Source organism: Peromyscus maniculatus, chromosome 6, assembly GCF_049852395.1.
Source record: "Peromyscus maniculatus bairdii isolate BWxNUB_F1_BW_parent chromosome 6, HU_Pman_BW_mat_3.1, whole genome shotgun sequence".
Classification (NCBI taxonomy): Eukaryota; Metazoa; Chordata; class Mammalia; order Rodentia; family Cricetidae; genus Peromyscus; species Peromyscus maniculatus.
The window spans coordinates 74,444,453-74,514,622 of NC_134857.1; the positions used below are offsets into that span (position 1 = coordinate 74,444,453).

The 70,170-nt window shown below is 47.7% G+C and overlaps 3 protein-coding genes and 1 long non-coding RNA gene across 25 annotated transcripts in view; 2 read left to right on the forward strand and 2 right to left on the reverse strand.

The window, feature by feature from the left end:
* Nucleotides 1-4,637: 4,637 nt before the first annotated feature.
* On the reverse strand, nt 4,638-12,418 carry Riiad1 (regulatory subunit of type II PKA R-subunit domain containing 1). Its single transcript, XM_006994814.4, has 5 exons — nt 12,282-12,418; nt 11,640-11,716; nt 6,586-6,632; nt 5,267-5,393; nt 4,638-4,751 (listed from the first exon to the last, which is right to left on the reverse strand). Exons 1-4 carry the CDS (start codon nt 12,363-12,365, stop codon nt 5,323-5,325), a joined length of 279 nt encoding a protein of 92 aa, XP_006994876.1. The 5' UTR covers nt 12,366-12,418; the 3' UTR covers nt 4,638-4,751; nt 5,267-5,322.
* A 39-nt stretch (nt 12,419-12,457) lies between these two features.
* LOC143273766 (uncharacterized) lies at nt 12,458-13,871 on the forward strand. Its single transcript, XR_013051938.1, has 2 exons — nt 12,458-13,098; nt 13,510-13,871. It is a non-coding gene; the product is annotated as an uncharacterized LOC143273766 (long non-coding RNA).
* Nucleotides 13,872-18,090: 4,219 nt separating this feature from the next.
* Nucleotides 18,091-32,741, forward strand: Celf3 (CUGBP Elav-like family member 3). 20 transcript variants are annotated; one of them, XM_006994809.3, is made up of 14 exons: nt 18,091-18,192; nt 18,961-19,066; nt 20,116-20,198; nt 25,373-25,421; nt 25,806-25,931; nt 26,204-26,283; nt 27,059-27,202; nt 27,371-27,512; nt 27,708-27,857; nt 28,409-28,474; nt 28,761-28,892; nt 29,159-29,302; nt 30,050-30,186; nt 31,700-32,741. In XM_006994809.3, exons 4-13 carry the CDS (start codon nt 25,373-25,375, stop codon nt 30,175-30,177), a joined length of 1,161 nt encoding a protein of 386 aa, XP_006994871.1. In that variant the 5' UTR covers nt 18,091-18,192; nt 18,961-19,066; nt 20,116-20,198; the 3' UTR covers nt 30,178-30,186; nt 31,700-32,741. The 20 variants fall into 20 exon arrangements, 14 of the variants coding, with proteins under 14 accessions (XP_006994871.1, XP_042135410.1, XP_042135412.1 ...); XM_042279476.2 differs by having other exon boundaries at nt 18,114-18,192; nt 18,751-19,066; nt 25,803-25,931; XR_001576396.3 differs by having other exon boundaries at nt 18,116-18,192; nt 25,803-25,931; nt 30,050-31,007.
* Nucleotides 32,742-39,729: 6,988 nt separating this feature from the next.
* Snx27 (sorting nexin 27) overlaps nt 39,730-70,170 on the reverse strand; it is a 78,664-nt gene continuing 48,223 nt past the window's right edge. For 2 of the 3 annotated variants that reach the window (XM_006994797.4, XM_076574519.1), the window contains exons 6-12: nt 67,732-67,810; nt 66,563-66,726; nt 53,818-53,907; nt 45,526-45,675; nt 44,901-45,029; nt 44,224-44,283; nt 39,730-43,385 (exon numbers count right to left, since the gene is read on the reverse strand). In XM_006994797.4, the coding sequence (XP_006994859.1) occupies nt 43,338-43,385; nt 44,224-44,283; nt 44,901-45,029; nt 45,526-45,675; nt 53,818-53,907; nt 66,563-66,726; nt 67,732-67,810 (720 nt within the window). In that variant the 3' untranslated portion in view covers nt 39,730-43,337. Of the gene's footprint in view, nt 44,120-44,223; nt 44,284-44,900; nt 45,030-45,525; nt 45,676-53,817; nt 53,908-66,562; nt 66,727-67,731; nt 67,811-70,170 lie in introns of all 3 variants that reach the window. The other variant, XM_006994798.4, reaches the window with a different exon arrangement.

Consider the following 70,170-nt stretch of genomic DNA (forward strand, 5'->3'; position numbering starts at 1 on the left):
TGGTGGAGTGAAGGGCCCAGCTGGGTACCTGTCACCATCCTGGAAAATCCTGCTGCCACCAGAATTACTACGGAAATGACCCCCTGGCGTTGAAGCCCTTGGGAACTTAGCACGTTCTCAGGGGCACACTGTGGCCCCAGGACAAAGTGCCTGCAAGGGTCCAGGAGAGACAGTGGTGGCTCATGTATCCCCACAGGTCTTTTCTAGTCCTAGTTCCCTTATTTTCTGTTCCATACCATGTAAATGCATCTCTCCCCAGGAGCTTATCATGATTTAAAATTCTTCACTAGCTCTCCATCTCAAAGATGAAAACCTCGCCTTTGCCTAGGAAAGACTTTTGCTTTTTGTGTTCTGTCTTCTCTCTGCCATCTCCTCCCACAGCTCCCTTCCCTACCAAGATGTCACCGAGGCCTGGGGTCTTCTGATTTTTCCTCCCTGTTGCTTCAAAACACTGGCCTTTACCCTGACACCTGTTATTTCATATGTTCTTATGATGCCTGCCTGACTCCATTACTTTCAGGCTGAAATCAGAAAGAAAAGCAAGTGTTACATCTGCTGTACCAGCCCCACTCAAGAAAGCAAGAGCTTTCCTAGAACCTCTGAACATCCTGTTACATATAGCCCAAAGGCACATGGGCTAATCCTAGCTGCAAGGGAGGCTTGAAAATTAGGTGATGTCATTGTTATGGCAATATCTATTGGCCTAGATCCCATATGATCAAATACTTGAGACTTTGCTAACTACTGCTCTCAACAAATCTGCAGCTGTCAGCAAGGTTTATAATCTGAGCTGAATGTAGTGGTGCATACCTGTAATCCTAACACTCAGGAGATAGAGACAGGAAGAGCTGGAGTTTGAGGTCAGCCTTGCCAGCATAGCAAATTTGAGGCCAGCCTGTGCTACATGAGACCCTGTCTCAAAAACAAAAAACAAAAAACAAAACAAAACAAAACAAAAAAAACTCCCACAGGCCATGTATGGTGGCACACACCTCTAATCCCAGCACTCAGGAGGTGAATGAAGGAAGTCTGATTTCTAAGTTCGAGGCCAGCTGGTCTACAGAGTAAGTTCCAGGACAGCCAGGGATACCCAGAGAAACCCTGTCTCGCACAAACCAAAAAAAAAAAAAAAAAGGTGGTAGCTAGAAACTTGAGCAGGTGATAACCAGGGCTCTGTCTCCACCCCTCCTGTTCAGCAGAATGGGAGTGATGGGTATTTTCCACTGCTCCCCAAATCTGCCTGGAAAACTCTCTCACCCATCCCATGCCTGTTTCCATGAGACCTCCCTCAGTCCCCCAGTCAAACCTGCTCTTTCTCCTCCCTCTTACAGTACACACCTACTTTTTTTTTTTTAATTTATTTTGTATACAGCATGTATGACTGCTGACCAGAAGAGGGCACCAGATCTCATTACAGATGGTTGTGAACCACCATGTGGTTGCTGGGAATTGAACTCAGGACCTCTGGTAAAGCAGTCAGTGCTCTTAACCTCTGAGCCATCTCTCCAGCCCCTACATACCTACTTCTGTCATAGGTATGTATACTTGCCTTTATAGTTGTTGATATACTGAACCATGATGGCTCATTCAACTATGTGCACATCCACTCTCTCCACCTGTTCTTTCTCAGTCACTGCTGAGAGCCAGGCCTGCTTCCCACCCTGCTGGAGTTTTCAAGCTGAAAAATAAGATGTTCGGCCAGACAGTAATGGTGCGCACCTTTAATCCCCAGCACTTGGGAGGCAGAGGCCCAAGAATCTCTGAATTTGAGGCCAGCCTGGTCTACAGATCAAGTTCCAGGACGACCAGGGCTACAGAAAGAAACCCTGTCTCAAAAAAACCAACAAAAAAGAGCTGTTCAGGTAAAGCTGTGGGGAAAGAATATCATCTCCCCAGGCTACAAGCGACCTTACAGCAGGAGGGCCTCTTGTCCCAGGGACCCAGCACAGCATCTGGCACAGAATTAACCACCAAGTGCTAACTGTGCTTTTCTTGGGAAGGCTTTAAATATATCTTAAGCGTACACATTCGAAGAGGTATGCGGGGAAAGGGCGCTGGAGGGCAACAGGAACCAGGGCAAAATACAGCGGCATACTGTGGTGGCTCTTCTCGGTTGTCAGCTTGGCTATACCTGGGATCAACTAAAACCAAACCCCTGTGAGGGATTTTCCTTGATTGGACTACTTGAGGTGGGATGACCCACCCTAAATCCGGGCACACCTTCTGCTGGTGCACACACAAAGGGCGCGGAGGAAGGAAGTTTCGCTTCGTGCCTGCTTGTTCTCACTCTCCCTGTTGAGTTCATCTACCCTGCTGCTGGGGCATTCCTCTGCTAGTGTTAGGGCCTCCTTCCTCAGGACTGCAAGCACACAGCCAGACCGCACCACCAGGCACCACCAGGCCCCACCCTGGAAGTCACTGCAGTAAGTCTCTGTTAATGTGTACAGATGAAGTCACCCTGTCAGTTCTGTTCCTTTAGAGACCCCTGACTGAAAAAGTCACCTAAAACAGGGTGGTTAAGACACCGGCTGCTCTTCCAGAGGATATGGGTTCAATTCCCGGTATTCATATGGCAGCTCACGGTGTTTGTAACTCCAGTTCCAGGGCATCTGACCCCTTCTTCTGGCTTACTTGAGTGCCAGACACACATGTGATACACAGACATACATGCAGGCAAAACACCCATACACATAAAAATAAAACTTTAAAAAATGTATTAAGTAAAAAAAGAAAGGAAACATATATTCCTCATTTCTATCAGGGAGCCCCCCAAGAATGAGCCATCATATACTCCATCAGCATTATAGAGCACCTCGAAAATCACCATGCTCCCCATCTTTCATATTCTTCTCACTGGAATGGGCCCAGGAGCATCTAATATGTATGTTTTCTGATCTTGCTTTGTTTTTAAGATTTGCTATTATTATTTTAATTATGTGTTATGGGGGGGAGTATGGGCACATGAACAGAAGTGCCCACAGAGGTTGGAGGTGTCAGATCCCCCTGGAGCTGGGGTTATAAGCAATTGTAAGCCGCCTCATATGGTTACTGGGAATCGAACTCAGGTCCTCAGGAAGAGCAGTATGTGCTCTTAACCACTGAACCATCTCTCCAGCTTTGTTTGTTTGTTTGAGACAGGACCACATGCTACAGTCCAAGTTGGCCTGGAATTCATAGTAATTATCATGCCTCAGCTTTCTGAATGCTCGGGTTGTAGCTGTGAGCCACCACACCAGACTTTATTCCTGTGTGTTGGTGTGTGTGCACACCAACACACATGGAGGCCAGGGGACAGCCTCAGTGTTGTTCTTGAGGCACTGTCCATTTTTATTGATTTCACTTGGCTTTTGTTTTGAAACAGGGTCTTCCTTTGGCCTGGGACTCACCTACTAGGCCAGGCTGGCCCACCGGCAGACCCCAGGAGTCCACCAGTCTCTGCTTCCCCAGTTCTGGGATCACAAGTACACATCACTACACCTGGGTTTTTTTTTTAAACGTGGGTTCTGGGGCTTGAACTCAGGTCCTCCAGCTTACAAAGCAAGCATTGCACTATGTCCCCAGCCCCCTTTTTTGTACTTCCTAAGCAAGGACAGCTCACTGTCCATGCAAGAGATGCTGAAGATGAATACTGAAAGCACAGAACAAAACTCCAAAGCCAGGTGCAGTGAGCGGCAAATGCCCACAACCCCAGCACCTTCAAAGCCATGGCTGAGGCAGGAGGATCATGGCGAGTTCGAGGTCAGCCTGGGCTACAGAGTGAGACTCTATCTTAAAACAAAAACAAATCAACTGCCGAGGGTTCCAGTTCATAACTTAGATGGTTTCTGAGTCTTCCTGTTCTGATGCCCTTTTTACCGCTGCAAGTGAGGACAGCTAGGAGCAAGGGGATACAAATAACACTCAGCCTGTTTCTGTTGCCATGGTGATGTTGACACATGAACCACAAGAGAGAGCTCCTTTATACAGTGTAGCCAGCTGACTGCAGAGGCCCAAGACTGAGGCCACAAACCTGAAAAATGTCTCACACACACACACACACACACACACACACACACACACACGAACACACACACATGTACACACACACACACACACACACACACACGAACTAACACACACACATGTACACACATACACACACACACACACACACACACACACACACACACACACAGAGGTTCCTAAATGTGCAAAGGACGCTTCATCTTGTTGCCTCTTAGCCAGAGGTCAAATAGATGACCAGCTTGCTCCTGAGTCCTCAAGAACCAAGTCCTCCACCTCCCCGGGTGCCTGTCAGGTGTATATTTCACAATATCCAGGCCCCTCTTGACTTTTCGCTGTCCATCCCTCTTGATATCCTTCCAGCCCAATTTCTGTCACTATTGCTTTTATGGAAAACAAAGAAAAATCACCCCCTTACTCTTAGGACGGTCATGGGAGGGAAGGTGTTGAAGTATGTATGGACTCACTTGTGTTTAACCCATCACACTAACTGTGGCTTTCTCAGGATCCCCACCCTGTTCGCAGTCTGGTAAGTCCCTGCCAACTCCAGGCCACCCCAGGGAGAAAAAGGCCCCGTCAGGCAGAGCAGGCTCCCATGCATGGTGCCCTCCTCTGTCCAAATGAAAAGAAGAGAGGACAGGCAGGTCTGGATTTAATGAGGATCTCTGAAAGCTCTGTGAGAGGAAGAAGCCCACACAGCTTGGAAACCCATACTGACGGTAACAGGGCTCTCAGGCCTCCAGCTGACCCTGCAAAACACAAGTGGATTCACTAGATTAGGAGTGGTCTTTCCCACCTCACATTAAGAAAAAGCAAATTACTAAAAATAAATAAATAAATAAAAAAATAAAAAAACCCAAAACCTATCCAGCCTTCAAACTGGTTTCAGGAGTCCTCCTGCCTGTGAGGGGTTGGGGAATAAAACATGAGATGGCCTGAAGGGCACATCAGGAGGTATTGGGCAGTTGAAAGATGAAGGAGGGAAGCTGCTCCCAATCTGAGCACTCCTCACCTCAGAGGCTGACTCCATGCCCCCCTTTCCCCATCCCCCCATCCTCCCACACCCATCTTCTCCATCGGCCTTACTAGATCCTGCCACTGACAACCAGACACTCTAGGCCTCAGCTCCCAGCCTCTAATCCTAAATTGACAGGAGAATGGCACACTGGTACCACATTGCTCTGTTGTTTCCCGGCTTACATTCTTTCACAGCCTGGACCCAGAACCCCGTGTTGCTTTTCACAAGAGTGAGGCTAACACCCACCCGAGGCTGGATTCCTTCTGGCTTCTCCGAGCAGCTGAGCGGTGTGGCTTTGCTAATTAGATTCCTTTCTTGTCTTTAATTAGCTGCATGTGAATCTTGTTGGGAAGTCTTGGATCCGTGAAATAGTCTGGGATGAAAATCAGAACGAAATCATCTCTCCTGAAGGGAAAAGCCTGAGCCACAACAGCTTACTCTACTAAAAAGTCCATGCTTTGTCCTAGCAACACCCACCGGTGGTCCCCACTTGACAGAACAATCTCAGAGCTCACAGCGAGTACCTGACGGCTGCCCTTATGGATGCCAGGAACCCATCCCAGGCAAGGCCCACGCGGGATGCCCAGTTTGGGTTCTTGGCTCAGTTGGGGCTCAGGGAGCCACCGAGGGCTCAGGAATTCTGAGTGCTCTGCTGCGGGTGTTTATTGGGGTCTTAGGGTCTTAGGACCCCAATAAACACCAGGTATTATTCTGATCTCCACTCAGCTTGCCAGCTCCTGTCTCTGAAATGCAGACCTTTTCTGAGAACACCCTCTCCCGAGGAGAGCCAGGCTCACAGCATGCCGACAGAAAGGGTTTTTACACCAGGAGGAAAGTAAGCCACAGTCCAGTCGGCATCTGCTGTGGCAGCGAAGGCGTGCTTAGAACGCTGTGGGCTCCCAGGGTTAACCGCACCCAAGACACCCGCCCGGCTCCCCACCCTCCACTGAAGACCCGAAGCCACCTCGGCAGCCCAGTCCATTAAAAACCACCTGGGAGCCTTCAAACCCTTGGCTGCTGGCCCCGCCCCAGACTAATGAAATAAAAATCTCTAGAGGTGGGGCCTGAGCATCAGTATTTTTTAAACGCTCCCCGGTGGTTCTCAAGTGCAGCCTGGGTCAGACACCACACTTTAAGATCCCCAGCAGACTAGGGCTGCCCGGCTCTCCTTTGGGAATCTCAAAGTCCTTTTCTTTTTTTTTTTTTTTTTTTCTTTTTCCTTTTTTGGTTTTTCGAGACAAGGTTTCTCTGTGAAACAGTCCTGGCTGTCCTGGAACTCACTCTGTAGACCAGGCTGACCTCAAACTCACAGAGATCTGCCTGCCTCTACCTCCCGATCAAAAATTCTTAATCCTCACCCAGGGAAGTCCTGCCTCAGTTGCCACTCGGGCCTCATTTTGAGGAAAAGTCAGAGGAATGAAAAAAGCCTTCAAAAAACAGCTCCTGTTGGGGACATCAAGTGAAGAAGAACCCAGGCCCACACGGTCCTCGGCTTGCCCAGCTCTGCATCCACAATCCTGCTTCTTGCGCAGGCACCTGAGACACCCTGGCACCACTGTACTCACGCGCAGCAAATTCCAGGATGTTCTCTGGTCTTTTCAGAAACATTTCTCTGGAAAACATTAAAAGACATAAGGAAGGAGATAACCAGGGGCCCCAGGTCCTCAAGGGGCTCATGCCAAATGGGCAGAAATGTGACCCTGGATGGTCTGAGGAAGTTGACCCATGGATTTCCCAAGGTCGGGGGACAATAAACAAAGTCAAAAGGACATATTATTTAAAAACTCCAGAGGGCTATTATCTCCACTACACAGCAGACAGACAAGAAGATGACGCCACCAGGATGCCCGAAATGTCTGACGTCTCAGAAAGTTCTAGGCTTCATAAACATTCACTAATACTATTTTGCTTTATAACGTCCCTGTGAAATGGCAATTACATCTCATTTTATATATAAAGAAAATAAACCTAAAAAAGGTTAATCATGTTCCCAAGTTCACACAGACAATAAATAAAGAGGAGAGGGCCCAGCCTTTGCCCAAGGCCGGTGCTCTCTACAGTGTTTGCTTGGCCTCCGGCTGTGGTGGCCTGCTGACCACCTCCAGTTCCAGGTGCTCTTTCAACCAAAGTCTCCCCTGCTGAGAAAGCCCAAGCTTCCACAGTTTTGTTTCCCTCCTCCTTCAGTTCAATTAGACAATTACTGAGTATAAATTACATGTAAGTAACTACCATATATAAGAATGATTTTAAAATAAGGGGGGAAAAGATAGGGGGTAGGGAGATGGACCAAACCTCTGAAACTGTAAGAACACTCGCTGCCCAAGCATAAGGACCTGAATCTAGATCCCCAGCATCCTTATCAAAAGCTGGGTCTTGACCCTAGCATTGAGGGACTGGAGGCCGGGATCACTGGGACTCGTCACGTGTGAGCAAAAAAATATAGCCCTACCTCAAAGAACTTACAGACAAAAGGAAACAGGTAAGTTTCCCAAAAGGCCAAGGAACCTCCAGTAGCTGCTAAAAGAAGACTATTAAATAGTGCTTTAGGAGGGAAGAACAGTGTGCTGGTTTGGATAAAAATGGCTCTCATAGGCCCACAGGGAGTGGCACTATTAGGAGGTGTAGCCTTGTTGGAGTAGGTGTTGTCTCATTGGAGGAAATGTGTCACTGAGGTCTCAGAGGCTCAAGCCAGGCCTAGTGTGTCTCAGTCTCTTCCTGTTGCCTGTGGATCCAGATGTAGAACTCTCAGCTCCTTCTCTAGCGCCATATCTGCCTGCATGCCGCCATGCTTCCCACCAAGATAATGGACTAAACCTCTGAAACTATAAGCCAGCCCCAATTAAATGTTTTCCTTTATAAGAGTTGCCATGGTCATGGTGTCTCAAAGAAACTAAAACAACAACAACAACAACAAAAAAAAACCCTCCATATTGACTTTAATTTCTTTGTGGCAAAAGTTAGCCACTGGGCAAGAAAGTGCCCTTGCCTCGACTGCTGACAAGCAGGACACAAAAGAAAGGACTGCCAAACCTTGCCAAGACAAGGTAAGAAGGCCCTTCAGAATATCCTGCTTCACAGATGAGTCTGTCAGGTATGCTAGGCCTGTAGGCTGAAGATGATGCCCCAACATTGCAGAGGAACCTTGGATGACTGTCCAGGCAGCTGGCTGTTTCTGTCATTTCTCACATTTTTGGAAGTCGCTTGTTTGCACTTCCTGCTTATTGAGGTAATATTTCCTTCTTGGGTCTCTGAGGGAGTTGAAGACTAAATAATTGTATAGTTTTCCTTGTTAATAAATTCAGAAAAGAAACTCACTACAGAGGTGTGAAGTGTATAAGATTGAAAGACATCAGAAGATAGTTTTGGGTTGGTAATACAAGTTAGTATAGAAAGTGAATTAGGTACAACATTTTGAACTCACCAAAATGGAGTATTTTCTCTGATATGTCAAATGTTAGTGGAATGGATATTGTTAATGTAATTCTTGACTGTATATATTGTATATACTTACTGTGCTTATTGTATATAGTTTTTTTATATTAGTTACAACCTTCTTGTATTATTTTAGACAAAAATGGGGAAATGTGGTGATATAGGGTACCCTAATAAAATTTACCTGAAGATGAGGGAACAGAACAAGCCACTAGATTAAACATAGAGGCCAGGCAGTGGTGGCACACACCTTTAATCCCAGTACTGGGAAGCACACACGCCTTTCATCCCAGGAAGTGATGGCTGGGTGGAGAAAGGTACATAAGGCCCGAGGAGACAGGAGCTAAAGACTTTTCGGCAGAAGCATCCCTTTTAGCTAGAGGCTTTTCCGGCTGAAGCCTTTTTGGCTGAGGAAGTTCATTTGGCTAGAGGCCTATTGGCTGAGGCCTTTTCAGGCTAAGGAGTTGGCGAGGTAAGACATGGCAGTGACTTTTTCCTTTGTCTCTCTGATCTTTCAGCATTTACCCCAAATATCTGGTTCTGGGTTTTTTATTAAAAGACCTTTAGAAATTCATCCAACACCCAAAGATTACTAGCACCCCCAATCAACAGGAAGTGCTCTAGAGAACTATGCTCACATTCCCAAAAATAAATTATGAATGTTTGTCATCATTTAGGGGGGTTGGTTACAAGTTGTTATGGATTATGGATAATGGTCAGGAAAAAGGCTAAACAAAGGAGATTAGTCCTTCAGAAATCTCTGCTTCACAGGAAAGTCTGTCAGATATGCTAGGCCTGTAGCCCAGAGTTGGATGCCTCAACATTACAGAGGAACTTTGGGTGACTGTTCAGGCAGTGAGATGTCCCTGTCATTAGGTAACATTTCACCCTTCTGAAGTCTTTGATGGAGTTGAAGAATAAATAGTTATAATTATAGTTTTCCTTAGTTATGATAGAAAGTAAATTAGATACAAAACTTTAGACTCACCAAGATTAGATAATTATTTTCTCTAATTTTGCCAAATGCAAATAGAGTGGATATTGTTACTGTAATTCTTACTTAATAGCTGTTTTTGTTGTATATAGTTTTACTATATGAAGATTAAAAACCTTAATTTTTAATGAGACAAAAAAGGGGAAATGCTGTAGAACAATCCTTTTCTACACTATGACTATGTATTACTCTCATTGGTTAATAAAAATCTGGCAGGCCAGTAGCAGGGCAAGAATTTAGGCAGGAACACCAAACTGAGAATGATGGGAAGAAGGAGGGAAGAGTCAGGAGAGAGGCTAGCAGTCACCCAGGAAGCAAGACATGCTAGAGGACAGGTAAATCCATGAACCACATGGCAATACATAAATAGAAATGGGTTAATTTAAGTTATAAGGGCTAGTTAGTAACAAGCCTGAGCTATTGGCCAAGCATTTATAATTAATATAGGCCTCTGTGGGAAGTGGCTGCTGGGTATTTGGGAACAGGTGGTCAGGACAGGAATCGTCCTTTTACAGACCAGAACTGTAGTTTGGGAAGACTCCTCTGCCTATGCAGGTGTGGACACTGTATCTCCAGTCCTAAGTCTGAAGTTTCTGGGTACCTAACCTAACTTTGGTCTCAGGTCCAGACTGAAGGTATTAAGTGTTCTGTGCACTGTATTTCTGAGGTGTGGGGACTAACTGGCCACAAATCACGGAATCCAGAGAGCCCAAGCAGAGGATAATCTTCCCAATGGAAGCAGTTCACAGCTCAGTAGGGCTTGGATATCAGGAGCAGAAACCCCAGGGGCAGAACTGGACAGGCACGCTGCCTTCATCTAGCTCTTCCTCCTCCCTCCTCTTCATACAGGACTGGGTAAAGCTTCCAGAACAAAGCTCACTCTGGTACTGCTCAAGGAAATTAAGAGCAGGCAAACAAAAAGTAGCCCTCATACTTCAGATACTACCCCAGAGAGAAGTCTGACCGGAGCCAGGTGGAGTCTGCCCAGGTGACCTGCAGAGCATCGAAGGGTTGGCTGGACTGTTCGGCCTCGGGAAGAGGAAAGGAAGATGAGGGCCTTCGGGGCTGCAGGGTGTCTCTGTGTAGCCCTGGTTGGAACTCTCCATGTAGACTAGGCTGGCCTCAGACTCAGACCCACTTGACTCTGCCTCCCAAGTGATGTAATTAAAGGTGTGTGCCATACATATCCAGAATGGCCAAGTGGGTTCTGAGATTTTGCTATGCCGATGGAATGCTCGGAAGAAACACGCCCTAGGATACACCGGGAAATGGGAGTTTTGTTTGTTTTTCTATTAATTTTTGGCTTTTTGAGAGAGGCTTTCACTCTGCCTTGAATCCCTAAATCCTCCTGCCTCCACCTCCCAAATGGTGAGACCAATGAGATTACCATCAAATTTGGAAAACAGTATTCTTTTGCCTCAATATTTTTTTCTTTTTTCTTTCTTTCTGTTTTAGAAATAGGGTCTCTCCAATGCAGTCCAGGCTGGTCTTGAACTTGTGATCCTCCTGCCTCAGTCCCCAAAAGTCCCAATGCCTTGGCTCCCTGTCATTTTTCTACTGTGTTCTCAGGTAGGCAAGGGCCAAGTGTCCCCACAATTGGAAAACTCTCTTCCTCTGAGTGGGAACGGTGTTCTACACTGATGACTACCCGCTGTTTCCCAATTCCGCATTCCTTCTCCCAGTGTCATGAGGTAAATATTCATATTTATCTTTGCAGTTGAAGTGAACGAACATTAGTATTTTAAAGAATGTAGAGATAAGTGAAGAAAATTCACAAGTGTCAGAGTTACAAAAGGTTGACTCTTAGGAATTTTCTAACTTTTACAGGGTCCAAACCAAGTTGGGCTGGTGCATCTGTGTAGTTCCAACACCTGGGAAGGTGCAGGCAGGAGGACCATCACAAGTTCAAGGCTAGTCTATGCTACATAATGAGTTTGAGTTCGAGACCACTCCTGTCTACATGAGATTCTGTCTTAAAAAAGGTGGTGGGGGGGGGGGTTAATTTTGCTGTTTTTGTTTGAGTCTGAGTCTCACTGTGTCAAACTGAATCCTCAAACTGGAGATTCTCCCTGAGTGCGGCTATTAGAGTGTCTAAAGAAAGAAGAGAGCGCACATTAACCTGCTCATCTATTCCCGGCGAGATCTGGTGAAATTCTTACCAGCTCCCTAAGGCCAGCCCGTCACACCACCTACCTGAAGAAGCCGCTGATGAGCAGCGACACCTCTTTGTGGGTCCTCAAGTACTTTTCATTTGCGATCCGAGTCTGGATCTGAGGAGCAACAACCAAGAGTCAAAGACCTGGGGAGACAGATCCCGGCTTCAACCCGGGGAGGGGGTGTGAAGGGGGGAGGGGCCGAGGCAGGTCTTTTCCTGGAGTGTCCCAAAGCCGAAGCGCAGTTGTCAGCTTTTCCTTTGAAGCAGCCTCATTTCTTTTTTCTGTTGTCAGAGTTTCGTGGTGCCTGGGCTGTCCTGGAATTTGGTGAAGCTGACCTTGAACTCCTGATCCTCTTGCCTCTACCTCGCAGTGCTGGTTTGTGCGGTGGGGGAGGTGGTGGTAGAGAGGATTGGAATCCAGCAGTCGGGGCCGGCATGCCAGCTCCACCAACTGAACGATACCCCCTGTCATTTCTCTGGCCAGACCCCTTCTTGGTTCCTCTTGCACTTTCAAATACGTGGCGGGTTGGGCTCAGTGACCCTCCACCTAGCTGTCTGGCACTCATCCCGGGGAACAGGCCCTCCCCTCTCCCGGGGTCGTCCGACCTGTCCAAGGGGCCTTTTTCCTGAGGAGCTTCACTTTGATCGAAACAGGTATTAGGGGACATCGCCTCACGCACCTTGAAGTCTCGCAACTGCTCCAGTTGCTCTGGGCTCAGGGCTCCCGGATCTGGCCCCACTATCCCTCCCGGTAACCGCTCCATCTCGAAGCAGTCGGTTGTCTAGGCGACGGGTCGCGGAGACATGAAGCCCCGCCTCACTGTCAGCCCCGCCCTGGCCCCGCCCCCTCCATAAATCCAATCCTTTCCTGGCAGGAAAGGCAGAAATCCTACTGACTGAAGCAAGGTGGAGGCCTCTCTTCAGCTGAATGAACTTGGATTTGGGGGTCTCCAGGGGATCAGTTTTCCCAGACTTAAAGACTGGCTTCTGAGCTGAATTGTGTATGAAATGAGGCTTTCTTCTTGACCCCACCCAACCTCAAACAGCGTGCATTTACTTAGCTAGAACAAATCACAGAAGAGGTTCCTAGCGTAGGATCTTTCAGAATCCAGCTCCCAGCTTGGGTAGACTCTGTGCTTGTGTAGAAAAATCTAGGCTTCTTCCCTTCCCATTGGCCCAGAAGCCAAGCATCTCGTCTGTTCTGTAGATAGACACTAGATATTGGAGGCCTGGGTTCTTAAAATATGAAAGTACCCCCAGAGCATGGTGGGAGCCAATCTCTGCAAAGACAAGAACATTCTCAAACTCAGAATGCTGGACCTGGCTAGCACTCTGGCAGAACTTCCCTTTTTGGAATGACTTTCTGAGGTAGATCAATTTTCTCTTCACCCTGGGCTCCTCATAAATTGTAAATTATTTCTCTCTCAACTGAATACTGAAAGAGAAAGTGAATGAACTGGCTGCGAGAGTTGTTCTTCTAGTATCTAATTAAGAAGGGTAAGTGAAACATAAAACCACAGTTCTCAAAATAGCTACCTGGAAAGGGCAGCAGCCTGTGTCAACACACACACACACACACACACACACACACACACACACACACACACACCACTTGTGCACATCTGCTTTCCCTGCTCACAGAGATGGTGCCCAGTAGGGACCTTCTGAGAGGCAGGAGACAGAATCCCCAAAGAGTCTGGGACTTGTGAACAACTGCCCCCAGAGCAAAGACAAAGCGTGGGAAACAAGCTAACTGTTAGGCCACAGAGGGAGCTCTCTGCGAGCTGCAGGTCCCTACATTTCCGAGATACAGCAGCAGATGCCGGTGAGTCAGTTAGTGGCTATAAGCCTCTTCCCAGGAGCCCATCTGGGTTAGCAATCGTTTTGGTTTGTTTATCTGTTTTTTAGGAGAGAGAGTTAATGGTGAGAGAGAGATAAGCTGCCATCTGTCAGAAGTGGTGTTTTCCCAGCAAGAGCAGAGGTTATCGAAGGGTGAGAGCTTCTGTCAGCTAAGGCCGACTTCCTCCTACCCCAGCAGAGGGAGAAGCTACAACGAAATGCAGACTTGTAGGTCGTGTGGCTGCCACAGCCTCTCAGTTCTTCAACATCTGAGATGTGGCTGTGTCAGATGGGCCAGAAATTTGAAATACACTCTGGATCTTGAAGACTTCATGGAAGAAAATAATGTAAACTATCTCGATAACTTTATGTGTACTGCATGTTGAAATAGTATTTTGAATGAAGTAGACTAAATACAATGTCTTTGTGTATGTGTCTGTGTTGTGCACATGTGTGTGAAAGCAGAGGTCACTGTCCATTGTTAGTCACTGAGCTCAGAGCCAGGCCAACACGGAGGCCCAGAGATGCAGGAATCCACGTTCCCTGGCTGCCCAGTGAGGGGACTGCGACTCAACACTGCACCCAATGTTTTATGTAGGCGCTAAGGACTCGGACTCAGGTCCCCATGCTTGTGTAGCGAGCTCCTCACCTCTGAGCCATCTCCCCAGCCCCATAAATGATTAACAATCCAGGGTCTCAATGTAGCCCTGGCTGGCCTGGAACTCACTGTGTAGACCAGGCTAGTCATAAACTCAGAGATTTGCCTGTGCTGCTTCCCAAGTCCTGGGATTAAAGGTGTGTTCCACCATGCCTGACTCATAAAATGATTTTTAAAAGTAATTTCACAAGCGGGATACAATGGTTCATACCTATAATCTCAAGTACTTGGGAAGTTCACCCTAGGCTACCCAGTGAGGTTCAGGCCAGCTTGGGATACAGAAGACCCTGTCTCAAATAAATAAATATTTTTTTTTATATTTTATTCTTAAAAAGTCAGGAAACAAACTAGACATGGTGGTGCACACCTTTAATCCTAGCACTCCAGAGGCAGAGGCAAGAGGGTCTCTGTGAGTTCGAGGCCAGCTGGTCTTTGTAGAGAGTTCCAGGACAGCCAGGGCTACACAGAGAAAATCTGTCTCAAATACATACACACATACATACACACACATAAACACATACACACACACATACACACACACACATACACACACATACATATACACGCACATACACACACACATACACACATACACACACACATACACACATACATACATACATACATACATACATACATACATACATAAACAAGCCAGCAAGATGATCAGTGGGTAAAACATTTGCCACATAAACCTAAAGAACTGCGTTTGATTCCCCAGAACCCAGTTGAAGAGAGTAGAGGATCACTCTGAAAAAGTTGTTCTTTGACCTTCACACATGCAGTGTAGCATGTCTTCATGTGTGTGTACACACACATGCAAATGTAAATTAATAAATGTAATTTTTAAAATTTTAGAGGAGGAAAATGACCCCACAAAGTTGTCTTCTGACTTCTACTTGTAAGCCACGACACACTCACCCTCCAATAATAAAATAATACTCAATATAATAAATTATAAAAGAAGAATTTTTAAAATCAGCAGCTTTCTAGGGAGTTGTTGAGACAGGATCTCTCTATGTAGCTCTGGCTGTTGTGGATCTTGCTATGCAGAACAGACTGGCCTCAAACTCACAGAGACCCACCCGCCTCTGCCTCCAGGGCTGGGATTACAGGGGGTACACCACCACTTTTGCCCCCATTAAAAAAAATTTTTTTTATGTATACAGGTGTTTTACCTGCATGTATGTTTGAGTACCGTGTGCATGTATTTGCTGCAGAGGCCAGAAGAGCACATCAGATGGCCTGGACCTGGAATTACAGAGGACTGTTAGTCGTGAGAAAAGTACTGGGAATTGAACCTGGGTCCTCTGAAAGAGCAGCCAATGGCCATCTCTCCAGCACCTTACAGTCAGTCATCTTTTAAGACATGGCAGTTTAGCTTTGAGTGCAGAGGAACAAGAAAGAACAAGCTTTCCAGATGGTGGTGGTGCACGCCTTTAATCCCAGCACTCTGGAGGCAGAGCCAGGCAGATCTCTGTGAGTTCGAGGCCAGCCTGGTCTACAGAGCGAGATCCGGGACAGGCACCAAAACTACACAGAGAAACCCTGTCTCAAAAAACCAAACAAAACAAAACAAAAACAAAAACAAAAAAACAAACAAAAAAAAAATAGAAAGAGCAAGCCTGTGGATGGCGGACAGAGAAATTCTTTTGGGAGAACTAAGGCCCGAAGCCTCATTTCCTCAAAGAGAAGCTCCTAGGGGTGGACTCCTGAGGCATGCAGGGGCCCCCTTAGTCTTTACCTCATAGAGCTCCCATCCCCTAAGACTGAAAGAACTTCAGAGATGTGCCCACAGCCCCTGGGCTCGGGGAGTCTCCCCCAGTACCTTCTCCCTCTCTCAGACTGACAGTACCAGTCTGGACCGGAAGCTGAGCAAAGGGTTTAGTTCCTCCGTTGTTCACAGCCATCTCCTGGCTACTACCTGGGAGGAGGAGCCGGAGGGGTTCATTGAAACTCGTTCTTGTGGATGTTTAATATTTCAATTAATATGATTAGGCCCAAGCCTGAATGAGCAGCAGGGCGGCAGATCTGCTGAGGAGACACAGAGTAATGAGATCAGTGGGCCCATCCATGGGATCCCCCAGGTTCACAAGGCGTGATCTGTTTAGCATCTCCATAAATGCCAAGATCAGATTAGAAAGCAGGCAAGATGGGAGAAGTGGGGGTGGGGCCGGTGAATGGAAAGTTACTGTGGAGACAGATAGCTTTCCGCTTCCCGGTCCCCTGGCACCACCAGGGCATCTCCCGGCCACTCATCCCAGAGTCCCCTGTTACCTCACCCTCTTGTTCCATTTTAGGGCACCCTATTGGGAGGACCTGGGCATCTGAATGATGAAGAAGTAATCAAGTCTCCATACTCAAATACACACATCTGCCAGAATGTAGCTTCAGGCCACAGACACCCAGGTTAAAGAAGGTGGAAGTGGTCACCAGGGAACGGGGGAGTAGAGCACACACTAACTCTTACACAGCGCTTCACTGTGCACGGAGGGAGGGAAAGGCCAGGTTCACATCACTGCATCCCCACATGTAAGAATTCAACACAGGGACTCAGGACCCATCCTCCCAGGCTGGAGTCTCAGCTGGCTGTGTTTCTAGCTGTGTGACCTTGGCCAAGTTATTTCACCACGCCGTGTCTTGGTTTCTTCATCCATATCATAGAGGGTGGTGTGCTTAACAAGTTAGAAACTCTCACACATTCGGGACAATCCCTAAGACATGGTTCTGTTATTTCAGTTCCAGAAGAGGAACCTGCTTGTTGTGGATAACTCAGGAATGGAGGCCTCCAGGATACATCTGGGAGTCCCAGAGACACCCACATGACTCTAGAGACATCGGCTCCACCCTGGGTGGAAGCATGGAAAATGGGGAAGCAGGGCACCCTTCAGAAGCTGCCAGTGAAGTGTGGATGGTGAGCAGGGACCGCTACCACTGAGAGCTGATGCCAACAGATCCACCCTGCACTGAGCAGGTGTCCTGCTTGAGCAGAGAGGGCCAGCTTTCCTCTGGGTCACGGAACGCACCATGATCAGGTTTAGAAGTGTCATTGTTGGGGGGGGATGATCCTTTGAACGTGTTTTTTGGCTCCCCTCATTTGACTCTGAGCAAAGGAAGGAGTAACTGGGTACTCTGCCCCCAAGGGGAGCCTAGCAGCTGGGCTTGTTCCCACAGAAGGCATCGGGGATCTACACATGTCACAGGTTCTTTTCGTGAAGTGTTTGTTAAGCACCTACTATGTATAAGGAAGACACCACCCGAGACTCTGTGGACGGTAGGATGCCGAGTTAAATGGAATCTTGGTCTTCAAGGGTCTTCTTACAAGTGAGAACTGCCACCGGCTGTCGCCTCCCTGCCCATGCATTTATACACACAAACCCCCCAGGGAAAAGGAAGGGGGTGTGTGCCAATGCCAGGCTGTTACAGCTCCCCTTGCTTCCTTTTCTGGAAGAATACACAGTCCTCTTCCTGCACTCCCCTCCACTGGCTCCCTCTCCCCACACCGCTTCGCATTTCTCCTCTTTGCCTCACTTTTGCGCTTTTCCCCCAGACCCTGTGACTGCTTCCTTTCTCATCTACACCTCCCTTCCTGCCCCTCAACCTGCCTGCCTGCCCTCTCCCGTTTCTCTTCCTTGTTTCCTTCCTTGGGACCTCATTCTCAGGCTCCCCAAACGCCAGACTCCCCTCTACTCCCCACCCCCAGCTTCCATCCCCTGGGTCTTCGCTTCCTCTTCCAGCACCAGGGACAGCTCCAGCCCCCGGAACAATGGGCCCCACCTTAGGGCTCCTCTATAAATTCTCCATCTTCGTGTATTGCCCAACTCCTGATTGGGTAGTAAGATGGGGGAAGGGTTGTTATCGACACCAGCTGCTCTTCTAGGGAGGAAAGGGAGTCGGAGAGGATAGAGATAGAAAGAGGGAGTGGCGCTCGCATGAGTTGTGCGTCTCTCTCCAGAGTGGAGAATTTGTATTCCACCCCTGAGACTGACATCAGTGATGTCAGGGGAAAGGAGGTGGGAGTGGGGAGGGGGGTGTGGAGGGGGGAGGTTTTTGTTGAGGAGAGCGCGGCCGGAGAGCAGAGCTCCGGGACCCAGGTGACCGGGAAAGCAGGCAGCCCTAGCGTCCGGAGTAGCCGGCAGCAGCCCAGGCCGGGGAACCATCCAGGGTGGGGGTGGGAGGGGGGGGGGTCGAGGGAGAACCTGAAGGGGGCAGGGCAGAAGGGGCCCCCGGAGCCCTGCCGCCATCAGAGATCAAGCATTTGGCATCAGGGATCTTCGGACCCAGCAGAAGGATCGGCCACAAGGGAGGTGTCCTCCCTAGGAAGCCAACCAGAGAGTCACCTGCCCCGCATCAGGAGCAGGGACCCCTCATGACGCTGCTGGCAACCCTGTCAGGCCCCTAGCCCCTCAGCCTCCTTCCCATCGCCCCCTCTGACTCTCTGCCCAACTCCTTTGGCATTTGTGCCTTTGGTCCCGCGCTCTGAGCTCCGGCGCTCCCGCTACCACCCGAACGCCCCAGGGCTTAGCTGCCCTGACCCCCATCCTGGGATATTTGCCAGATCTCTGGGAGGGAGATTGTTTGTTTGGGCTATGCCCCCTGGTGGCCTGACAGTATCTGCCTAGACCCCTGACCCCTAGCCCTCAACTCCCCAGGCCTCCTTTGTGTGAAGAGCTCTCCTCTGATCGGCACTGTGGTTGGGGGCCAAAGGGAAAGCCGGCCCTGCTGGGCCCCTGGGCCCCACCACCTGCCTCCTGGTTGGGCAGCTTCCCTTGTCTTTGGGCCTCTCCCTGCTCCCCCCTGGCCCCTCCTCCTGGGCCGCCCCAATGAAGGAGCCGGATGCCATCAAGCTGTTTGTGGGGCAGATCCCGAGGCATCTGGAGGAAAAGGACCTGAAGCCCATCTTCGAGCAGTTCGGTCGGATCTTCGAGCTGACTGTCATCAAGGACAAGTACACCGGGCTGCACAAGGGTGAGGGGTTAGGCCAGGCTGGAGAGGAGGCAGGAAGGATGGGGGAAGCTGGAGGGATGGAGTGGTGGGAAAGGAACGACTTGGAAGCAGAGTTCAGGGGCTGGGGACTGGATGGAGGAGCTGAATGAGAACTCAGTTGAGTGACAGGGACTGCCGGGTGCAGAACTAAGACAACTCGGCACTAGAGATGGAGGAGGGTGTTGATGGCACGGGACGAGCTCCAGAAGGGTCAGAAGGACAAGTTTTAGGAGAGAGGATCAAGATCGACAATGTGAGCTGCCCCAGATAATGCTGGGATGGCTGGCCAGGTGTTCAACCTAGAAAGAGTGGGATATAGCCAAACCAGGGCAGCCCAGGACTAAAGCGAGGAGCAGAGGAGAGGGCGGGGAGAAGAGAGACTGGGCAACGTTTGTGGGACGTAGAAAGTTGTTAGGAAAATGCCCCTGAGCTCTCTCTAAGAGCTGTGTGTGCAGCAGAAGCAGGGCTGGCCCGGGATCAGCACTTGGAGAGCTCCAGATGCTGGGTCTCGGGGCTCTGGAAAAAGCACTTCCGGCTGCTGCTTTTCCTCTCCCTTCTCTGTGCACTCCCCACACCTGCCTCCGATAGAGTCTGGGGGACATGAGAAGTGGGGAAATGGAAGGGAAGAGGGTGGAGAGAGGAGAGAGAGAGAGGAGAGAGGAGAGAGGAGAGAGGAGAGAGGAGAGAGGAGAGAGGAGAGAGGAGAGAGGAGAGAGAGAGAGAGAGAGAGAGAGAGAGAGAGAGAGAGAGAGAGAGAGAGAGAACCACATTGCCCTACCTGCTTGGAAATCAGTTCTTCCTGTCCCAGTCCCGTCTCTCAACACATCGAATGCTCTCCTCCCTTACCTCCAGGTCTCCGCCCCAGAGAAAAGGTATAATTTTTATCCCTCTGGGCTGCCTCCCCAACCCAGCAGGCAGAGATGGCAAGAAGGGGAGATGCCTCCCCCATCCTCAGTCTCCTGGGGAAGCCCCTTAGGAAGGGGAAGCTGGGGGCTCACCCCAACCCTGGCTCTCCGCCTGTGTCTCCTCAGGATGTGCCTTCCTGACATACTGTGCCCGCGATTCAGCCCTGAAGGCCCAGAGCGCCCTGCACGAACAGAAGACTCTCCCAGGGGTGAGTCCTGCGCTTTGCAGGGTCAGGGTGGCTGAGAGCAGCTTTAGGAGTGGCAGGGGACCCACGGCCCTCCCAGGACACTGAGTTATTTTCCACCTCTTGTCATCACCAGGCAGTCCTTCTAGCATCCCTTTCCTTCTGTTGATGTGTGAAAAAAAGAACCATTAGTGGGGTAAATGTGACCTTTTCTGAGGAGCAGCACCTGCAGCTCCTCCCCCTTGTCCCCAGTCCGTCCCCAGGCCATGCAAGAGGGAGGATTTAGCTGTATGAGGGGCACACACAGTAGACTGAACACCTGTGTCAGAGGGAGCAAGAGTCGCCCGGCACTCTTTTGTGGTGCCTGTGAGATGGGGGAGGGTGTGCTGCCCTGAGAACAGGCAGCTGGGCCTGCTGGACTGTTCTGTGCTGATTTCTGAGCTCACACAGGCTCCCTGCCTGTCTCCCAGGAAGCACTCCAAAACAGAGCCACGGGGCACCAAAGTGGAGCAGGGTCTGGGGTGGATATGAGTTTGGGGCAGCAGGCAGAGCTGTCGTGATGGTGAAAGCTCAGGCTTGACCCCACCGAGTGTGCCCAGGGAGGTCAGGGAAGCAGAGGTGGCCCTCAGGTGGCTTCCCTCCTGCAAGGTTACATTTCTTTGTTTCTTGAGCCGGCCTCCTACCTGGGCTGGTAACTGAGAGCAGGCATCTAGAAGGTCCCTGGCCCCTCTGGCCGGCTATCTGCTTCTGTTTTCTCTCAGTCTGTGAGTCCCAAGGAAGCCTCACAGCAAACCTTTGCTCAGCCCTGTCTGGGGGCTGGAGACATCTGTCCCAGCCTCTACTCCTGCACCACGTGGGACAGAGAATGGTACTGACCATCCATCCTCCTGAGAGGAAACAGACAGAACAGATGGGGTGGGGATATAGAAAAATAGAACTGCTTATCCCGCCCCCAACCTCCAGCTCTCTGGAGGTCCCCTCTGGCCCTCGCCACCATCTTATCCCAACCAACAGGACCCACCATTGCCCGGCATGTAGGACCAGTGCATGCGAGTGAGCTGGCCTAGGGGTCTAGGGTGAGCATGTGTTCATGCACACATGCATGTGAGCACCTTACAGGCCAGGAGTACATGCAAGCTGCCGCACCCCAACTTCCCCTCCTTTGCTTCTCTGGAGGGGGCCTCACAAACCAGATTTTCACCTTCCTTGCTCTGGGTTTCCTGCTCCTCATTTCAGAGCTGCTGCTGGAACTAGAGTCAGTGGGAGGAGACCAAGAAAGGCCAGAAAAGGGACATGGAAGAAGGACCATGTGGGGTGGGCGCCCCAAAGGCAGAGTACAGTTAGGGATAACTCCCCTGCATCTGTCCCCTCCAGTTGCCTGTGAAGCTCAGGCAAAACTCTTGGTGTGACACTGCCTGCCTTTCCTGAAAACTCATGGGCTGGGCGTGGGAGTGGGGAAGGCCCCTGCTGAGAATGCTTCTCTCACTTTGCGCCAGACCGCCCAGGTGACACGGAGTTCCCACGGTGGCCTTTGGCACACTTGACAGAATCCAGAGGGACCGATAGAGTTCCTAATAGGAAGTGAGGGGTTCCATTCTTCCAGGAAGGATCCCATGCTAAGGGGTTCTGAAAGCGGACAGGGCAGTCAAGGGGGCAGATACCTATAACCCAACTCTTGTCTTTGTACCCTACCAAGTGTTTTATCCTGCCATTTGCCCCTTCAAGTGTGTGTGTGTCTGTGTGTCTGTGTGTACATGTCTCTGTGTGATATGTGTGTGTGTCTGTGTGTGCATGTGAGTGTGAGTCTGTGTGCATGTGTGTGTGAGTGTGTTTTTGTGTGTGCATGTATGTGTGAGTCTGCCGTGTGTCTGTGTGTGTGCATGTGTGTGTCTGTGTGTGCATGTATCTGTGAGTCTGTGTGTATCTATGTGTGTACGAATGTGTGTCTCTGTGTGTGCATGTGTGTGTGAGTCTGTGTGTCACTCATGTGTGTGTGAGTCTGTGTGTGTCACTCGTGTGTCAGTCTGTGTGTGTCTGTGTGATTCAGCCTGTGTGTATCACTCATGTGTGTGTCAATCTGTGTGTGTGTCACTCATGTGTGTATCAGTCTATCAGTCTATGTGTGTGTCACTCATGTGTCTGTGTATGTGTGTCACTCATGTGTGTGTCAGTCTGTGTGTGTCTGTGTGTGCCACTCGTGTCAGTCTGTGTGTGTGTGTCTGTGTGTGTCAGTCTGTGTGTGTGTGTCTGTGTGTCACTCATGTGTCAGTCTGTGTGTGTCTGTGTGTCTGTGTGTGTATAGGGTGTCAGCCAATGCACTGTTCTCTAAGTTTTTGCTTATCTCCAAGCCCTCCTGCATGGTCTATTTTAACAAGCGCATCTTAGCCTGCTTCTTGCTTCTCCTCTTTATCACCCAGAATCTAGAAGGTGCTACCATAGTGAGATGATGTTTCAGGCTGGCCTGTGGCTGTTGAGCCCCATGTCCTCCTCTCTCCCAGGGAGGCTCTGTCCCAGGCCCTGGATCCATGCTTAGCAGGGTGTGGCCTCTTGGAAGTCGGTTGTGAGGGATGCTTCTGCCTGGCTTATTCTTCCCCATCTGTTCTGAATGAAACTCCCACCCTGGAGATGTGGGCATTCCCATCAGCTTGAGGCAGGGAGGGGGGTTTCTGCGGCACCAGGAACTGTGACGCCAGGAGTGGCAAGGTTTCCGACCTGCACCCTCAAGACAATTAGATTTTGAGGATGAGTAAGATCTTTTTGGATGCGGGATCTTGACTGTTAATGAGAGGGGTGGACCCGAACAGTGGTCCTGTTAGTGAAAGCAGACCAAGCTCCCTGGCTGGAGTGTAAATAGCCTCTTCTTCTTTGGGAGGCTCTTGGGAGGGCTTATCACCTGGTGGGTGGTAGCTAGGGAAGAGGCACCTGCCAGGTTGCCAGGTAAACACAGCACAGCTGGACTCAGGGGAAGGGGCAGGTGTGCCCAAGCAAGCTAACAAAGCTGAGCTTCCCACAGGAAGTGCCACGCCAGGAGTGGGAGGGGGGCTGGAAATGGGCATTGGGAATACTGAGGAGACCTCAGTGAGGGTATTGTGGGCGGTTCTGTCCACACTGTGGCCTGTGCTGTGTCTCTGTGAGGGTGCACATCAGCTGTGGGTATTTATTGATATGCTATTTTTGTGCTCAAAGCATGTGCAGGGCCAGCACGACATCACTTCTCTCCCAGGTTCTCAGTCTCTGAGAGAACAGCAACTTTCCCAGAGACTTGTTGGGAAGGGCATAGTGTCAATCATAAGAATGCCCCATGCTGTCCCTGGTTCTGTCTCCCCATTTTGACGGGTGGATGTGCTGTGGTACCTGGGAGAGAATTTCCTGTTTTGGCTACAGTACAGAAGGGGAGGTGAATGACCATAACTCTCTAGGCATAGACCTCCCCTACACACACACACACACACACACACACACACACACACACACCCTTAGGAGATTGAGTCTCAGATGGGATAATCCCAGATTGGTAGAAGGTAAATCTGGGGGCAGATTGGTAGGAGGATTTATGTGACTGGGACCCTCCCACCCCCCACCAGCTGCTCACAGACCCAGAGCTTTGGGGGAGGGAAGGAGGGGGTGCAGGAATATCACTGGAGATGGGTCTTAGGTTTGATCTGAGGCTGAGAACACCTGGCTGGCAGAGTCCAGCCAGGAGCGGTATTTTTTGTATTCTCCATGTTAATTTAAGTCACTCAAGGTCTCCAAATACTCGAGTACCAGAGGTGAGGAGCACCTGAACACAGGATTTCTGGTCTGTCCCCTTACAGAGGAGGAAGTTGAAGCCTGGAGGAAGAAACAACTTAGCCATGGCACACAGCTAGTGCGAGGCAGGGCTGCTTGGCCCCGAGTCTCCTCTCAGTTAAATGACTTTCATTGCAGTACCCTTAGCCTCATGTAAATGAATGCCTCACCTTGGGCTTTTGGTCTCTGGAACTAAGATGGTCCCACCATCACATGAGTGAGGGGACTGGGTGTGACCCTAGCAGTCAAAGTCCTCAACAGCGAGAGAAGTTCAGCGCTGAATCCTGAATGCTTCTTCCGCTTTCCGGTCACTACCTTGCTAGCCCGCGCCATCTTGGTTAAGGAAATCAACCTGTGGGAGTGTTTCCCAAGTTCACTCACCAAACAAGACACGCAGAATAGAACTAGGAATGTTTCTACCCCCACACTGAAGGCTGAACAAAGGGTGATACTCTGGGTGTCAGGGAGAGAGGGTGGAGCTCTGGAGAACTTTTGAGCCAGGGAGGATGGCAAAGGAGCATGGATAGCCTCCGCTCCTTCAGCGCTTTCTCAGCTCTTCAGACACCAAGGGTTGGTTCTGGAGGAGGAAGGGCAGGAGAACAAATGGTATGGCCCCTGCAGGGCTCACTCCACTTATTTCCCTCCAGGACCAGGAAGCTTTCCAGGGCCCCTCCCCCACCTCCCAGTCCCCACCCAATCCTCCACCCCCAGCATACCCTATTCGCACCCCCCCACCCCCAGTCCTTCTCTGGGTGTGTGTGGAGAAGCAGAAGTGATGACATCACCACGGTCGCCAGGGCGACGGGGACGGATAAATCAGGCTGAGTGGGCGGTTGCCATGGTGCGCATTCTCCCGTTGCCACGGAGACTGGGCATCTGCTCCCTTTGTGCTGCCCGAGTGCCTTCCCCCTGGGGTCAAGGGGTGTAGGGGAGCAGAAAGAGAGGCTGACACACCTCCAGTGGTCAGAAGGAATTCTGGGCCTCTGTGGGGTCTCCCTCATCCTTCCCTGGGGGTTCTCCATGGGATAGCCTCTGCTTGCTCCTACTTTGCAGAATGGAGGCAGCTCTGGTGGATCAGTCCCTTGGTTGAGCTCTGACTTAAGACCTGTGTCCTATGGGCAGGCATTTCTCACCTAAGAGAGCAACACCTATGGGTGGCCCAAGCATTCTGAGGTCAACCTGAGTCCAGAGCTGCACCCCATGAACATCTTCCAACACATCCCCTGTCCCCCATACCTTTAATCCTTTCAGCTCTGAATTCTAGACAAGACTGGTCCTACCCTTTCCTTCCCATCAACTTAGAGGGCTGGGGCAACCTTGCTCCCTTCAATCTCTGGCCATCTCAGTTGGGGAGGGCTCTCGGATGTTCCGTGGAGGTCCTGGCAGCTTCCTTCTTTTCTCTCCTCTAGATGAACAGGCCGATCCAGGTCAAGCCAGCCGACAGCGAGAGTCGAGGAGGTAGGTTCTACAACTTTGGATTTAGCCCCTTTCCTCCCACCCCCAGGCTCAGGGCTTGAAAGGGATGAAGGAAGGAAGTCTGATGGTACTGAAGAATTACCTAAGGTTGGGGTTAAGGAATAGGTGAGTGTGGCGGCAGGAGACAAGATCGGGACCATTCGCAGAGATGACAAAAACAGAGTTCAAGTCCTTCTTGAACTGGGATGAGAGTGCTGCACGTTACTGGACCCCAGTTCCCGGCTATCACTCCTTCACACCTAGAGCTGTTGATCCCCAGGCTGGGGAATAGCGTCAGGAGCAACAGGGCCAGGTGGAAGATGCAGGGCTGGGAGAGTGGTCAGCAGGCCCTGGACATTACCCCCTCCTATCCCCCCCCCCCAGAAGACCGGAAGCTCTTTGTGGGGATGCTAGGAAAGCAGCAGACAGATGAGGATGTCCGGAAGATGTTTGAACCATTTGGGACCATAGACGAGTGCACTGTGCTCCGGGGGCCAGACGGTACCAGCAAAGGTAGCCCCGCCCACTCCTCCCCTTCCAGAAGGTACCAGCAAAGGTAGTCCCGTCCACTCCTCCCCTTCCAGACGGTACCAGCAAAGGTAGCCCCGCCCACTCCTCCCCTTCCAGACGGTACCAGCAAAGGTAGTCCCGCCCACTCCTCCCCTTCCAGACGGTGCCCGCAAAGGTAGTCCCGCCCACTCCTCCCCTTGCCCGTAGAACCCCAGAGGGTGCCCTCACGGTAGGCACTCAACCCTCTTCTCCTCTACCCCAACCATTCACTCTAGGCTGTGCCTTTGTGAAGTTCCAGACTCACGCCGAGGCCCAGGCAGCCATCAACACCCTCCATAGCAGCCGGACCCTGCCGGTGAGCTCCACTGCCCTCCTTGTCTTCCCAATGGTAGACCCACCAGGCCCTAGCATAGATCAAGATTCATTCAGATAGAACTTCTATTATTTTATTTTTAAGTTTTTGCAAAAGAGCCACGGAATCAAGTGTTACACCCTCTCCTCTCCGACTTCCTCCACTCCTCAGCCTTCTCTTTTCTACCCTCCCAAATGCCCCACCTCATTTCCTGGGATGTCGGGACCCTGGCTTAAAGGCCCCACCTGCCCTGCCCAGCATGTGTAGATACTGATGCCCCTGAATGTTAGTGTTGGGTCAGTTGAATGTGAGCTGGAGTTCCTAACTGGACCTGACTAGCTGCTTCCAAAAGATGCGGGCCTTCCCACAACTCAAGGGTCTCCAGCAGAGGCAGGGCAGACATCAAACAAGAAGAGGGCTCAACATCAGACAGAACTGAACCCTGGGCCCCTTCAGCTCTGAGAGTCTAGGACTCTATGACTATCCTTGTGGATGTTCCGATTAACATTCCCCACAGCTAATAATCCGCCGTGGGTTGCCAGCCCAGACGCCTCGCAGCGCTGTCCTTCCCATCCCCACAGGCCGGTCCAATTTTGAGCACTTCACACTCCTCAATTCTGTCTAGCCTTTTACACATCCCAGTGCAGGGGGATGGTGGGATTAGGATCTCCCCATTTGGATTGGGCACTGTGGTGGCTGCGCTCCCCAAGAGGCCAGACGCTGAGGCCCCCAGGGAGCAGATGCCGACTCTTCCTGTGACACGTGGGCCCCTGCCCAGGGTGCCTCATCCAGCCTGGTGGTAAAGTTTGCTGACACTGAGAAGGAGCGAGGTCTCCGCCGAATGCAACAGGTGGCTGCCCAGCTGGGCATGTTCAGCCCTATCGCCCTCCAGTTTGGAGCCTACAGCGCCTACACTCAGGCCGTAAGCACGCCCCCCATCCCCGGTGCGAGCTAGCTCCTGCTCACCTCCATGTCCTTCACGGCCCGCCCTCCACATCACCAAAGCAGGGCTTGGGAGGGAGACGGACGTGCACCCGCGGACCCGCACCCGCGCTGGGGGCCTGGACCTACTCTCTCCCCCATCCCACAGCTGATGCAGCAGCAGGCAGCCCTGGTAGCAGCTCACAGTGCCTACCTCAGCCCGATGGCCACCATGGCTGCCGTGCAGATGCAGCACATGGCTGCCATCAATGCCAATGGCCTCATCGCCACCCCTATCACGCCATCCTCAGGTAAGGCCTATGGTAGGCAGGTGGGGCTAGGGACACGCAGCTGGGCGGGGAAGAAGAGCACCGTGGCGGGGAACAGGGGAGCTCAGGGTCAGAGAAAGGCCTGCTTGCTCCGCTCTGTCCCCGGGTCTGCCAGCTGGCTCTCTGCATCTGTGCGCCTGTCCCTCTGCTCTGTCGCTGTCGTTTTTCTCCCCCTAGGAACCAGCACCCCGCCTGCCATTGCCGCCACGCCCGTCTCTGCCATCCCTGCTGCCTTGGGCGTCAACGGCTACAGCCCGGTGCCCACCCAGCCCACGGGGCAGCCTGCCCCTGATGCTCTGTATCCCAACGGGGTTCACCCTTACCCAGGTGGGGGTCTCTGCCCGCCCCACCTCGCTCCATCAGCCATCCAGGCCACCACTCCCCTTGCTGGCAGCCATGACACACCTTCCCACTCCAACCTCAGGGCTTAAGGTGCTTTTTTCTTGCTCTCTTCCTGGGCAGAAATGCTCCTCGGGTTCCTTTCTTTTCTTTTAGTGTTTTTGAGACAGGGTGTCTCTGTGTGGCCCAGGCTGTCCCAGAACTATGTAGACTAGGCTGGCCTTGAACTCACAGAGATCCGCCTGCCTCTGCCTCCTGAGTGCTGGGATTAAAGGCATGCGCTACTCCACTTGGCTTTGGGGGGGGGGGTTTCTTGGCTTGGGCAGCTGAGGCTTAGAGACCTGGCCATAGTGGCAAGTTGGTCACAGACCGGCCTGACAGACACTGGGCTCTTCCCCTTTTCCTACTGCCATGTGCACTTCCCCTTCTCACCTCACCCTTCATCCCCACCCCCCATGAGGCTCTGTCTGCTGAGAGAGGTGCTGGTGGGGTTCCCTTTGTGTCCCAGACCCACTCATGGCTTGTGATGCTCTCCACAGCCCAGAGCCCCGCTGCCCCTGTGGATCCCCTCCAGCAGGCCTATGCAGGAATGCAGCACTACACAGGTGAGGCCCTGGCCAGGTGGGAGGCATGGCATGAGGAAGAGAGATCTAGAAACTACAGTCTAAGCGTCTACACCCCCTGCCAGCCACACCCTCAGGCCTTCCTGACAAGCTGTGCCCGTGAGAACGGATGCCTGAGGGCAGCACCCCCAGGACTTGGTCTGAGGAAGCCCCTCCCCTGATACTCTCAGCCCTGCGGACTCCACTGGATAGGGCTGGAGAGGGAGACAAGGCTGGCTGTGAGGGGCCAGGGGAACCCCATTTGCCTTTTCTGTTTTCACCACCCCAGCAGCCTATCCTGCAGCCTACAGCCTCGTTGCGCCCGCGTTCCCGCAGCCTCCAGCCCTGGTGGCCCCGCAGCCACCACCACCACCTCAGCAGCAGCAGCAGCAGCAGCAACAGCAGCAGCAGCAGCGGGAAGGTACCAGCTTGGGGCAGGGTCCCGACAGCTGCGAACCCGCAGGGATAAGATCGCCCATGTTGTGGGCCCTGGTGCTCCCGACGGCTCTGTGCCAGACTCAGCTCTGGCCCTGTGTGTGAGGATGAAGGAGTGGGGAGGCCTGCCCACACCGCTGGGGGCCAGGGCCAGGCGGCCGCTCTCCCCAGCTGCTTCCCCCCGCACCTCCGCCGTCCCAGGCGGCATTGCCCAGTCTCTGAGTTATCCCTTCTATCTCTGCTGCCACCCAGGCCCTGACGGCTGCAACATCTTCATCTACCACCTGCCCCAGGAGTTCACGGACTCAGAGATCCTCCAGATGTTTGTCCCTTTTGGTCATGTCATCTCAGCCAAAGTCTTTGTTGACCGGGCCACCAATCAGAGCAAATGTTTTGGTAAGAACATGATGATCCAAAAGACAGACAATGGACATTTTTTTTGTTTGAACTCTAACTTAGAATGAAGTTTGTTGCATTTGGAGGCATTTAGGGTCTCAACGAACTTAGCCTTTGAAAGCCTGAATACACAAGACCAAAAAAGAACCATTTCTGACACACCCACCATCCCATACAGTTGCCACCCAAGCCCATCTCTTGTAAAAAGGTCACAGCTTCATCTTCCTCCTCAAGAACCAACCTTGGGGCTAGAGATGTAGCTCAGAAATTTGAGCACATGTAGTGGCATGAGATCCTATGTTCTATCATAACACACACACACACACACACACACACACACACACACACACACACACACACACGAGCCAACTCCATTTCATGTAGTCTGGAGATACTAGATTTCAAAAGGATGTAGGTTTCATTTGGAAGCCTGCTTCAGACCCTTGCTTCAAAAGCCACTTACAGGGTTTTCAAAAGGCAGGTTTCGGAGAACTCTTAGGCCAAGAGCCACCTTTCAAAGAACATGGAAAGCACACGCTAGTTTGTGAATGGCTGGACTGGATTCACTCATTAAATCTATCATCAACAAATTCTCTCTGAATGCCTACTGTGTGCCAGGCAGGTTTCTAGGGATTAGAGATGCTCGGAAGAGGTAGGGTGGCACAGGGAAAGCAAGCAAGCAGCCCTGGCCCCGGGGCAGGACAGCGATGTGGGGCCGGGCCGGGCCTTATGCCCTTCTCACCTCAGGCTTTGTGAGTTTCGACAATCCGGCCAGTGCCCAGGCTGCCATCCAGGCAATGAATGGTTTCCAGATTGGCATGAAGCGCCTCAAAGTCCAGCTAAAGCGGCCTAAGGATGCAAACAGGCCCTACTAAGGGCTTCAGGTGGGTGCTGCTCTGTCCTGTGACCTCATCTCCAGACTCCACACACTGTGACCATTCTTCCACTACCAACCCACCCTGATGCTGGGCATAAGGAACTCAGGTCTGGGCCACGCCCCCAGCTATTGTTCAGTCAGTTGTGTCTCCACCAGCATGCACACGCGCGCGCGCGCGCGCGCGCGCGCGCGCGCACACACACACACACACACACACACACTCACACACCACCCCAGAGAGAGCCAAATCTACACCTGTGTCTGCTCCCAGAGTTTTCCACAGTATCTGGTCTTGTTTGTCTGGTCAGTGTCCATGTGTCTGTGTCTTTCTCTTTCTGGTTTTCCTTTGGGTTGGATGAAATTAGTGGAGTAGGTTTTGGGGGCCAGGAGGCTGCTTTAGAGAACTCGGGGGTCATAGAGCCTCTTGGTTTTGAAACCTTGTCTCCTGCGAAGTGGAGACACTCGGGTCCTGTTGCCCTCAACTCCAGGGCAGAATGCGGTACAGCTGGGAGTGGGCGTGGCTTGGCTTAGTGGAGGAAGTGGACTAGCACTTACCTGGGAAATACACGGGGCCCCTCCAGCCCGGTGAGGCTGCCATCCAGACTTGGGGCACAGACCTGTGAACCCTGGCTACTTTTGATTTGTTTAACCTCCTTTGGACCAGACCTTGAAAAAAATCACAACCCAAGAACAATACCCACATTTCTGTTTCTCCCCTTTCCCCCCAATCCTGGCTGCTTAATCCCCCCCACCCTGGGGGCCCCCAGCCCAGGGTCCGTGTCCATTGTCGGCTGAAGCCCCCATCCCGGACCCCTGCTCCGGGCCCCTGTAAGTTGCATGGAACGAGCGTGTTGTCTTTGGAGCCAATTGTTTGTTATCTGGGGAGGGGCTGTGGAGGGAAGCGCCCCCCCAGCCCAGGCTCAGGGCCGGGGGCAGCTCACGGGATGTGCTTGGTCAACAGTGATTGGTGACTGTGGTCTGTGGTCTGTGCATTTTTCTCTTGCTTTCCTTTGTTCCTTTCCAAAAAGGAATGAGAACACTACCCAAGGGCTGGGAGTGGGGTGTCACCCTGGGAGACTCCATCCCTGAGCCCCTCCTGGGTCACCCCGGCCTCTGCGGGTGCTCCCCTCTCCAGGTGTCTGTCTTGTCCATGCACCCCTTCTCTTTCCTCCTAGTTCTCTGCCTGCCTGTCTGTCTCTTCTCCTTACCTCTCTCCCCATCTAGCTCTCTCTCTCTTCCAGTCCATCTTGGATGTGTTTCTCCCTAACAGCTTCAGTTTCTATACTGTCGCGCCCTTCCTCCCCCCCCCCCCCCCCCCCCGTGTGTCTCTCTCCCTGCTCTATGCCCTCATAGCTGGAGGGACGGGGGAGGCGAGCGGATGGTTCTGTTGGGACAAGGCCTTTCTGATGGCCGGCCTTTCTCAAGTAGCCCCGCCACCACTCCCTGCCCCCACCTCCCGGAACCCGTGACCGGTCCTCGCCATCTTCCCTGCGCTTCACCCGTATTTCCTTCCTTCACAGGTCTCGAGATACCAGAGGAAGGGGCACTTGATACTCTCTTCCCATGACTGGCCCCGGCCTTCTCTGCACATCCGCCCTGGGCCTTGATTGGAGTCTGGGGCAAAAGCTGCTTCGTGGCCCCAAGGGCCCAGGACCTGACTCGCTCCACCACCTTGCCTCTCTGAAGGGCCATGGCTTTGCTTCCCTGGCTCCAAGAGCCTATTTCCTCCCCAGTGCCCTTTTGGCCTTTGTGAGGAAGCAGGGAATAGGCTCGAAGGCTCAGGGGTATCTGCCTTCTGCTGAGGCTCCGAGCCGGGCCTCTGCACCCGCTGCTGGCACCTGCTCCCCTCAGTGGGCCTGGAGTGGCTGTGCAGGCCCATGAGGGCAGCCGGGCGGCGGGCGGGCCGGCGTCCTCTCTCCCAAGCGTCCTCACCCCAGCCTCTTCCCCAGGAGGGGCTTCTCAGAAGCTGGTTCTCACATTTCCCTCTACCCTCAGCTAGAGGGAGGGTATCTCCAAATCCCAGGCTCCCAGCCCTAAAGCTCACGGCCTCCCCCAAGGGCCCCCTCAAAGGAGGGTGTGGGGGAGCCCTGAGGGCTGCCTCTCTGCCAGTCAGTCACAGAGACCCTCCTTTCATGAGGAAAAGACCTTCCCCTGAATCCCTAAAAATGTTTACAGTCTCTGCTGGCCCCTCCATGTATATACCATGACCACCAGGGCATTACCAGTCCAACCAGCCAGACGCTGCCATCCCTCTTTCTGGGAGTTTAGACAATGTTGCCCTTGGATTTTTTTTTTCCCTCTCTCTTGATTTCTCCCTTTGCTTTGGGGGTAATTGGGTATTTGGGAGGAAGGGTGTGGGGAGGGCTAGGGGGTTTATTACCTGATCATTTTCTTTAGGAAGAGGTTTTAGGGAAAGGAACATGGGTGGGGGTGGGATGGTAAAGGGCGAGAGGGGGAGTCAATTTCTGACAGTTCTCTACGCTTTACTTATTTATTTATTGAGTTTTACTTTTAAAGAGTTGGTCTTTTCTGTCTAAATAAAGAAAAAAGTTTAAAAGCACCAAATATGAGTCTTGGAAGGTTGGGAGTAGTGTGTTCACGCTGGGGAGGGGAAGGGAGAGAGGGAGAGAGGGAGGGAGGGAGGGAGGGAGGGAGGGAGGGAGGGAGGGAGGGAGGGAGGGAGGGAGGGAGGGAGGGAGGGAGGGAAAGAGATTATGGTTATGGAGACAAAACTTTCAAGAAGGCCAAGCCCTTGCTGTGTTCAAACCTTGCTCATAACTTCATGATCCTATTCCACTCGCCTTTGGGGCTTGATTCTAGAATGTTCTTCAGAGTCAAGCACAGGGGAAACAATCTGCAGCCGAGTACAGGGGCCAGCACTGGTCAGGGCCTCTCCGGGGAACCAGCCCCACCTCTCGGAATGTTGAGGTCTTGTCTCGGGCGGGGGCACTAGGAGCTGGCTGTACCCCTGCCGCTGCTGCTGGGGGTCCTGTGCTGACCCTTGACGTTAACTCCTCATTTTCCAACAGCCCTAGGGGCAGAAGATAACAGACGAGAAGATGTTTGGAAGGCTAACTCCTTTTCCCAGAGTCACATGCCAGAAAGGAGGGAGCTAGGGAAGCCGGACATTTGTCAAGTGCTGTCCTCCACCTGCTGGCACCTGAGGTGACGATCCCCAGCGGTACCAGACAGGCTGCTGGAGTGCTCCAACGGCGGAAGGTCTGAAGTCAGTTCTTAGGACCCTTTCCCGAGAACGCTGTGAGCTCACAGGGATCACGTGGTATGGTCTCCCTTCACTGTGCACCGCCCACCTGCTGCTGGTAGGCAGCATCTCTCCCCAGGCTCTTCTTACAAACTTGACCCCATCCAGTTAGGACCTGGCCTCTGGCCAGAGGTGTCCAGTCAGGTGTGACTGCTGCTGGCCGGGGATGTAGGCCAACGGCAAAGCACGTGCCAAGGATGCTCAGGGATGCTCACACCAACCCAGAGAAAATGAGAAAACAAGCGAGGGAGTAGGAAAAGGAAGCGTGGGGGGTGGCGGTGGAGAAGAATCGGGGCGAGAGAGAAGCTACAGCCATGTGTAAACCCTCAGCTAACCCCCACCTCCCCCCACTCCTCTCTTCTCAGCAGCGTCTAACAGTTTAAAAGAAGGCAGAGCATGGCAGCACATGGCTGTAATTCCAGCACTTGGGAGACTGAGGCAGAGGACTCGGGAGTTTGAGGTTAGCCTGGGACAAAAGGACAGACAGACAGACAGACACACACACACACACACACACACACACGAAGCACTATTGGAGATACAGCTGGGTGTGGCTTCGGGGAAAGCAGGTCTTAGTTGAGATCAAGAATGGGACGGCGTCTGAGGCTCTTGTTTTTCTTCTGACCAAACAGCTGACAAGCAGTAACTCAAGGGAGAAGAGGCTTACGTGTGCACGGCTCAGGAGAACAGTCCGTGTTGGTGTAGAAGGCAGTCCACCATGGCGGCAGTGGGAGGCTGCTTGCTTATGGCTCTAGAGCAGATAACCTGCGGCCCCGTGGGGTGGTCCCACCCAAACGCAGGGGCCCTTTCTCAGTTCATCCTCTTGGGACATGCTCTCCTAGGTTGGTTTTAAATCTAGTCAGGCTGACAACGAAGATTAGCCACTACAAGGCCTTAGAATGAGGCTTCGGGCAGGATGCTCAGCTAATGAACAGAGTCCCTGAAACCAAGGCGACAGGCTGTGTGTGCCATGCACATGGGAGCAAGAATGGGGAGCAAGTGTAAGGCCAACAGGCGTTGGCGGTATCTGTGAATTTCCAGAGCCATCTCGGCTTTAGAAGGGTTTGTAGGTCAGAACCAAGATGAAAGGTGAGTTTCAGACCAAGAGAATCTCCCAGTGTCCCCCCTCCCTCCCGGCACCCGCCTGCTCTTGGGGACTGCCTCCATTGTGTGCTTTAGTAACGTGTGAGGCACCAGAGTGTGGGTGGCACAGTCACAGACCAGACAGAGGTCCTTTAAATTGTAGAACCCAAACCCAACACTAAGGAAAACATCCTGGCAGGAGACGAAGGTTGATAAGGACACAGAAGGGGGAAGCCCTGGATGCATTCAAACTCTTCTCTTCCCACGATTCGAAGGCTGGAAAGTATGCACGTGTGTGTGACGTGCCCCACAGGACACTGGTCCTTGCTGACTCAGCACGGCCTTTTTGAGGCAGGCTTTCACTTCTTTGGTTTCAAGTATTTGTGACCCAAGAATTTCCTTCATGGCCAAGCTTCAGTATCTTCTCTAAACATGAGAATTTGAAGAGGTCTGACCTCTTGGTTCTTAGAAAAGCTTTGTTTTCTCACTTTTCAGCCCTTATTTTTAAAAATTATTCATTTATTTAGGCTTTTCAAGACAGGGTTTCTCTGTGTAGCCTTGGCTATCCTGGAACTCAGTTAATTCAGAGATCCACCTGCCTCTGCCTCCTGAGTGCTGGGATCAACGGCGTGCACCACCACTGCCGGGCTCAGCCTCTAGTTTTAAGCATTTATTATTCAATGTGCACACACATGCATATATGTGGACAAGCATGTGCCAAGGCATGTGGTAGGTAGAAGTTAACTTTGGGGAGAGGTTTATTCTCTTCTCACCGTGCGGGTCATGGGGGATTGAATTAGGTCATCAGGCTTGGTAGCAAGCAACTGAACCACTGTATCACCTTGGTGGCCCACTGAGTCACATGTAACTTAGAATGGTCTCCAAATCATTTTGTAGTCAAGGATGAACTTGAACACCTGTTCCTCTTGCCTCCACCTCCCAAGTTCTGGGATCACAGGTGTTTATTAGCACATGGGTCTCACTGTCTTTCTATTTCTCCGAGTCAACTTTCTCTTGCCAGAGGCAAGATTTCCATCCAATGGACTAGATTCTCTCATCTGTTCAAAAAAGGTGGTGGCGCACGCCTTTAATCCCAGCACTCGGGAGGCAGAGCCAGGCAGATCTCTGTGAGTTCAAGGCTAGCCTGGTCTACAGAGTGAGATCCAGGAAAGGCACAAAACTACACAGAGAAACCCTGTCTCGAAAAACAAAAAAACAAAACCTCCTGCCACATACGTGTCCCTCACTTTTCTCCTGAACTCATGTGGTACAACCTTTTCCCTTCATTTTTCTATTAGTAAACATTACCACATACACCACTCATGTCCAAATCTGGATTACAACCTTTCCATTTCTTTTCCCCCTCTGTTTTTGGGAAGGGTGGTTGAGACAAGGTGGCCCCAGACTCACAATCTTTCCTCCTGGACCTCTCAAGAGCTGAGACGACTGGCATGGGCCACCACACTCAGCTTCTCCCACATCTTCCAGTCAGTCCAACAAAAAAGCCCCGACTGAGTTCCTCAGGTCTAGATGGCTTCCCGACTATATTACTGTCTAAACCCACTGCCCCACTGAAGAAGTCTGCAGTATGCTTCTCTGCCTCCACAATCCTCCACCTGCTCACCTACATATAACCTGTTCTCCATGGGTGGAGTCAACTCTTCACTAACGACTGTAGAGTGACTTTCACATGCCTTCTTCACTGCTAAGCCCTACTGCCCTCAACAGGTGCCCTCGACACCAGAAGCTGTTTAGTAAACAAGGAAGAAATAACCACTGGGGCTGGAGAGATGGCTTGGAGGTTAAAAGTGCTTCCCGTTCTTGCAGAGGACTGGCTTCTGGGCCCCAGCACCCACAGAATAACTCACAACTGCCTGTAACTCCAGGCCAGGTAATCTCAACGCGCGCGCGCGCGCGCACACACACACACACACACACACACGCACACACAAACACCTCTAAAGAAATCACTCCTAGTCATCTATACGGGATTTCCCACTCGTGCCTAAATGTGAATAGTCCAATACTAAAACACTTTCAAAGTTGGGGCTTTTTGTTGTTCTTTTTAAAGATTGATTAATTGATTGATTGATTGATTTTTGATTTTTCAAGACAGGGTTTGTCTGTGTAGCCCTCGCTGGCCTAGAACTCGCTCTGTAGACCAGGCTGGCCTCAAACTCAGGGAATTGACCTTCCTCTGCTTCCCTGCATTAAAGGGATTAAAGGCATGTGCCACCATGCCTGGCTTTTTTTTTTTTCCAGAATGCAAAAGCAAGGTTTAATTTGGAATATCCAAAAGCATATCCAAGAGCGATACATGCCTAGGCAGGGACTTAGTCCAATACATCCAACACAATGGAGGCTGGAGGAAGCGCCCACCTCTTGCAAGCTCAGTTTTTAAAGGCAAAAACCACAATGTTACATCATTTAGGGGTGCTAGTAAGGGTATAATTATGAGTGGCTCACTTCTAGGGGCTTTCTAGAAATCATGGCTTAATCTTACTTCTAAGTGTGTGGTTACCCACCGTCATTTCTTTCTTTTTTTTTTTTTTTGCACTGTAAAGTTTATAAAATTGGCGCAAAACATTGTGATAATGTTACAATACCAGTTTTAAGAGTTCAGTGACTAATGGGGAGCCGATGGGATACATGCAGAACTGTAAAAGCGATCTCACTTAGCCAGCTGTACACGTAGACTGTAAATCTACATTCAGATCATTTCTGAACTAAGACTATCAGCTCAGTTTATCTGTTGAGGTCCACCAGGAAACCCTAGAATATACCTTGATTTTTGCAAAAAACAAAATAGGGGGAGGGGTTTCTTCAGCATTTCAGTCCAGAGTAACAGTATCCTAACAGGCAAAGTGTTCTCTCACTGTCAACATAGAATGAACTGCTGCTGGAGGTCAACTTGGGCTTTAATTTGCATTAGCACTTACATGCATAGTAGTCCAAGTTGTTGACCTCATGACTTTAAAAAGTAACTCTAAAAAAGTAAAATGGCCCTTCTTGGAAGACTAAAGAAAGACATCCAGCCACAGTTGTTTTGTTTTTTTTTTTTTTTAATGTGAGTGCCCACATGTTTATCTGTGCGCCACGTTTGCCTGGTGCCCAAAGAAACCCAAGAGGGGATTGGATGCCCTGGAACTGAAGTTAAGATGGTTGTGAGCCTCCATGTGGGTTCTGGAAACTGAACCTGGGTCCTCTGGAAGAGCAGTCAGTGCTCTTAACTGATGAGGCCTCCCTCTAGGCCACTTTATTTTCTGAGATAGGATTTCATGAAGTCCAGGCTGGTCTCGAACTTGCTATATAGCCAAAGATGCTCTTGAATTCCTAACCCTTCACTTCCCAAGTGCTGGTACTGCAAGTGACCTGGCCTGGCTCAGCTCTCCACTCTCTAGTCACAGAGCTTGGGAGCCTTTTCCTCTCCTCTCATGGACATTCAGTGTTATTACATTATGAAAGATTTCATTTCTACAACCTGTCATTCTATCTCTTTCCTTTCAGTCATCATTGTGTCTGCTTCTTAATGGAATAATTGTATCAGTCTTCTAATTGATCCCGCCTTTCATATGGCAGAAGAATCAACTGCCACAACTGTCCTCTGGCCTCCCACTTGTGTACTGTGACCCGCACACGCGCGCGCACACACACACACACACACACACACACACACACACACACACACACACATACACACACGTAAAAATGGGGGCTGTGGAAACCCTTACCTTCTACTTCATTCCTGTACATACTCCATATTCCGCTGAAACAGTATTTCCACTGTGCTCTGGACAAGTCTGGTCTTTCTTACCCTGGGTTTCTTCCTTCTCCATTGCTTCAATGTCTTGAACATAACAGCCCCATACTGTTTAAGTCCTGCTTGATGAAATCCTACTCATGTTAAATAATTCACATTAAATATCACTTTAAGATTCCCTTTATGCCTTCATCTGTAAGTCTTAATATTTTTATATTTATTGTATATGTACATTCAATATAACTCATGTGTGTGCAGAGGATAACTTGTGAAAATCAGTTTTCTCTTTCCACCATGTGGGACACAGGGACTCCGGTTGTCAGGTTTGGTAGCAAGCATCTATACTGAGCCATCTTGGCCCTTCCCTCAGTTCTGAGACAGGGTCTTATGTGGCCCAGACTGGCTGTGAACTTACTGTGTAGCTGAGGCTGGTCTTGCACTCTTAATCCTCAGATCCTGAGGTTATAGACATGCACCATGTCTGGGCCTTTTATTAGTGTCCTCACGGCACTGAAACCTTCCACTATGTATCATGAGGCTGTCCTGTCTCTCCTCTGTAAGGCTATGAGCATGCCTGTATCTACTGCAGTTTCTTACACCATGTCCCATACAGATGGTAGTCAATGGTGTTGACTTTGACCTCTGTAATTCTAGTTCTATTATTCTACCTTTCTATGGAACTTTCCTTATTAAAGAGAAAAAATATGTTTTAATGTCTAGTGGTCAGTGGCATAGTATTTGTCAGATTCCAAATACTGGATATTGGTGGCTGGGTGAATGAGAGAGACTGTGAATATCAACTCTCCCCAAATCCAAACATCAAACTCGGTGGTCTTTGCTCTCAGGGTCAACAAAGGAACAAAAGCATGTGGTAAAGGGCTATGAAATACCAAGAAATGTCTGACCCACTACAAATGCTGATCTTTTGGGGAGCAGGTTCTCTTCTGAGTAGGAGGTGGCCTGGTACCTGGGCTCTCTGTAAGAGCAAGGACAGCAGGACCACGCTTATTCTCAGGCACATGATCAGAGGAGTGAACACAACCCGCAGACCTGGTGTTGCCTAGGCGTTCACTAGGGGCGATATAAAACTGTCTCCTTATTTATTTAGAAATGCGACACAAACGCGCTGGGGTGGGTGGGGCCTAACACCATGTCCCCAGGTTTTAGCTGTGCTTGGTTAGTGAGGGGTCTGTGAATAGTCACAGGATTCTGTGCAGGAGGGCTCAACAAACTCCGAGCTGAGGTAGCAGATGGAATTTCTGAGGGAGCCAATGGGAAAAGAACTGCTCCTTCCTGCCTCCATCCCCTGCCTCACCGGTTACCTGGGAAACCCAGTTAGATGTTCCCTCTCATTTCAGACTAGCCATTCCGACTCAACTCTCAAAGGCCCCTGTTTAGTTCTTCCCACATAACCCAAAGGATTTGTAGTCTAGGAAACCAAGAAATTGTTTCATCAATAAATCAATTTATTTAAAAGAATATGTTACAATTAATTACACTAAGTGACATTACCAAACAATCTTAGAGTGGTTAGCTCTAGAGCAGGGGCTGGAGAAACACTGGAGCCAGTGTGGTCTCTGCATTTTCTCTTCACATTTCATAAATCACAAATAAAAATACAAGATACTGCAGTGAAAATACAATTAGAGTTTCTCTCAAATAAATTAAAAGTATGCATGGCCTGGGAAAAACTAAAACCCAGCTCACTGGCTTAAAAGGGGGCATGGTATCAAGTTGGCACCCATGTTTAGCAGCTGGCCAAGAGCTCCTACCAGCGTCAGGCCGTCCTCAGAGCCCAGTCTCCATACACCCTCAGTTACTACTGAGGAAGCTGCTGCTGTCTAGGTAAAGGAGGCCTGGCAGATACAATCAGGGTTAGATTAAGAGGAGCCCAAGGTGGAGGGCTAAAGAGGCATTCTCCTACTAGCCTCCCACTAGCTCTGAGTATTTAGACACTCTCCCTCTTCCAAAAAGAAGTTAAAGTAACCCATAAAACTGGTGAAGGAGCAGCAGTGTGCTGAGGCCATTCTCTGCCCCAGACAGCATAATGGACAGGAGAGCAGGGAGACCCTCCCATCCTGGAGACTTGAGGTCAACTCATATGCATTCAGGTCCCTTTAAGAAAACCACTTTCTAGGAGCTGGCCCTTAAGCTGGAAATTCTGAGATGAAAGAGGTGTCCCCTCTTATCAGTGCCCTACTCTGCTGCTCCAAGCACTGGATCTGGAGCTATAAAAGGGGATAACTCAAAGCTACTGGCCCAGAAAACTAAAGGATAAAACTAAATGGGCAGGCAAGAGGATGCTGGAATACTGATCTCGTTCCTCCCTGAGAGCTCTGTCCAGGCCTCGGAGCTGCCCTGAGCACTAATATATCTGTAGCTGTGTTGAGCTCAGACCTCAGCATGGGGAGGGCAAAAAAATGGAGACCAGGATAAAAGTACAAAGAACGGCAAGCTCAAAGCACTACCCAGGCAAAGCTTCCTATAGGGCCAAGTTTCTCAGGGTCCATAAAAAAAATCTCGAATTTTTGTCTCAGAGAATAGAAACTAAACATGGAGGAAACAATGGGAGACCAGGAAGATCCTGCTGGGGTGAAGCTGGGGAGGGGGATTCCCTTTCTCAGAGATAAGCTGCAAAAGAAGACTGGGTAGATGCCACCCTGGGCAGAAGCCAGGACTAAGAAATGTCACAGTAGGGGCTGGAGGAAAGAAGTGCAGAGGAAACGGGGGTGGGAGGTGGGGGGTGTGGAGATGGGGTGGAATAGAGTTACATCTAACACAGCTTCATGCAAAGGGGCTTGATCCTGTGGGCCCCCATGACTGGAGCCCCACTGTGAGCCCTATGGGTCTCCTCCTCCCCATCTCCTGGCTGCAGCTGTGAAACTGCCTCAAGACAGCTCTGCTCCCACACAGATTCTGTTAAGAGGCCAACACCTTCAGAGCTCATTCCTCAGGATCCAGAAAGCCCTCTCTCTACGCTGAAGGCTGTGGTTAGACCCTTCATGCCTCTCCCGCTGAGGGAGCAGGGCACACTGTCGCTATTTTTATAGTTTGAGCAAAGATGGCCTCCAAAGCATCTTGGAGTAGAAATCAATGCATCTACTTTTAAGGTACTCAGACATTATTAAAGCCAGAAGAAAGAGTTGATCCTGGATTAAAGCCTTCAAAACAAGTATTATCTTCTTCAACTTTAAACACTCCCCATTCTTATATTTTATACTTTGTGGTCCCACAGAGAGGGAAGGAATAGGCTGTCCTAAAAGGTTCACACCTTCCTGAGACAAGTGGCTACCAGAATTATAGAGACAGAAAAGTGGCCTCATAGTAATCTGCAAAATCAGTATGAAAGAAACTTTAAACCAAACCCAACACTGCCAACTACACCCGATTCTGGCTGCCTTCCAGCTACATAAAGCCAAGGATGCCAGCCTATGGAGGCTTCTATTTGGAAGGTAAAACAGAGAAGCAGGAACTCAAGGTCTGAGAATATTACCCCAGTGCCGGCCCTGGCCTGTGTCCCAAATGTAGTTCTTAGGTCCTAGGAAGTCTAAATGCAAGGGCAAATAAGGACCTCTTCTACTTCTGAGACAGAGTCTCATGGGATCCAGGATAGCCTTGAGCTCACATTTTAGCAGAGGATGGGCTTGAACTTCTGACCTTGCTGTTCTCCCTTCCTAAGTGCTGAGATTACAGGTGTGCACTGCCACACCCAGGTTTATGTGGTGCTGGGAATGGAACCCAGGGCTTTATGCATACTAGGCAAGCACTCTACCAACAGAGGCCCAGCCCCAGCCCCAGCCCCAGCTGAAGAACTCTTTGAGAGATTTCTCTCCAGTCCCCTTTGAAGTAAAAAGTGGAATCAACCAACATCAAGCACATTTCCACTTCTTCCTGGCCCTTGGCTGGCATGAGCAGGGCTATGGTTTGGCTGACAGAGACGCAGACTCTAAGTTTACCCAAGCCTCTCCCTCCCCAGACAACTGCTTAAGGAAGTCTTGGAGGATGTAAAATGTAGGTGCTTACGGGGCAGGAATGGAGGAGGTAAAACCCTCATAGATAAGAGGTACTGCCTCCCTCCTTCCCTCCACACGTCTAACCTTTGTGCCTCCGATGTCAAGCTTCACTCCCAGGCTCTAATACTACCCCTGTCGCAGAAGAAGAGCTGCCTGTGAGAACAGCTTCCCGAGACTGCCCTCAACTCTGCTTTGGGCCCTAAAGAAACAGGAAGGAGATGGAGAATGGACTAGTGGGTCGCAGTGGGAGCGACGGACCAGGAAGACGACTTGGAACTGAGACCATGGATCTTTAGATTCCCTGCAGACGCGCAGTCTCACTGCTCTTGAGAAACAGCCTTTCTCCTCCTCAGCACCCTCTTGAAGACAAAGACACCACACTCCTTGCTCCTCAGACTCTGTGGCAAACCAAGAGCCAGAAACTGTACTCGATACAAAAAAGGGGGAAAACCCAAGCAGGTTGTAAACTTTTCGAGTCCTTCATGAGGAGAGGTATTTTCCCTGTAATTTTTTTTCCTTTTTAAAGTTTGTTTCAAAATAAAGAGAGCAAGAGAGAGATCATGAATCAGTGAAGGTGTGTAAAAACACAAGCTAAAAAAGGTACTGCCATCAATATGAAATTTAAAAAGAAATATATATGTATATACGTGCAGCTAATTTGTGTATATATAATTTTTTACATACATACATATATATGCTTGAACAGTGCAAATGGATGGAGTTCATAGTTCCAGTTTTAAAAATATAGTACAAGGAGAGTCTGTTGGTATGAGGCCCGGAAAACGACCAAGATGCCTTTGGCGAGTTGGCTGGCCTTATTTCTGTCTGATCTCAGTGGACTTCTGGCACTATCAACCTGCTCTTCTCTACCAGCTCAGTTCCAGAGACGTGAAATTCACAGGGAAGTATTAATAATATTTAGCTTAGGACTTTGGGATATATGACTTTTTTTCTTCTTTTGTGTTAATGGTTACTGTCTGGCATGGGAGACAAAAGGCTAAGAGGATGAGGACAAGGAGAAGGGAAGGGATGAGGCAAGGCTAGGTGGCCACATCCCTCTGCTGTGACCTCGTCATCTGGAAAATATTCTGAAAGGAAAAGAAAAGAAGAATTACTGAGGAGCAGTGTGGCCTCCAGTCTGGAGACAGCCCGCACAGAGCAGGAACAGCAAGCCTGGCTGACAACTGGATCCAACTTCCCACTCAGAACCACAGCCTCTGGGCATGGAGGACTCTCAATAGTACCACCTGGCTCAGTCTTCCTGTTACAAGAGACAATTCAGATCTAAGGAGGTTGCTTTGCCCAAATCACAGATAAAAGAAGCAGGAGAAATCCCAGATGATTTCCAGAGCCCAGTGTTCTTTCTACTATAGCAAGAACATCAACTTCCACATGACTGACTGGACTTATTCACTTCCTGATTTTCTTTGAAATAAGTAGCTAAGTATTTTGACAGAGTCTTCTAAATTCTGCTCCAGCACTGAGTAGCAACAAATTTCCCCCACATACATGTTCTTGGTTAGTGAAGAAAGACTCTACTGTGACTTATCCAGTCAGATGGCTAAGCTCAGGGCAGAAGCTCTCCTGGGTCAGCAACAACATGGAGGGTTATTTGATTAAAACAGCAACAACAAAAATCAATCAAACAAGCAGAAGAGGGTCCATGAAGTCATGAGAGATGGGAGAGCCTGCAGCCAGTGTCCACCCTCTACACAAGGGAAGAAGCCGGGCTTTTTTGCAGAGCCCATTCACCATCCAGAGGCCAGCCTCGCTGGGAGAATGTCCTGGCTCACATGGGATAATCAGTCTCTAACTAATATTCCTAGAAAGACAGAAATGGAGGTGAGGGTCCCAGTATTTGGTCATGGGCCTATACATTTTAAACAAGAAGATGAAGAAATTAATTCTAGAATTCTGTAGAATTACCTCTTTTCTCCACTTGAGCTCGCAGAACACCCTCTCAAAGCATTCATGCATGTAATTGAACTGGAAAAAAAAAAAGGTAGCAATGCTCACTGACTTCCCAAGACCAGGCACAAGAACATGCCTTTGAACTTCAGCTCTATCATCCCACCTTCCCAACCCACCCAGGATAGGAAAAACCCTGCTGCGAACCATAGACAGACCTGGCAATCTATTGTTCTCTAGCTCCTTCTAGTGGTGACTATGACGTACAGGATGCAAATTTCACAATCCCAACAGGACAATACGTCAAACTGGTCCTTTTGATTTTACGGTTATCAACAAAGGAATAAAAGTATGTATTCAGGGGCTATAGAAATACTACAGAGAAACCCAGGGTGTGGTGGCATGCATCTTTAATCCCAACACTCAGAAGGCAGAAACAGGTAGATTTCTTTGAGTTCAAAGCCAGCCTGGTCTACATTAGCAAGTTCCAGGCCAACCATGGCTACACAGTGAGAGCTTGTCATAAACCAACAAACGACCAAATATGGCAAGACAATGGAAAGAAAGAGTTCCCTGGGATTGTGACTTCGCTGCTTCCTAGAGCCCCAGATTCATGCTATTTTTCCTTTAGTTCCCTCTAGGACTTACTTCAAAAGTCTACTCTACTTCCCCCATGCCTCCCATCTCCCACTCACATATGGTGTGAAGATTTTAACCCATCGAGGCTTCTTCTCTCCTCGTGCATATTCAAAACAGAAGGCCATTCCTTCTTCATCTGTGTCCCATCGCTGCATCTCATCCCATTCAAACGCTATTACCTGGTTCTAGACAGCCAAGAACATCAGAGTAAGGTCTACAGTTTAGGCTGAGGCAAAGGGATTCGGATGGAGAAATGCTCAGTGTTTCAGGGAAAGGTTATGATAAGAGAAAGTGAGGCTGGTGAGGGGGCTCAGTGGGTAAATGCTTACTGGGCAAGCTGACCTGAGTTTGAGCCCTAGAACCCACACAAAGGTGGAAGAAGAAAATGACTCCACAAAGTTGTCCTATAACCTCCACACACGTACCATGACATGCAGGAGTGCGCGCGCGCACACACACACACACACACACACACACACAGACACACACACAGAGCATACACACAATAATCAAAATGAGTAATTTGGTGCAAGGAACCAGTGAACTAAGGATCAATATGGAGTCACTGATGATCATCAACACAGTTTTGATTTCATTTGCCCCACAGGAGGAACTAAAACACAGAAGGTAACAAGGTGCCCAATGACAGAGCCCTGGCCCAGCCCCAGGCGGAACTCTCACCTCCAGCTGTCCTTCCTCGGTGCAGGCATGAAGTTTGAAGTGCGTGATGCTGATGGCCGTGATAACATGCCCCTTCCTCCTGGAGTCACAGGCACAGTGTGGGAAGATGATCTCGTTGTAGCCCTCACAAGTCCTCAGCATGTTGAGATACTAAATAAATAAAAGTGAAAACCACGTCACAAAGACACTGAAGCACAGTGCAGTTGCTGGGATGGACAAGAGTGTTTCACCTAAGCACCCAAAGACCTGGCTCCTGACTTCACATTTGTCCCTGCACTGGGTCAGGCCTCTGTGGCACGCCTTTATCCTTCTAACACCCAGTTCTTCACGGAAAAACGACACAGGAATGAAGTGACAGGAGGGACACCATAGTCAAGACACCAGCATTAGAAAGGAGGTCCCAATGGCAGTCAGTGTGGTCCTCTTTCCACTGTACTTAAGGGGTGGGGATCTAATCTAGCTTCGCTAATCAAGTTGCACCGATCTTAATGAAGACTACATAGCTCACACTCATAACATGTTAAAACTAAAACAAACAAAACCCCCAGTCAGCCATTTTGTCATTTTACAGAATGCAGAGGGAGGTGAACCTACCTTGAGATTATTCATCAGAAACGAACAATTAGAACTAGATCCCTAGACTTGCCTTTCTTCACATCAGCTAATTCCTAAGTGCTCAACTGTCCTGAGTCTCAAGTGTGTGCGCGTGCAGTAGTTTTAACTGTCAACTCAACACACTCTAAAGGCAACTGAGAAAGGAGGTTCGGTGAGGAACTGTCTAGACTGGGTTGCCTGTAGGCATGTCTGTGGAGAGTTATCTGATTAAACTGATATGGGAAACAGCCTAAACATGCGTGTCACAACTCCCTGGCTTTGGGTATCAGACTGTCAAAAGAGAAAAAGGTGAGCTGAACATAGGCATGCATGCATGTATTATGAGCATATGCTGTGAAACGTGGAACAGTCTGAAACTGCAAACTAAAATAAACTTTAGGCTGCTTGTCAGGGTATTTCATCACAGCAGCATGGATGAAACTAAGACAATGTGACTCCTCATAAAGCATCTGGACCCAAACAAGTAAATACATGATCCTCACAAGATTAATCCAGGGAGGGCTGTGAACTCTGAGGCTCACTCAGCCTTGTTCCCACTCTACTGTTTCAGCTGGTCTTTAACTCAACTCACATTCTAAGTTGAGCAAGAAAGACAGAAGACATGTGGATGAAGCATAAAAGAGACAAGAGGAGATGTGGTGATATTGTGTTCCCTAAAATATTGTGCACCCTAATAAATTTATCTGCAGCCAGAAAACAGAACCGCCACTAGATATAGAGTCCAGAAAATGGTGGCGCATACACCTTTAATCCTATCACTTGGGAGGCAGAGATCCATCCAGATCTCTGAGTTTAAAGCCACACTGGAAACAGCCAGGCATGGTGACTCACGCCTTTAATCCCAGGAAGTGAGCCTTTAATCCCAGGAAGTGATGGCAGGAAGCAGAAAGGTATTTAAGGCGTGAGGACAAGGAACTAGAGCCTGGTTAAGCGTTTAGGCTTTTGAGTAGCAGTTCAGCTGAGATCCATTCTGGATGAGGGTTCAGAAGCTTCCAGTCTGAGGAAACAGGATCAGCTGAGGAATTGGCGAGGTGAGGAAGCTGTGGCTTGTTCTGCTTCTCTGATCTTCCAGCAATCACCCCAATAACTGGCCTTGGGTTTGTTTTTATTAATAAGAACATTTAAGATTTGTGCTACAAGGAGATAAGGAGGAAGTAAAAAGATTCATGGTCCCTGAGCTGGTGTGCTTTCAAGGGTTGCCTGGGAAATATGCATACAGGATTGAGCATCCACACCCTTACATGAAAGTCTCGGAAGACTAGCCACTGTTGGTATGGGCAGAGGCACACTACCTTAGGTGACTTCAGCATATGGGCAGGAATTCCAAACTGAGAACCAGACAGTAGCCTTCTCTCTTACTAAGAAATGACAGGGGGCTGGAGAGATGGCTCAGAGGTTAAGAGCACTGACTGCTCTTCCAGGGGTCCTGAGTTCAATTCCCAGCAACCACATGGTGGCTCACAACCATCTGTAATGAGATCTGGTGCCCTCTTCTGGCCTGCAGGTGTACATGCAGACAGAGCACTGTATATCTGCAGCTCTGCTACTGGGGACTGGCACTACTGCTATGAGGAGCTTAGGTGTCCAGGAAGAAGGGATCACACGCTGCCTACTATATTTCTTCAATACAATAACTTAGAAGATGGGAAATTACAACGAACAAGAACAGAGGCCAGTGAGTTCAGAAGAGCCGGACTTCAAGCCTGTTCCCCAATTCCTCCCCCATCACTGCTCCACCCGTCTGTCTCTTCCTTTTCTATTGTCCTTCCTCTACCAGTAGACGCGGCCACTATCTACTGCTCCAGCTGTGAGCAGAGGACAAGGCCTGCGACACACAGGTAGATGTGACAGACCCAGCGACAGGCCTGGGACAGACAGTGGCACACGGAGGAGTGACGCGTCACTGGGCTGGGCTCAGGTTACCTCACACTGGGATCCAAATGCATTATTTCCTAGCTACAGAACTTTAGGCAAGTTACTCATTCCTGGACCCTTAATTTCTTACTCTATAAAGTGGGAAACAATGACAGCACCTAGGTCACAGTATTATTTGTTAGCATCAAATATAAAATACTTAGCACAGAATTTGATGCATAATTAGATAGTTAACAAATGATAATTTTAAAAAATATGTTTTTGTCTTCTTTGTCAAGACAAAATTTCTCTGTGTAGCCCTGGCTGGAACCAGGTTGGCCTCGAACTCAAAGATCCGCCTGCCTCTGCCTCCCAAGTGCTGGGATTAAAGGTGTGTGCCACCACTGGCCAGCAGTTGAAATCTTTTTAAAAGTTCCATTATCATTAGCCAAAGGGCTCAACCATTTTCCCTCTCGAGAACGGCTTGAGAGCTAGAGGAGTGAGCGTACACCCACTTGGTGTGCAAAAGAGAATGGTTATGAAGTGACAGATCTGGAAATTACTTCTAAAACCTCCAGAGCAGGGGGCTGGAGAGAGAGCTCAGATTTTAAGAACACTAGCTGTGCCTGCAGAGGACCCAAGTCTGGTTCCCAGCACCCACACTGGGGCTTACAACTGGCTATAACCCTAGCTCCAGAAGATGACGCCCTCTTCTGGATGCTTTGGGCACTACATGCATGTGGTACACATAGACCAGCAGACAAACACACACCACACATTAAAAACAAAAACAACTTCCAGGGTAGGGACTGGGAGTGTTAACTCAGCAAAACAATACTTGCCAAACATGTGTGAAGCCCTAGGTTCAACCTGCAGCACCACAGAGACCAAGCAAATAAAAAAATCCAAAAACTCCAGTACAAGACAGAGCCAACCACAGCATGCAGGTTAGAAAGGTGAAGACTGCCAGCTAGTGTAGCACATGGTACATGGGGCCTTCTGTACCTTCTGCACCATCCTTTCAGCTTCTCTGTATGTTAAAAAACTGACAATAAGCTGGGCGGTGGTGGCGCACACCTTTAATCCCAGTACCCGGGAGTCAGAGCCAGGTGGATCTCCGTGAATTCGAGGCCAGCCTGGTCTACAGAGAGAAATCCAGGACAGGCACCAAAACTATACTGAGAAACCCTGTCTCGAAAAACCAAAAATAAATAAATAAATACATAAAAATAAAAAATAGAAAACAAACAAACAAAAAACCCCAAAAACAAAACAACAACAACAAAACAAAAAAAACTTACAATAAAATAGTAAAGGGGAAAGAAATGCCCCAAACCCAGGCCTCCAACATTCAATACAAGCCATACTCCTAATATAGTCATTAGAAACACTGATAGGCTCAATACACAGCTATGCTGCTTAATGGTGCTTAAAAAGCTGTAATGCAGGTGGGTGTCACAGAACCTGAAGACTAGTTCTGCTCATGTTCTTTAACAAAAAACAGCTAGCATAAAAAAAAAAAAAATCCATTGAAAATTGTCTTCTTCCAGACACACATCTGCTGTTCTGACAAACATATCTGCCATATTCCTAATGGGGCATTTGACTGTACAGATTTTTTGTCGGGGCGAGGTGAATGTCTTTGAGGTAGGGTTTTATTATGTAGCCTGGTAAGCTGGCCTGGGACAGGTTAAGTATGCCAGGCTACCCTTAAACTTGTGCTTCTGTCTCTGCCTCATGAGTACTGGAATCACATGTTCATACCACCATACCAAGCCCTCTGTAAAGGTTTTTTTGTTTAAAGCAACATGTAAATAAAGATTAGAAGAAGCGACCAGAAGAGATATGGATCTCTGTGTATCCTGAATGCTCTGTGATACTAAGAAAGTATTATTCCTGGGGCCTTCCCACTAGAAAAAAAAAGGCCACCTGGAAGTAAAGGACACCCTCTCTCCCTTGATTCCGGGGAAACATGCACTGGAGTTCTAATACCACTCCAAATCCTAGCTCTAACTAGTCAGTCACATGATCCTAGACACTGTGGTTTGAACGTGATATATCTCAGATAGGTTCGTGTGTTTGAATACTTGGTCCCTAGCTGGCTGGCACTGTTTCTGGAAGGCTGTGGAACCTTCAGGAGGGGGAGCCTTACTGGAAGAAGTAGGTGACCAGAGGCAGGCCCTGACCAGCTGTCCCCCACTTCACCAGGATGGACTGTATCCCTCTAACTGTAAGCCAGGGTAAATCCTTCCTCCCTTAAGTTGCTTTTTGTCCGGTATTTGGTCACAACAAGCAGGAAAAGGAACCAAGACATTGGGTAAGGCTTGCACTCTGAGTGTACTTTGTAAAATGAGGCAAATACTTCATAACCAGTCTAGAACAGGACTGGCACAGGCCGAATCTCCTCTTCCTGTCCTTGGAGTCAATGATGTCACCCTTGAAATCAAAAGACCTCCAAGACTGGCCTAAAAATAATCTGAATGGAAACTAAGGCACTCGTGTCCTTGATGAGAAGCCAGATACAGTCTTACTGGGACCAAGATCTTTGGAGACTCTCAGGTCGGCACCATTTCTCAGGTTTAAGTAGACAATCCCTACACTGTTGAGTAGCAAACTTGAAAAGAACATTGAAAATTTACATAGATTCAAAACTAGAAAGGTAAATTTTTATTTCTAACATATTTACAACATGTATCTAAAAAACAAAATTTTAAAGCTAGGCATGGTGGTATATACTTGTCATACTAGGACCTGGGAGATATAAGTGGGAAGAAGTTCAAGACCAGCTTTGGCTAGACAGCAAATACAACCCTAGCCTGGGCATGAGACCCTGTCTTAAAGACAAAACAGCCACATAGAATTATTCTGTCCATTCTCAATTTTGAATAGCTAAATATGATCTTGATTCATTACATATGACTTAGATATGTCAACCACTTTGGTGGAAGAGGAGAGATACAGTAAAGGACATTGTATAAATATTCGGTAGTTGCTAAGAGAGAAGTGTGGTGCCTAACAGAGCAGTAACTACAGGTGAATGGGCTAACGATCCATTCTAAAGAATCCTGTTCTCCTAGCAGACCTGCCAAAGGACAGACCAGGTCTAATGGAGATAAGGGCCTGAGAGGAAACGGGGGGGGCCCCCCCGCCCGCCAAAAGTCTCCCCAAACTTGAACTGAGATTCTGAAGCTCTTTAGGTTTCACAATCTCAAGGATGCTGTTTTGTTTTGTTTTGAGACAGAGTTTCTCTGTATAACAGCTCTGGCTGTCCTGGAACTCGCTCTGTAGACCAGGCTAGCCTTGAAATCACTGAGATCTGCCTGCCTTTGTCTCCTGAGTAACGGAATTAAAGGTATGTGCCACCACTGGCCAGCTCAAGTATGCTTTTTAAAATGTTTTACTTTTTTTGTATGTATATGCATGTTTGCCTGCATGTATGTTTATACACCACATATATGCCTGGTGCTGTGGAGGCCAGAAGAAGGCATCAGATCCCTTGGAACTGCTGTTAGAGATTGTGAGCTGCTGATGTGGGTGCTGGGAACTGAACCTCGGTCCTCTCCTAGAGCAGCCAGTGCAGTTAACCACTGAGCCTTCTCTCCAGCCCACAAGACCTCACCAAGTAGCCCTGGTTGGCCTGAAGCTCACTCTGCAGGCTGACCTCACTCACAGTGATCTGCTCACGTGTGCCATCACACCTGGTCCCAGGGCTACTGTCTTAAAGAACAGCCTCACTCACAGTGATCTATCTTTCCTTAGCCAAAATTCTGCCAATATTTAATTATACTTTTAAGGTTTTTTATTTTCTATTTTAGCTTGTGTTGGTAAGATGGTTCCCTGATTTCTGGTGATTTTCTATGGAAAAGAGATTATTTTTTTATCATGTAAGTGATAAAATATCCTTTCTAGATGTAGGTTATGGGCTATTTACCTTTTAACTTAATGGTTCTCTGTGTATGTACAGGGGGTGATGAATGATGTCAAGACATGGTCTCACTATGTGTCCAGGCTGATCTCAAACTCATTAGACAGACCAGTCTAGTCTTTAATAATGATCCTCTTGCTTTAGCTTCCTGAGGGCTAAGATTATAGGTATATACTACCACACCTGGCCCAATTAAAGCAATAAATTAACTTAAATGGATAATAAGTACACAGAAGGCAAAAAATTAATTCAAGTAGTATATCAGGATCATTAGCAATGCATCTGCTGCTGTGTGATAGACATGGAACACTGCAAAAATTTCAGCTGTCAATGATATGCCAAGAGAGAAATTTATATTTATAATTTATAATATACTACATTATACTATAAATTATATTAAATTGTAAGTATATTATGATTACAAATTTGTAAATGACTGAACATTTTGTAAGTATTCTTTACCAGTTTTATTTTTACTAGTTTTTTTGTTGTTGTTTTTTTACAATGTCCACCACTGTATTTATGGCAGATACAAATTAAAAACTAATTTTAAAACATTTAAAGAACCTGCTAGGCAGAACTGTCCAACAGAACTTCCTGCGATGCTGAAAATGTTCTAGACCTGTCTTGTCCAACATGGCAGTCACTGGCCACACAGGACTATTTTAAAATGTGGCCAGTATAACCAAAGGAATGAATTTTAAATAATTTCAAATTTAGGGGCTGAAGAGATGGCTCAGCGGTTAAGAGCGCTGGCTGCTCTTCCAGAGGATCTGGGTTTAATTCTCAGCACCCACATGGCAACCCACATTCCAGGGGATCTGACATCTTCACACTAATGCACATAAAATAAATTTAAATAAATTTTTTAAAAATCAAATTTAGATTTAAAAAGCCACACGAAGCCAGTAGTGGCTAAATCAAATACAATTCTAGGAAATCATACATTTTAAACAAAGCACTACTGAGCATAACTGTCTAAACAAATGGAGAAAAACAAGTTGTAAAAGTAATGACTTTGCTAACCACAACTAAACTAAATGTTAATGTAAAGACTTAACTGAATGTGGTGGCTTGTTCTTGTAGTCTCACCATTTGGGAAGCTGAAATAGAAAGTTCAAGGGTAGCCTGGTCTATACCTACAGTTTGAGGCCAGTCTGGGCTACATACCAAGCTCCAGGCTAACCGGGGCTAAGACATGCTCCATAATTGATAAATACTAAAAACTTAAAAAAAAATCTAAATACCAGGCTCTTACAGAATATTTATATTATAATGTTAAGGAGTTTTTTTAGATTTATTTATTTTATGTGTATGAATGTTTTGCCTGCATGTATGTAAGTATCCCATGTGTATGCCTGGTGCCCGTAGAGTTCAGAAGAGGGCATCAGATACCCTAGAACTGGAGTTACAGACAGTTGTGAGCAGCCATGCGGGGGTTGGGGATCGAATTCAGGTCCTCCGCAAGATCAAGTGTTCTTAAGCACTGAGCCAACTCTCCAGCCAGTGTTATGGCTGTGCTGTTCTGAGACAGGACGCATGTAACCCAGGCTGGCCTTGAACTCACTAGACATTTAAGGACAATCTTTTCTTCCTGTCTCCACTTCCAGAGTGCTAGGATTACAGAAGCGGATCACTATTCCTAGCTTTGTCCTATCACATCTTCATACAAAAGAATATGGTTTAGTTATTATTAACAAAATTATGTACCTATGTGTAATAATCTAAGTTTTTGATAAGTGGGGAAACAATGGGATTCTACATCAAAGTCTGTATGTACCCCCTCTTAATTAATTAAGCCTCTCACCAGGTTGTGGTACCTTTCAAAATTGACTAGGACAAGAAGTTTAAGAGGTAATCAGGGCATTTTAGAAAAGGATTTGGAGACACAAACTTACCATGACCATTTTCCTTTGTTCATATAGCTTCTGTAACTGGTAAGACTTCTCCTCTGCTTTAATGTAACCTTTCTTTACATCATCCACAGCCTATCACAAAGCAAAGGCAGAGAAAGAAAATTTATCCAGATGCATTTTCAGAGAACCTTGTATTCACCTGGACCACCACTACCATCATCATCGCCATAGTGAATGTCACCACACAGGTGTATGTACCAGAATAACTAGTACTAAAGGAGGGTGGCAGATGAGAAATCTCTTGTCAAGAGTAAACCTAAACACATGAAAACATTGAAGAGAGGAAGGAGAGAGTACACACTGTCTGTTAAAGGTAATAATGATACAACAAAGTGTATGGTGAAAAGTGTGTAGAGTGTACTCAGAACAGGAGCAGCGGTAATCACAGTGACTGGAGAAGCCAAAGGCAGACCTCCCTGGGCAGGCTGAGTGAGAAAGACTCTCCGATGAAGTCGGGGAACAGGAATAGGTGTGGCCTAAATTCATTTAGGAAACACATGTGCTGGACTTAAATAAAGGCTACTTTGACCTAAGGCAATGAACTTAAGTATGGAGCTAAAATAAGCATGTTCATTCTCCCTTTCTCTTACTTTCTCTCTTTACACACACACACACACCAGGATGAGGAAGGACCAGAATAAAGGAGAACACAGATGTAGCACTAAGGTACAAATCACTTCCCATATTTTGCTTCTTTTTTTTTCTTGAGACAGTTTTTCACCCAGGCCTGTTTGGAGTTCACCATGTACACTAGAGTGGTCTTTAACTCATGGTTCTCCTGTCTCAGACTTGAGTTCTGAGAATACAGATGTGTGTCACCATACCTGGTTTCCCAAAATCTCAGAAAACGAGTTCAAGATTGGAGTCAAGAGACTGCATCAACTCCTGGCTCTATGCCCTGCCATTGTGGAACACTACTTTAACTATGCAAAATTATGCTGCATTTGTTTATGCTGAGTTTGTTATGCTGCATTTGTTTAACTATGTAAGGATGTGTTGCCGGTTCACCTTGCCTAAGGCACCTGACTGGGCTAATAAAAAGCTGATCAGCCAATAGCTAGGCAGTGGAGGGATGGGTGGGGCTGGCGGCAGAGGAGGATTCTAGGCTGGAGGAGAGAGAAGACAGAATGAAAGAGAAAAACACCTGGGGCCAGACACCGAGGAAACAGTGAAAGTAGGGTATACAGTGTGAAAGAACGGTAAAACCCCACGACAAGATGTGGATGAAGAGAAACAGGTTCAATTAAGTTATAAGAGCTAGTGAGACAAGTATAAGATAAGGCCGAGCATTCATAACTAATAAGTCTCCGTGTCTTTATCTGGGAGCTGGGTGGTGCCCAAAAGAAAGCCTGCCAGACCCTGCCAATGTTCATTCACTTCAGAGTCTCCAAACCCACAGCTCGACAGACAATCACAGTCCAGACAACACAACAGACGACAGCACTGCCGGGCGGGGGCACCACTTTAATCCCAGCACTCGGGAGGCAGAGGCAGGTGGATCTTAAGTCCAAGGCCAGCCTGGGCTACAGCGAGTTCCAGGACAGCCAGGGCTACACAGAGAAATCCTGTCTCCAAAAACCAAAAAATAAAAAAGATGACAGAACTTAACAATTTTTTGAAGTGATAACAATTTTATGAAAATATCTCTTGCATTCAAAGAGACAAAGCTTTTGCTGGACGTCACAGCCAACTTAATGCAACTTGAGCTCACTAAAGACAGCCTACTCAAATGGATGGAACTAGAAACATCATCCTGAGTGAGGTAACCCAAACCCAGAAAGACAGTCATGGTATGTACTCACTCATAAGTCGATTCTAGATATAAAATAAAGAACAATCAGACCACAACCCATAGTACCATGGAGGCTATATATATAGCATGGAGGTCCCTAGGACGACTGTGGCTTATAATAAATTTCAGTTTTACTCAATTATTGAAAAAAAAAAATAGCCAAATGAATGGAAACACATGAACTATGAACCAAAGGCTGAGGGGCCCCCAGCTGGATCAGGCCCTCTGAATAGGTATGACAGTTGATTGACTTGATCAGTTTGGGAGGCAACTAGGCAGTGGGACCAAGTCCTGTGCTCATTGCATGAGTTGGCTGTTTGAAACTTGGAGCTTATGCAGGGATGTTTGGCTCAGTCTGGGAGGAGGGGACTGGACCTGCCTGGACTGAGTCTACCAGGTCGATCTCAGTCCTCGGAGGAGGCTTTGCCCTGGAGGAGGTGGGAATGGGGGGTGGGATGGGGAGAAGGGGAGGGGGTGGGAGGGGGGAAGAACAGGGGAACCCGTGGCTGATATGTAGAACTGAATGGTATTGTAAAATAAAATAAAAGGAAAAAAATAATAAAATAAAATAAAATAAAATAAGAATAAAAAAAATAAATAAATAAAAAGACTTAGCCTACTATCCTACTGTGTGCTCAGACTGTTTAGGTTTAACCCAACTTTAAGAGAACACACACAACAACCAACCTTAATATGATCTCCCATTTATAACCTAAGCTAATGCATTAAGTTATATTCTCTTCCAGTCCCTAAATTCAGAGGAGTGTGTGTGTGTGTGTGTGTGTGTGTGTGTGTGTGTGTGTGTGTGTGTGTGTGTGTGGTGATCGTTTGCTGAAAGCAGCCAGTAGGTTAGAAGCAACCTTATAAAATAAATATCAGCCATAAATATTGGAAACAGCATATGAATATAGCTTAATAACATTTGTTTACAGTACATTTGTTTCTCTGAGTGCTCTGGGGTTAGCTGGACACAGGAAAGTTTCACCCCATGTAAAACTATTAAAGATTTCTATCAAGTACCCCTTATTCCTTCCCCATGCCCTATCTTCTGTGTTAGTCAATAAATACAGAGCAAAGCTCTCTGTTAGGGACAGTCCACAGCAGAGACCGTTCAGGCAGACAAAGACGCATACTACAGACAGACCAGTAACAGACTACAGACAGAGAGGGAAGATGAACGGAGAGAAACAGAAAATTCAAATTTGAGCTCGTTCTTTTTACTGATGACCAAATAAAAGAATTTGATTTTTGTTTGGTTCTAATTCCCAATACCTACAATGGTATTTGTCACAACATAAATCATACCTAAGCATTTGAGGAATACTTCCTAGGACAGAGGGTAACCTACTCTAGCAATTCTGAGAGAACTCTTTCTACATGTGTTAGTGAAATGTTTTCTTTTTACACACACACCCCCCTCACTCACACTGCAGCTCAGACTGATGTCAAACACACAGCAATCCTTCTTCCTCAGCCTCACGAGAGCTGGAATTATACAGGTGTGTAGCCCTGGCTGTCCTCAAACTCAGAGATCCGCCTGCCTCTGCCTCCCTAGTGCTGGGATTAAAGGCGTGCGCCACCACCACCCAGCTCAACAACCTCAATTCTAAGAATATTGAAAGGGAGATTTTCAAATGGACATCTGCACATTTATGTTCATAGCAGCACTACTCAGCCAAGCGGTAGTAGCAACTCAAATGTCCATCCCCAAAATGAATGGAAAGACAAAATAGAATGTAATGCTGGTGAGCCTTTGAAAGCAAGGAAACCTTGCCATGAATGCATTTTAAGAACATTTTGCTGAATGGATTAATCACTGGAAAAACAACCACTGTTTAGATTCCGTTCACATGAGGTGAGTTAAAGGAATGGTGGTTGCACAGGGGTGGCAGAGAGAGAAACGAGCACTGCTGTTTAACGTGTGTGGAGCTTCAGTGTCCAAAGAGTTCTGGAGACCTGTTGCACAGCAAAATGAATGGCTAACCACTCCTCAACTACCCACTTTTTAAAAACCGGAATGTGGTGGTGCACACCTATAATCATAGCAATTGAGATGCAACAGCAGGAGAATCAGAACTTCAAGGTCATCCTCAGCTACACAGAGAGTTCAAGACCAGCCTGTACTATATGAAGTGGTTGGGGGGGGGGGGGGGTAGACAGATACGGTGGAATAATCCTCTTGTACACTGCAGAGATTTGTCATTTGAACTGGTTTAATAAAACACTGATTGGCCAGTAGTTGGTCAGGAAGTTAGGCAGGAAAGCCAAACTGAGAATGCTGGGAAGGAGAAGGGTGGAGTCAGGAGTTGCCAGCAGATGCAGAGGAAGCAAGATGAGAATGCCGTGCTGAGAAAAGGTTATCAAGCCAAATGACTAAACATAGATAAGAATTATGGGTTAATTTAAGTGTAAGAGCTAGTTAGTAATAAGCCTGAGCTACTGGCAGAGCATTTATAAGTAATATTAAGCCTCCAAGTCAATTATTTGGGAAGTGGCTGCTGGGTATTTGGGAGTTGCTGGAGGGACAAAGAAACTTCCGCCTACAGACAGACACACACACACACACACACACAGAGAGAGAGAGAGAGAGAGAGAGAGAGAGAGAGAGAGAGAGAGAGAGAGAGAGAACAAGCACAAGCAATTGAACATGAAGGACAGACTATTAATCAGTTTAATCATTCAGAAAAGACAAAATTTCCACACAGAGCTCAACATAATAAATGAAAATAAATCCATAGCAAGGTACCCATAGCAAGGCATGGTGGCACATGCCTGTAAATCCCCACATTGAAGATATAATACAAGTAGACACAGAGGTCAATGCCAGGGCTACATGCCGAGTTCTAGACCAGTATGATGGCTGATATTGGTTGTCAACTTGACTGTATCTGGAATCAACTAAAACCCAAGCAGCTGGGCACTCCTGTGAGGGATTTTTCTTGATTGAATCACTTGAGGTGGGAAGACTCACCCCAAATCTGGACAGAATCTTCTGGTGATAGCACACATAAAAGGACACGGAAGAAAGAAGGTTTTGCTTTTTGCTGGCTTGCCCTTACTCTCACTAGTAAGGCATTCCTCCACTGCTATTAGAATCTACTTCTTTGGGATTCCAACACAGACTGAAGACTAGCTGAGACATCCAGTCTTGTGTACTGCACAACTATTGTGTTCAAGAACTTTCTGTCACGTGACAGCCATTGTTGGACTAGTGGAGCCACAGCCTGTAAGGTAGTCTAGTAAGTCCACACACACACGTACACACACACTTCTTTGGTGCTGTACCTCTAAAGGACCCTAATACAGATTGTTTTACTAGGAGTAGTTCTAGAGAAACAGAATTATAAGGATGAATTTTTGGTTTGGGTTTTTGCTGTTGTTGTTTTGTTATATTTTTGTTTGTTTTATTTGTTTTTGAGACAGGGTTTGCATAGCTCTGGCTGTCCTGGAACTAGCTTTGTAGACCAGACTGGCCTTAAACTCAGGGATCCACCTACCTCTGCCTCTGGAATGCTGGGATTAAAGGTGTGCACCACCACTGCCTGACATAAGGATGAATTTTTGAAGTATCTAGAATAGGCTTTGCAATTCACTGACACCTATAGTTACTGAAGCCTTCCCTGGTAACATGAAGAACATTGAAAGCCCATGGCTAGAAACATTTGATGAGAACAGGAATTTACTTTAGACAACTTATGGATAGGTAAGGAAAGTAACGATGCCGGCTGGTTTCTCCTGGAAGCTCTGGATAAACCGGCAATGGGAAAGCATGAGCTCAATGAAAACATCAGCCAGCTCCAGGTTCACACACACAGTCTAAGTTTCTAAGTGTGCCCTGGAAGAGTCTTCTCTCCAGAAGCCACAGGGCTCACGTTGCAGAAAATCCAACCCAAGCCCTCACTGTAAACTGGCTGGCCTACAATAGTGTTCACTCCAGTCCCAGCCCTGGAGGGGTCAGTGTCTAAGGACACGAACAAGCAATAGGATCCTGTAACTTGAGGTAAAGATGTGTGAGAGGACCCCAAGGCTGAGAACTTTGAACCCTTAGATTCTCAAAGGGTTATCTCACATGAGGAAATAGTCTCCCCACCCTTAGCAAAGGATACATCACCAACCCCTGAAGTATTGCCTGGAGGAATTAATCCTTCATTGTCTGCTGAAGCAGCAGTGACTTTCTCTGAAGGACATGCCAGGCAAGGCAATGCTGATGTCCCTCAGGGACCAATAGTTGTCTCTAGACTCAAAACTAGACATAAGACTAAGCATGCTCGGGGGCTGGGGAGATGGCTTGGAGGCTAAGAGCACTGACCGCTCTTCCAGAGGACCAGGGTTCAATTCCCACAGCACCCACGTGGCAGCTCACAGCTGTCTGTAACTCCAGTTCCAGGGGACCTAACACCCATGGCAAAACACCAATGCACATTTTAAAAAAAAAAAAAAGACTAAACATGCTCCTACAGTGGAGAGCAAAGGTGTGGTCATGAAGGGGTGTGCTGTATTACTAAAGGCCTTAATGAGTTTGCTAATTCATTCAAACAGTCTGGAGAATATGCATGAAAATGGATTTTAAGGGTGTGAAATAAGGTAGAAGGAACATAAACTGAATTAGGCTGAGTTTATGGATATGGACATGCTGAGTGGAAACTCTAGGTTTCATATGGTAGCACACACAGTTTAAAAAGGTGTCAAAAGTTTGACCAGTTGGCTAAAACATCATAAAAGATGACCTAATGAAAAGAAGCTGAAGATCCCTGATATCCCTTGGCTCAAGGTTGAAGGGATTTCAAGGCTCAGGGAAACCGCAATGCTAGAGTGGGAATGTCGTGTAAAATCTAATCCTCCACACTGGGAAGGGCCAGAAGACATGGCCTTCATTAACCCTGTAAGATGCCAAACTGTGAGAGGCGCCAGCACATTGAAGGGCTTTGTCATTGCCCTTGTCCTCATGTCAGACTTTAGGGTTGGAGATGCATGCAGTTGCTCAGTTGGACGAATAAAGCACAATGGGTTTAACTGGGTCCTGGAGTGGCAGGGCCAGGAGGCAGCACCGAATCACCAAAGGCAGAGTGGTGGCAGTTACCATAACGGGCAGCCCAGGCAGAGAAAGGTCCACAATGGTCAGCATAAGCAAAATGACATTTAGGGTGGCGTGACTTGAATGGACCTTTAGTACTAACTAATACATCATGGTGTTTCCAACCTTGAAGTAGATAAAAAGCCTACTGCATTTTTGCTTCATCTGTATAAGCAGAAAAATCCTCAAACAAATGTAAAAAAGGGTACACTGGATGGTGGCAAGAGGAAATCTCAGCCTGTGACCCAAATACCAGACTTGAACCAGTTGGCAGACCCAGAACTCCTTGAATGAAGGGGAAGCCTGGTTCCCTTGGGGAAGGAACTCTGATAAAACACTTTAAAGTTTTACTGTTGGCCATTCTCCGGTCCTTCCCCGGATGAACATGAACACGAGGGCAACGGCACACTGGGGGAAGGAAACAATCAGACACCCCAGGGTCTATTAGACATTGTTCTGAATTAACACTGATGCCGGGAGATCCCAAGAACTGGCCCTCCAGTTAAAGTAGGGGCTTATGGAAATCGGGTGATTAATGGAGTTTTGGCTAAAGTCCAACTCACAGTAGGTCTCATAACTCGGTCTGTGGTTATTTCCCAAGTCCATATTGTATAATTGGGACAGATATACTTAGAAGTTGGTGGAATTCCCACACTGGTTTCCTGACCTGTGGAGAGAGGGCTCCTACAGTTGGAAAGGCCAAATGGAAGCCTTTGGAGTTGCCTACCAGGGAAAACAATGAACAAGAAACCAGTATCAAGTCCCAGGAGAAACTGCAGAAATTAGTGCCACCTCAAGGACTTGAAATTGTGGGGAAGGTGGTTTCCACATCTCACTGAAACTCTCTTGTCTGGCCTACTCAAAAGGTAGATGGGTGATGGACAATGACCATTTTGACTATTGCAAACTTACCAAGTAGTGAGTGACTCTGACTGCAACTGCTGCACCACTGCAGTGTCTTTACTTGAACAGATTAACACATCTCTTGGTACGTGGTCTGCAGCTATTGATCTAGCAAATGCCTTGACCTCAGTACCTGTCCATAAGGGCCACCAGAAGTACTTAGCTTTCAGTAGGCAAGGCCAGCAGTATACCTTTATAGTTTCATCTCACAAGTATTTTAAATATTCAGTCCTGTGTCATAACTTAGTTTGAAGAGATCTTGATCATCTGTCTCTTCCACAAAATATCACATTGGTGCACTATATTGATACATTATGCTGATAAGACCAAGTGAGCAGGAGGAGACAGCTACTTTAGACTTGTTGGTAATGCACATGTGCATCAGATGATGGGAAATTAATCCAATCAAAATTCAAGGGCCTTCTACCTCAGAGAAATCTCTAGGGGTTCAGTGGTACAGGGCATGTAGAGATATTATTTCAAAGGTGAAAGGTAAGTTAGTATACCTGGCCCTCTCACCACCAAAAAAGAAGTACAATACTAGGGCTGGAAAGATGGCTCAGTGGTAAAGAGCACTTGTTTTTCTTGCAGAGGACCCAGGTTCAATTCCACCCACAACTGTCCATAACTCTAGCTCCTAGGGACCCAGTGCCCTCTTCTGATCTCAGCAGGTACTACGTATGCACATGACACACAAACATACATTCAAGCAAAACATTCATATACATAAAAATGAACTCAATCTTGAAGAAGCTGCCTATTTGGATTCTGGAGACAGCACATTGCTCACTCGGGTGTGTTACTGCAGCCCATATACCAAGTGACTCAGAAAGCTGCTAGCTTTGTGTGGGGCCTGGAAGGGAGCAGCCTCTTCGACAGGTCCAGGCTGCTGTGCAGGCTGCTCTACCACTTGGACACATGAGCCAGCAGAACCTGGAGTATTTGAGATGTCAGTGCAAGATAGGGATGCTATCTGGAGCCTTGGGCAGGCCCCTATCGGTGAGTCACTGAGGAGACCTTTGGGATTTTGGAGCAAGTTCTATCATCTATGCAGATCTACCATCATCTGCAGATAACTATTCTATACTTTGAGAGACAGCTCTTGACCTGCTACTTGGTCTTAGTGGAAACTGAATGTCTGACAATGGGTCACCAAGTTACCATGTGACCTGAGATAACCATCATCAGCTGGGCATTATGTAACCCACCAAGAGACCCAAAATCTGTTGCTTTGAATTCTCTAATGCACCCCCCTAAAAACCAGAGATAATGCTTTAAAATTTGGAAAAAAAAATAATTTTCAACCTAGAATTTTATTCCCAACCCTAACATCAATCAAATGTGAGGCCATCTTCAGTTAGTCAAGATTTTAAATGTGATATCCTAGGTACCCTCCCCTTCTTGACTCTGAGTATGTATTCTATTCTACCAAAGTTCAGGATTAAAGGGGATGGGAAGTCGTATATTCAAGCCGTAGAAATAGAGATCCATACGGGAGATCATGAGAGTAAACATCAGAATGAAGATGTGCGGAGTATATAGGGGCACCAATTCAGACCCACTAGACAAAAAGCTCCACATAAGATTCCTTTTGAAAACAAGAACTGTTACAATAAATACTTGGATCTCTAACTGTCTTTAGAAGGTTGTGTGTGTGTGTGTGTGTGTGTGTGTGTGTGTGTGTGTGTGTGTGTGTGTGTTGGCACTCATGCACATGCACACAAGGCGAGATAGGGTGGGACACGGGGTGTCTCCTCTTCTGCTCTCTACCTTGTTGCCTTGAGACAGTGAGCGCTGAAGATCTGCCTGTTTCCACATCAAAGTGCTGGAATTATAGGCACTTGGGTCATGCTCAACTATTTTGTTTTTTAATATTTATTTATTTACCTTTTTAAAATTATGTATATGTATATGTGTCTCGGGGAGATATGCACGTGAGTGCAGATGTTTAAAGAGGCCAGTGGTGACAGATTCTCTGAAGCTAGAGTTACAGGTGGATGTGAATCACCTGACATGGGTGCTGGGAATCAAACTCAGATTCTCTACAACAGTACATGCTCTTAACCACTGAGCCATCTCTCCAGTCCCCATTTGGTTGTTTTTTTTTTTTTGAGACAGGATTTCATTATGTATCCTTCGTTGGCCTGGAACGCACATGTAGACCAGGCTGTCCTGGAATTCAGAGGCCTGCCTCTGCCTCCAGAGTGCTAGGATTAAAGTTGTATGCCACCATGCCCAGCCATGCTCAGCTTTTTCTTTTCCTTTTATTAAAAATAGATTTTTTTTTCTCAAATACTGTATCCTGATTACAGTTTCCTCTCTCTCTACTCCTCCCCACCTTCTGGATCCATTCCCTTTTTATCTCTCATTAGAAAACAAGTAGGGCCGGGCGGTGGTGGCACACGCCTTTAATCCCAGCACTTGGGAGACAGAGGCAGGCGGATCTCTGTGAGTTCGAGGCCAGCCTGGTCTACAAAGCGACATCCAGGACAGGCATGAAAACTACACAGAGAAACCCTGTCTCGAAAAAAAAAAAAAAAAAAAAAAAAAAAGAAAACAAGTAAGGTTCTAAGGGATAATAATAAAATATGTAAGAAAAACAAAACTAATACATTGGAATTGGTAAAAACAAACAGAAGGAAAAGAGCCCGCAAAATATAGCTGTTTGCACACTCAGGGATCCCATAAAAACACAAAACTGGAAGCCATAATATATACACAGAGGATCTGGTGCAGACCCGTGTAGACCCTATATGCTACCTCAGTCTCTGTGGGTTCATACGCATGTTCACCTTTTTAATGTGAGTGTTAAGGATTAGAGCTCAGGTCTTCATGATTGCAGAGCCAGTGTTCTTACCCAATGAGCCATTTTCCCAGGCCCCCAAATGTCCTCACAGGGGTGGTGCTCATTTCCCCTTGTCTTTCTATCTTTGAGTTGGCTATGAAGGGACCCTCTGAAGATGCTGGGGAGAGAGCTCAGCTGGTAAACCACTTGCTGTGTGAGCACAGAAGCTAAGTTCCAATAGCTTCACATAGGGCTGGAGAGATGGCTCACTGTTTAAGAGCACTTGCTGCTCTTACAGAGGAGCCAGATTTGGTTCCCAGCACCTCCATGGTACTTACAACTATCTGTAACATCCAGAGAATCTGATGTCCTCTTTTTGCTTCCTTGGGTACCAGGCATGCATATGGTAAACATACATACATGCAGGTAGACCACTCATAAACACTACCCCGCCCCCTAAAAAAAGAGGCCAGATGTAGTAGCACACGCTTGTTATCCCAGTGCTGGGAAGGCAGTGACAGCAGGGTCCCTGGGGCTTGCTGGCCAGTCAGTCCAAGCCAAGTGAGAGACCCTGCCTCAAAACTAAAGTGGGTAATTCCTGAGAAACACCACCCAAATTTGACTTCTGGCCTCTACACACACAGGCTCATATATTTACCCACACTACCACTCTCTACACATGAATACATACCCAAAGGAAACAAAACCTTCTCCTGAGAAGACCCCTATTTATGAAGGGCATCCTGGTCCCAATGAAAAAGGAATGCTGTACAGAGAGGCCAAGTTGGGTATCATCATTCAGTCTAACAGCATTAAACCAAACCTGGTATATCCAATCACATTTTAATATGGTTGCTTATATTTCAGTCATGTTCATGTATTAAGTCTCTCTCTCTCTACATACATACTCTCACACACACACATACACACACACACACTCAGGAAGGAAGGAAGGAAGGAAGGAAGGAAGGAAGGAAGGAAGGAAGGAAGGAAGGAAGGAAGGAAGGAAGGAAGATGGCTCAGTGGGTAAGTGCTTGCTCTACAAGTATGAGGGCTTAGTTTGTCCCCAGCACCCATGTAAAAAAAAAAAAAAAAAAAGGCTGGGTTCTGCTGCCTATAGTCCAAGCATCACTGGGAGGAGCCATCGGATCCAGAGAGATCACTGGCAAGTCAGCCTAGCTAGCCTAACTGGTGGGCTAGTTCAGGGAAAGACCCTATCTCTAGACAGTAACACAGAAAATGACAGAGGAAGGCACTTGATGTGCTGCTCTGGCCTCAGCATATTCGTGTATGGGCATGCACACTGCCACATTTGAGTGCATGTTACACACACACCCTGAAACCCCAAAGATTGAGCCCCTGGACTACTTAACATGACCAGTTTGCAGGACAATGAACATGAGAACTCACCCACCTTCCAGGAAGGCAGTGTTCTCCCAACTCTCCCAAGACAGAAGGTCCTATGCTTTAGACCTTTTTAAACTCACTATGCATCACTGTATTTCTTGCTTATTCATGTCCTTTAAAATATCCTCTGTAATACAGTGGTAAATATTAAGTTTTTTGAGCTCTGTGAGCAATTTAAGCAAATTACTCAAGCAGAAGCAGTGTATGTGGTGGGGAGGGCCCTGGTCATGGGAACTTCAGTTTGCAGCCAGCTGTTTAGCAGTTTCAGAGGACTTGTAACTACGTCTAAAATGGAGGCAGTTTGAGGAATTTAGCCCTTGATCTCTGAGATTAACATTTCCACATAGATAGTGTCAGAACTGAATTACACTTAATGATGCCTGGGGTGGTATCCACTGAAGAATCACACACTTGCTGGTGGGAGAAACTTCTCTGCCCCTGACATCACAGAAGTCTTCTGTGTTGACTATGATAGGAGAACATAGCAGCAAAAAAAAAAAAAAGGGTATCTTGCTTTTCTCAGACATACAGCATATATAATACTGCTTTAAAAACAATGAACACATATAGTCATAAGACTCATCTTGTTGATTAAAAAAACAACTTTTAAAAAACTCTGGCATAACTCTAGCATTTGTCTCCTATGAAATGGGATACAGTGTACTGTGTTACTCAGAGCCAAGGAGTCACACTGAATTGTCAAATTACCACCTATCTACATACCGAAAAAGAAATCGGCTTTTAGAAGGCAGACTTGTTTACCTACCTGATGAAAGAAGTATGTAACAGCAAGGTCATTGTCATTTAAGAGGATTTCTTCTTCTGTTGTAAAGAGCCACTTGCGAACGGTCAGGCAGGTGCCTGGTACAGCAGACGTATAATTCTGGACGTAGAGTTTATGAGGAAATTCGTTAGGTGCCAGCTTACGTACTGAAGAAGACAAAATAAAGAAAGCTGAAGTGGAGAGGTATATAGGAGTTTCTTTCCCAAGCAGAAACTGTACAAGGCAGACCAATATAGTAGTTGTCATTAATTACAGCATCAGCTCAAACTCATCAAGAAACTCTAGCTCAAGAACACATACCTGCAGATCCAGCCAAATCTACCCTTTCTAAGGAAGACTCTGGCCAGTAAGGCAAATGACTGAAATCTACTGCTTGAATGGCAGGTCTTTCAGCTGACATGACTGCAAAGTGTACCCACTCCAAACTAGTTAAAATGCCTGCCTGCTAAGTTACCAACATCAGTGGACAGACACGCTATCCACCAATGTCTTCAGAGCAGCCTCTCCTCTTACCCAGCTGGGGGACATCTGGAGTCTCTTCTATGGCCACTCTCAATGTACTGCATTTATTTGTGCAGGACTGAAAAGTACTTCTTTCTCACCTACTCCCCAAATCCTAAGGCAGTTGCCACAGTCCAGGCATCTTCTGAGCAGCTTCCGAACAGCCTGGCTTCACTGGGCTGGGATTACAGGCACGTGACACCACACCCAGTTTACTATTTCTAATCCCTACACTGGCTCCTAAGGCCTTTCTAACACTACAAAAGACAGACTCAATATTTCCCCTTTATAGAGAGTGAGGCTAAAGCTTTGAAAGGATAAGATTAAAATCCAAGCATCCTGGCAGCCTACCAATTCTTTATAACACAATTTCTATCTGTGTATCAGGCCACTGAGAATTGGGAAGAAAAATACTAGGAAGATGGTTGCTCCCGAGGGATTCAAGTTGCTGTAGACTGACAAAAGACAATGATGGATGGACAGTGATCAGAAACTCTTTACAAGATCTTCCCAGTCTGCTTGCTGAAGGCAGTAGTAGTAAGTGGGCTCTGTTCTCATCCTTACGCTCTTCTTTGGCAAAGCAGTTTCTGTCCAAGAGTATTAGACTAAAACACCCCAAACAAAATAGAGTAACAGACATTAGCACTTACCAAAGGAATGATTGATCACTTCAAATAAGGCAAAGTAATTCACTGTTGTACTGTCCATGCCAACCTTTGCTGCAATAGCCTAAAGTTTAAACATGATAGAACTGTTTCAGGAAAAGTAACTTCAGACAATACTATGGGGACAGGTAGATGTATGAGAAGGGAAAGGGAGACACTCTGCATCCTGGCTTCATAAAAGCCACCAAGGCCCACAACTATCCTTAAGGTACACACGTGCACACATATGAATGAATCCAAATACAGCTGCCCTCTGTGAGCATCTCTCTTCCAACACAAGCTGACAATGTTTCCTCCTTGGTATCAAAGTTCCTTTTTAAAATATGAATTAATTCCACAAAGGTATTTTTTGAGTTTATTTTACTAATGTGTATGTGTGTGTGTCTGTGTCTGTGTGAATGAATGCCACGTATATTTGGATGCTCACAGAAACTAGAAAAAAACAATGGATCGCTTAGAATTGAGTTCTCTCTCCAGCCCCGACAAAGGTGTTTTATATCATTTAAAGAAATATACTTGATAGGACAGATCATAAAATTAAAACATTTTTTTAAAAAATACTTAAAATATTCACTTTGTTTGTGTATGTGTATATATGTATGTCTCTGTGTATGTGTGTGTGGGGTGAGCTCATGTGGAGGTCAGAGAACAATGTGCAAGAATCAGCGCTGCTCTAAGGAATACTCAGGCTGTCAGGCTTAGAGGAAAAGCCTTTACCCACTGAGGCATCTCACCACACCTAAAAACAGATTCTCTGACACCTAGTTTTACATATTCAGCTCACATTTACTATAGGCTGTTAACACACAAAAATCTCAGCCTTTGATTATTTAAGTATTTTTATTTTATTTTATGTGTATGAGTGTTTGGCCTGCATGTGTATCTGTCTGTATGACTGGTGCTCATGGAAGCCAGAAGATGTAGATCCCCAAAGAATGCAGTTATAGGCAGTTATCAGCAGCCATGTGGGTGATGGGAATCAAACCTGGGTCCTCTGGAAAAGCAGCCAGGGCTGCTAAGCCATCTCTCCAGACCTCTCAACCTTTGATTCTTATTTTCTTGTTTTAGAGACAGGCTCTCACTCTGTTGGTTACATCGGCCTTGAACTCCTAGACTAGAGTGGTCCTCTTACAAGCTCAGCCTCCTAAGTACCTGGAACTATATATATGTGTACATTTCTGTGCTTAATTCTTGGGCTTAAAACATTGTTAATTCTATTCAGAATTCACAAATTATTTTTATTTTTTATTTATTTATTTTTATTTATTTATTTATTGAAGTCACCAATATCTTCACAGAAGTAACCAAACATTGACAAACAGCACACTAAACAAGACCCAATCCTCTCTGGAAACTAAGGCCCTAACATGACAAATGGGAAAGAAATGGAAAGATTTCATGTGCAAATAAATCAAAATGAAATTACGTACAAAACAAAAAAAAGTACACAGCAGAAAACAAAATCAGCTTTTTAAGAGCACTCCCAATATAAGCAAGGTATTCATTCACTAAACAATTCATTAAACAGCTAAAACTGTTCGAAGACTGAACCAAGTATGATTATATCCCTTCTTCCTGGATCTGCTCACATACCCAGCCTAGGTTCAACTGATATTGTGTAGGAACTGGAAATTACAAGTATTCTAAATCACCTTTCTATACGGCACTGGATCAAAACTAGAATACTCTCAGGGTTTACAAAATGGCTTCGAGCTACAAGATTCAGTAATATGATGGAGGAAGGGAGAGTCCAGGCTGGAGAGGTGGTCCAGCAGATACGAGCACTTGCTGTGCTTACAGAGGACATAAGTTTAGTTCCCAGCACCCACACTGGAACTCCAGTTCCAGGATACCCAACGCCCTCTTCTGGCCTTTCCAGATAACTGCAAACAATGTTTATATACATATTCATAGATTATACAAACATATAAAAATTAAACAAAAAATACCCTAGGTTTTTCTAAAGAAACATTGAAAAAAGTAGAGAACAAAACATCTGAAAAGTTGCCAGGTGGTGGCGGTGGCAGTGGCGGTGGCGGTGGTGGTGGTGCACACCTTTAATCCCAGCACTGGGGAGGCAGAGGCAGGTGGATCTCTGTGAGTTTAAAGGCCAGCCTGGTCTACAGAGGAAGTTCCAGGACAGCCCGAGTTTTACACAGAGAAATCCTGTTTTGAACCCCACCCCCAAAAGTAAAAACAAAACTTTTGCAATTACTCCAATATACTCTATTCCTATAAAATTCAAAGATGGCTGGAATCCTACAAATAATCAACTGCCATGGTAATTGCAGATGATTAATGAAGGATAGACTTTCTTGTTTGCTATAAAGGAGTGCTTTGAATAAGTGCTGATAATCAGAAATCTGTCTATCTCCCTGAAAATCTTGATCCAGTTCAGATTAAAGGCAAATAAATGGGCCTGCA

Coding starts and splice junctions, on each gene's coding strand:
- Riiad1 (XM_006994814.4), bottom strand. CDS start 12,365: ATGGAGCGGTTACCGGGAGGGATAGTGGGGCCAGATCCGGGAGCCCTG. Junction 11,717..12,281: donor AGCAGTTGCGAGACTTCAAG/GTGCGTGAGGCG, acceptor GTTGCTCCTCAG/ATCCAGACTCGGATCGCAAA. Junction 5,394..6,585: donor CATCCTGGAATTTGCTGCGC/GTGAGTACAGTG, acceptor TTTTCATCCCAG/ACTATTTCACGGATCCAAGA.
- Celf3 (XM_042279476.2), top strand. CDS start 18,922: ATGAAGGAGCCGGATGCCATCAAGCTGTTTGTGGGGCAGATCCCGAGG. Junction 20,199..25,372: donor AACAGAAGACTCTCCCAGGG/GTGAGTCCTGCG, acceptor TCTCTCCTCTAG/ATGAACAGGCCGATCCAGGT. Junction 28,893..29,158: donor GCAGCAGCAGCAGCGGGAAG/GTACCAGCTTGG, acceptor GCTGCCACCCAG/GCCCTGACGGCTGCAACATC.